At 47.2% G+C, this 70,644-nt stretch overlaps 1 protein-coding gene across 1 annotated transcript; it reads left to right on the top strand.

Annotated features, from left to right (window-relative positions):
* The first annotated feature begins 17,518 nt into the window (after positions 1-17,518).
* Positions 17,519-68,049, top strand: SMOX (spermine oxidase). The gene is made up of 7 exons (XM_069014756.1): positions 17,519-17,680; positions 43,233-43,467; positions 48,015-48,241; positions 56,167-56,340; positions 59,182-59,881; positions 66,131-66,291; positions 67,572-68,049. Exons 2-7 carry the CDS (start codon positions 43,260-43,262, stop codon positions 67,707-67,709), a joined length of 1,608 nt encoding a protein of 535 aa, XP_068870857.1. The 5' UTR covers positions 17,519-17,680; positions 43,233-43,259; the 3' UTR covers positions 67,710-68,049.
* The last annotated feature ends 2,595 nt before the right edge of the window (positions 68,050-70,644 follow it).

The following is a 70,644-nucleotide window of genomic DNA, read 5'->3' as shown; positions in this document are numbered from 1 at the left end:
GCACTTTGATCAGACTTTGGCTTTTCTTCTCTTCAGCGTGTACAACATGTCCTGCCAAGTGTCACTAAGGAGGAACCTGAGATTGTTTCATGAATTTTCTTATAACAAGTTAAACCACCCCTCGAGTCCACCCCAGTTCAGGTGTGCTACTCAGTCCATGCCCAGGCAGGACATCTTAGGCTGAATGTCTGAAAAAATTCCACTTCCTCTCTGAGGCCACATTTAGTATTGGGTATCAAACCAAGTCACCAGATTGACAAGAGAGGTTTGTGTAGGGCAGGAGGGACTCTGAATTGCTCTGAAATTGTGGTCCAAAGGCTGCCATGGTTTGCAGTTCTCACCTTTGCTACAGTGTTCAGAATCTGCTCTGCTTTGGTGCCTAAGTGAGACCCAGACCCTTTGGATGTTACAGATGTGGGTGCATGGTAGGGTGTGTGTGCACAGGGTTGCAAAAATCATGATTCCTCCTGAATTTGGCTGAACTGAGGTGGAGCTGAAGGATGGTCATGCCTCTCAAAATTGTGATTTCCTCTTGTTTTCTTTCAAAAGCCACGAGAAGGATTTGTTTTCACACCTTAGCCAGAAGCCAGACTGCAGCACCCCGAGTCCTGCCAGGCCCTGCCAAGGCAGATGGCACTGTTTGACTTTCTGCAGTCACTTCCGTTTTCATCAGCAGCTTTGTAAATATTTCTGGGCAAAGGGACATAATCTTCTTCTATGATACCTGCCAGGAAAATCCTCCTGGAGACAGCCCCACATTATGTGCCTGCTCCCTTGTCCGTTCTGGCCTCTGCCACAGGAAAGGGATGAGTCTGTCATGTTGTGCATCCTGGTTCTTCTGACCCAGAAGATCCTGGCGATCATTCAGCCTCCTCAGCTACTGATTTAATGAGACAAAGTCACTCCAAGCGTGGGGCTCCTGACCTCCCCAGCCTTTTCCTTTGGGCTTATTCTACTGTGCTGTAAAGCTGAACAGCTCCTACTTTATATGGCAGCAGAAAGGCTTCAGCAACAGATGAATATACATAAAAACTTGAGTAAGAAGGGTACTTTGTGGTAAGTAGTATTTAATATTTACACGCAAAGTCTTTCCATTGGGATGAATTTCCCTTACTTTGATAGATTCATAGAATCCTAAAATGGTTTGGGTTGGAAGGGACCTTAAAGACCATCCAGTTCCATCCTTCTGCCAAGGCAGGGACACCTTCTGCTAGACCAGGTTGCTCCAAGCCTCATCCAACCTGGCTTTGAACACTTCCAGGGATGGTTCCACACTTCTGGCTGTATGAAAGTCAGGAATGGAATCTAAATGTTGCCCAGGCCAGAGGATGGGCTGAGATTTACCCCTGTGCTTGAGACACTGATGAATCAATTCCCTGCCCCAGCTATGGTCTGTGTGGAGAAGATCTCTGCAGTGTCCCAGGTGTGTGTCCCACCTCTGGCTGGCTGCTTGCTTTGGTCTGAGTTTGTCCCTAAGGAGATGGAGGGGGAGGAAGAGGACTTTTCTCTTTCAACCCACTCACCCCTGGGACTGCTGCCTCTGCTGCTAAACCCAAACAGCAGCCAAAGGTCAAAACCTCAGTCCTCAAATGTCCCAGAAGAGGAAGTGCTGTACATGCTGAAACTGTCTCCTTGACAAAACAGCAAGACCAAAACTGCAGCTGGGGTTTAAATAGCCTGACTTTGAGTAACACAGGCTTGCCAGCTTGAAGAGAAAGGTAAATGTGTGATTTGGGGTAGGAAGGCAACTGTGGGAGGGAAAGGTTTGGCTTCCAGAAGGGCAAATCTCTCTGGATCTTAGTGAAAATTTCTTCACTGGAAGTGTGGTCAAGCATTGAAACAGGCTGCCCAGGAAAGTGGTGGGGTCCTTGTGAGTGTTCAAAAACATGTAGATGTGGCACCTGGGGGACATGGTTTAGTGCTGGCCCTGGCAGTGCTTGGTTGAGAGTTGGACTTGATGACCTTAGAGGGCTTTTCCAACCTAAACAATTCTGTGTTTCCGTGGTGATGCTCCCTGGTGACATGGTGACAGCACAAGGAAAGGTGTGTAGGTGCCCTGCAGAGCACATCTGTGCCCCACGTGTGCATTGCCAGCACCTCTGGGACAGCCAGGCTGGGTGGGGGTTCATCTCCCAGCAGTGGATGTAGCTACTGGATCTGTCCTGGGCGTAGGAACTGGTCCCTGGATTGAGACCAGCAACCCACTGAGCATGGTGACAGCTGTGATTTGCAGCTTGTAATGGGCACTGGCACAATCCCTGATCATGGGGACATGTCCTGGCCCATTTTTGTCATCTCTGGGCTCATGCTGGCGCTGAGAAACCTGTGTCTGGGGGCTGCACACAGCCTGTGGCTTCATTCCATTCCTTCCTTGTTCGGGCATCTTGGCTTAAAGCATTCGAGTTGGTGTCTGGCTCTTGCCAACCTCCAGGGCTCTCCAGCACTGCCCCAGCATGTCCTGCACCATCTGCCATGTCCATATGCCCAAGGTTGTGTCCAAGGGCACTCTGCACATACCCTGGACATCACTCTGGGGGGTTGAGGACAGCCCTCACGAGGTATTTGAGCTGAAGAAATAACAATAATTTCATTTTGTGCCCAAAAGGAGCAGGTGACCCAGAAGAGACAGGCAGCAATCCCAGTTCAGAGTGGACACAGTTAATCTATTCCAGGCAAACAGTACAGAAAAGGGCCCACAGCATTTAACCTGGAGACCAGGCACTACTGGGGGAACTGGGGAGGGTGACTCTGGCAGTGTGATCATAGTCCTGGTTAATTAGATCATTTGTAGCTGGTTCAAAGGGTGTGAAGGACCTGCTTGACCTTTTGTAGTGGAAAAAGTCCATGGCCTTGCTTTACACAGTGAAATGGGAAGGTCTAAGCCCTGGAGAAAGTAGTTACAGGCAGGAAATGTGACTGGACATATGGACAGGTGGCTGTAAGGACCCTGTTTGCAAAGAGGGGCTGGAGCAGGGTAATGGACTGCCCTGGTTTGGTTTGGGGGTTTCTGTGTGCTGTCTTGTCATGGGAGCAGTGGGAACTGTGACAGGGCAGGGATTTTTAGAGGTAAAAGAAGGAGCAATGATTTCAATCAGTGCAAAGAGATTTAGGTCTGTTTTGGTCATTGGGTTACCTGGCTGATGGGGCAGTAAAGCTCCCTACAGGACAGTCCAACAGCTTAGGGATAATGTGAGTTGGGTGGATTTGTAGGTGCTCCAGGGCCATGAACTGCCAAGATGATCCCAATATTTGACCAGGAGCTGCAGGAGAGACTTTTGGAGAAGTTTTGATCTCATCAAGTCATCATCCCGGGATCCTGACTGCAAATCAACAAGTCTGGTTCCCTGGGAATATGGATGAGTTGGTTTGTGAGGAGTTCCTCACACCATCCCATGAACCGGCAGTCAGGTTCCTGATGGGAATTTTTCCTGTCCAGTGGAAACATCTCCCTGGCTGTGCTGCGTCAGAAGTTCCAAAAATGCAACATGTTTTCTGTGAAATATCCAGTGTTCCACAAAACTGCACATTCTGATGGGAAAAAAATTGTTTTCCTGGAAAATTCCCAAGCATCCTGAATGGCTCTGTGTGGTGTTAAGAAACGTGACAGCATCAGCTGTCCACCCCATCCCTTGGGTGTAACCTCATCCCAGACCTGAATAACCTGTCACTCTTGGATAAAGGCTCTGGCTCCCTGTCCTGGCTCCTCTGTCCCCACTCAGCTTGTTTCCATGGATTTCTGCCATGACCATGGCTTTATCTTGTTCTCCTAAGGAAACATAATTTCTGTGAGCACCCTTTGCAAAAGTATGGAAGGGGCCTGGCTTCATCTGTGAATTTGTTCTTTACCTTCCCTTGAAGCATTTGACCAACTTCCACCAGATTTCATGGCAAGAGTCACAAATATGAACGCTTTACAAGCTGGTGGTTGACTTGCACCAGAGTCTGATCACAAGGCACAGATCCACATGGAATCATTAGGCATTATCAGCTTTGTTGCATATTGAACTAGTTGTTCTCTCTCCACTTCTCTTTTTGTCCCTGGAAGGTGAGATTGAAGGGGCCAAAGAAGGCCTATGTGGCTGGAAAAAGGAATTTTCAGGGTTATCTCCCTTTTGCCTCCTGTTTGGGGTCTGTAGTAGCTCTCCCCAGTCCAAAATCAGGCTGGGTCCCTTTGCTTTCCTCTCTGGATGTTGCTCTGTGGAGCAGAGAAGCTGCTCCACAATGCAGATCCTGCACTGGTCTCCAAAAGCCTCTGAAATCCGGCTGCTTTATAAGAGGAGGAGAAGTTAATTTTTCATGTTAATGTAGCACTTTTGAGTGGGCTGTCCAGAGGCCTACAATGTGGAAACAACAAACATTCCTGCTTTAAAATTAATGTGCTCCTTGAAGGATCGCAGGGAGGCTCCAGGAGCTCACATGTTTGGAAGTCATAAGCCAGCCCTTCAGATGAAGGCTGGAAAAATTCAATGAATGATGGTGTGTATGTGACTTGATAACATCTGGGTTTCTCCACTAATTGAGCAACTGCAAGGGTGGGGTTTAGGAAGGGCGATGAAGATTTGGACACTCCTGATGACAAGGTGTGAGCTGGCAATGTCCCTTGTCCTAGAAACATCTCAGGTGGACAAAATGCATCAGCAAAGAAATGAGATGTTTTCTGGCATCTGATAAAACCTGTGAGCTCTGGCATCCGATAAAACCTGTGAGCTCTGGCATCCAGACTCTGCCTGGGTTGTAAAATGGCCACAGTCACCACCAAAAGCAAGAGTCATGCGTTGTCCACACCTACACAGGATGCCTGGAATAACCTCCAGGAATCACGTCCTACAGGGATGCCAGAGTCATTTGAGGATGGAGTCCACTCTCCTGGGAGTGTTGGGGATGACTGACACCTCTTGTCCCACCTGCATCCTTCAGGAAAGATGGACTTTGTAATGGAGCAGCAAGCTCCATGCTGCCAGCCAGGGGGATCCTTGGGGAAATCCAGGTGCTGCCAAGCCACCCTCTGACACTGCTCCTCTGGACACACAACACATCTCCTTGCACTCCTGGTTTGGAATAGGAGTCTCCTCCCCAGCCACCCAAACATGCAGCTGCAGTGCCAAAGAGGCTTTCACAACCTCCTGCGTGACAGTGGTGGACGTGGGGAAGGTGATGATGTCAGGGGTGGTTGCTGCAGCAACCCCAACATCAGGGTGTGTGCACCCTTTCCAAGAATGTGGCTGTGGAGTCACAGCTGAAGTCCTCTGACAAGGTGGACAGAACCATGGGGATCAGCTCAATTTTAAAGCAGAAAAAGCAGGGGAAGGAGAAGCGTAGGAAAGAGGCACAAAAGGAATTTGAGGGGGACGATGGGACTCCACGAAGGACAGTGTGATTAAAGGCCTGAGCCTGCTGCTACGTGCCACCTCTGGGAACGGCCACCAGTTGACCTCAGTGCCCGTGGCATTTTGACCACCAAGCACTCGGTTTCTTGCTGAGTTGGTTTGACCAGGCAGGGAGACCGAATGGTGGAAGGAAGGCCACAGGCTGCTCTTGCACCCCTGACCTATGTTGAAAGCAGAATAGAGACTATTTCATTAGAAGAGCCTTAATTTAAAAAAAAACCAAACGAACAGGTGAGGGACCCTGTCTCTGTCTGGGGGTTCATGGAGAGGATCCCACTGGAAAGCAGAGAAAGACCATGGAGCAGCAGAGACTGGTGCTCTCTTCTCCTGGGAGGTTTGAATTTCCACTTGCAGAGTGTGGTGGGCACAGGGCAGTCAGCACATGGTGGTGGAAAGCATGATTACAGATGGATGGCATTATTATGGATTATTCTGGCTGTCCCATCCCTGGCAGTGTCCAAGGCCAGGCTGGACAGGGCTTGCAGCAGCCTGGGATAGTGGAAGGTGTCCCTGCCCATGGCAGGGGGTTGGAACTAGGTGGCTTTAAGGTCCTTTCCAACCCAAACCAGTCTGTGATTCTAAGAATATATAATTTTGTTGTCTCCTTGATGGGTCACCACAGTGACTGGTCTGGATAAATATCTGGGGATCCCAAGGGATCCTTCTCCTGTGGGAAAAGCACCCTGGTTGCCCTTTATGAGGAAAGGTGCCAAAATTCTCTTTTGCACCTCAGGAAGAACCAGGCACAGCACTTACAAAGCTGCATAGTTCAAGAAGATCTCCAGGCTCTCCCTTGGACTGCAGCCCAGAGGTGCTTTGTCTGAATTCAGTAGTGCTCTCTGATGTGTGGGATTTAGTAAAAAATAAGGACATGTATCAAATTCCCCGAGTGCAACAAGGAGAGCGGTCAGCACGTTACTGCTTCCCAACCTCACAGCTCAGTTCTGTGGAACAAAGATGTGTGCTGGAATGGGAGAGATGGCCAAAGGATAGGCCACCAGGCTCACCTTGATTTCAAGTCACTCCATTCCCTTACAATTCCAGAGAATCTCCAAAGGAATTCTCTGCCTTCCAAACACACAAAGGCAACAGACTGAAAGGCCACTCTCCGAGTCTCTCCAGACTGAAAACTAATAGCCAGATAAGCTGAAGATTCTTCTTTTAATTTTATTTTAATAGCCAAAACACATTGTGCAGGCAATAGATCCGATGTTTCTTGGCTAACAGGGATGATTAGATCACTATAACTATATGCTACAAAGTGCTCTTGCTACAATAAATAAAGGTCAAAGGCAAGACACTTCCTGCTACTTTTGCTGACACGTGGCTGCCATTTAGTGATTCATAATCTCTACACACGGCTTGGCACACGCAGAGGGTTTTTTTTTTTTATAGGAGCTGTTTTCCACTTGTGCAAACACAACAAAGGATTTAAAGGGACCTGCTTGAGCCACCTCCACCGCCAGCAAGATTCAGTGAAAGGTAACAAAGATAAGCAGGACCATGGGCTGTAGGTTGAGGTGTGCACAAGTGGGAGCTGATTCTCTGCTGGCTTTTAGGGGTCTTCGAGCTGAAAAAAGTTTAAAGTTATGCCTGTTTTTGATTTTTTATAGCATTTTTCTTCTGTGTGTTACAGTGCCTTGTGCAACTGCATAAACATTGATGTGTCTGAGTGGCAGAAAACAGATGCTGGGAGATAAGAAAACCTGATGGTGTTTGGGTAGGATTGTGGTGGGCTCTGGTCTTCTGGTGCCCAGGCTGGGATTTAGTTGTTAGATGGACTCTGATGAGATTAATTTCATTATGTGGATAGGAAAAGGAAAAAATAGTGCAGGAATTAAGTGTTTTGTCATTTTGGGTCTGCTCTGTGGTTTGTACAATGTCTTGGTAGCAGGTGTACAGGGGCAATCACAGAGAGATGTGAAATGCCCTTCACATTTAGGAAGAAAATTGGGCATAAGGTGCTTGTTTCATCCATCAGGAATTCTTAGTTTTGAAGAGTTAAGTTGCATAAGATTGTGGTTATTTTGTTTGAGACAACTTTTTTTGTTTCTGTGGAAAATATCTGCAAGGTTCAGACAAACCTGAAACATCAGGATGTGGAGAGCCACTGGGTATTTGGGTGTTTGTCCTGAACACAGTGAAAAGGAATGACTTTTTTAATGCACTCTCACGATTTCTCAGACTGCACTAAAAATCTGCCTTGTCTCCAATTTTGATTTGTTTCAACGACCTCATAAGATGTTTCCAGCTGGAGGTGGACTGGGGGATGTGCATCTGTGAGCAAGTAATTCCATGAAGGATTGTCTGTCACCTTTGGTGGTTGGTCCACTTCATTTCCTTTCGGTAACTTTATTTTTCTACTGCGTATTCATGAAAAGCTCAGGGAAATAGTTTGAATTCTGTTGTTTGAGTGAATTCCCCATGCAGTCATGGAATCATAGAATCATGGAATGGCTTTAGTTGGAAAGGACCTTAAGTATCATCCTGTTCCAATCCCACTACCATGGGCAGGGACACCTTCCACTAGCCCAGGCTGCTCCAAGCCCTGTCCAACCTGGCCTTGGACACTCCCAGGGATGGAGCAGCCACAGCTTCTCTGGGCACCCTGTGCCAGGGCCTCCCCATCCTCCCAGGGAAGAATTTCTTCCCAATATCCCATCTAACCCTGCCCTCTTCCAGTCACTTTGGGGTTTGCATTCCAGCCCAGCTTGGAGACCACTTAGTGGTGCAGCAAGAGCCAGTCCTTGCATGGGGAGCCAACAGCTGAGGGGCACAGGAGAGTAAAAGCTGGGGAAGGGAAATCTGGAGCAAGTGCCTGAGTGGGAGCCTTGCAGCCCGTGGTCCCTCTGACTGAATCACGCTGCTGATGTCATTTATTAGAGCTGTTTCCTGCTGAGGAAGAGACTCAGCACCACACAGGTCTCCAGCCACTGCTGGCACACTCCGGAGCAGTGAATCACTGGTGCTGTTTGTTGAGCTGAGTCACTTGCGTGGACAGAGACCTCACAGAAAATACTCCTTGGTGAACAAACTACTCCAGCAACTCAGTAAAAAAATTCCACGTTCCCTTTTGGCGTCCTTTGCCTGATGAAAGGAGAACTTTTCTCAGTGGAATATCTCTGCTCCGAGGTGGTGTCTGGGTGCAGAGTGACCTGTGTTTCCAGCTGGCAGAACAAAGGCAGGGATCGTGTTTGAAGGCTGTTTGTTCAGCGTCCCAGTAATAGGACTTTGGGCACCTGGAAAGTTTGGCAAGCAAAACCTGTATTTCATGATTTTTTTTTTTTCTTTTCTTCTGAATCCTAGAGAAACAGAGGAAAAAAAAAAGGTTTAATATTTTTTTCTTTTCAACAAAAAAAGAAATTGTGCAAGGACGGGGGAAAAATTGTTCCAAGGCCAAATTATCACCTGCTCACTTAAATATTGGTTCAGATAAGTAAAAGAAGAACTGAAGGAGCACACAGAGGATGTCTGGAAAATCCTGTGTTCAAGGAACAGGGTAGTGAGGGAACAGCCAGCCAGTGTCTTGGCTCTACAGGAACTAGTGGCCAGCAAATGAAATTGGGTGCCCATGAATGTGGGTGCCCATGCAATGGGTAGCTGGGCTGTAAACAGCTTTCTGAAGGATACTGTGGGTACAAGAAGGTTCAGGAGGTAAATGGGCAAGTGAGAAATGATGGAATTTATTGAGAGATATCTTCTGGGATTTACTAAGTAGATAAATCCCGGCTCAGGACGTCCCTTGAGCTGCGTATAAAGAAGGCAAGGAGAGCTTTGGGGAGATGTGTTTTATGTGTTTGACCCAATCTCGAGCCACTGCTTGTGGCCACTGGTTTTATTTTTTTGTCATTGCTTTAACCTGAAGCAGCAGGAAGCAAAATGAGTTTGGCCACCGAAGCCACTGCAGCTTGTGCCCTGTGATCAGAGTTGAGATCAGCATCCCTAGGGACATGGGGCAAGAAAGTGTCCTTTACATAGGAAATCCCAGGTTTGAGGTGCCCCAAATGCTATCAGAGAGCACCTTACGAGGATGCTCAGCTTTGTCTGACATTTCCTTTTTCAAGTCCCTTCCTACCTTCATCTGCACCAGCCAAAGCAGCTCCCCAAGCTGGATGGAGCCTGAGCACTGTGGCTCTTTTTATTCTCCTAATGTGTCCCAGCAACGCTGGGCAGCCAGCCTGGCATTTTGACTGAGATTTTAAAGGCTTGCAATTACCAATTCTCCTTTTCCATTTCTCTCCCAGCAACACTAGGTAATTTCACCTTTTTTTTTTTTTTTTGTTAAACCCTTGTTTTGCCCTTCCTTTGGGGACTGGGACAAGGGACACAGTTCCTCAAACATGATTTGGGTGCCAGATCCCTGCTAGCGCCCATCACCAGCTGCAGTGTGCCGCTACCTCTCTCCTTCCCCACCTCAGAGCCAGGCAAACACATTCTGTTCTTTTGGGATTATATCCTAGAGATCTGAATGTCACAGCAGGCTGTGCAGTTTAACACAGGAAACATTTGTGCCTGCTATTTAAGACAAATAAGTTGCTTGTGTTTCCCTGGGAACCAGCCCGTCAATCGAGCTCACTTGACTCCCCTGTTATTAAAATAAAATGTGAAAGAGTGAATGGATATATTGCAAGTTGTGGAAGGGCAAAAATGCTATCTGGGAGTGTTTTGTATCCAAAATACGCATCCTTATGTAAAGAAGGAGTGTTTTTTTCAGCTTTTTCAGATGGATTGCTGTTCTTTTGGGTTACTTTTGCTGGCAGTGTTGTGTCTTCACACACAGAACTTGGAGCTGACTGTAAAAAAACCCCTGTGGCTCAGCACTTGTCGTGTTACGTCCATGTGCAGGTTATACACAACAATTGCTCCCCAGGCCCCTTGGCACTGCTTTCCTGGCTGCCTGTGGCTGTACCGAGCCTGTGCTCTTTATTACACCTCTTAGGCCGTTCCTTCCGAGCTTTCCTCTCCACCCCAGGAGCGTTTTCGTGCCTCGTTTTGTGCGGGTTTAGACGAGGGTTTATCTTTAAGACCTGCCACTCCGAGAGATGGCAGGTTATCTGTGGGGCAAGGCTATTTTTAGGGAGCGCAGTGCCAGGATGGCTCACAGCTCTTGGCAGCGAACACGTGCAGAACACAAAGGCAGCCTCTGTGCTGAGGGCTGCAGAACTCAGCATCCTCAGGAGCTGGGAGCCGGGCACGGGCAGGGAGCAGGGCACGGCAGGGAAACGGAGCTGCTCTGGGCAGGGAAAAGGGGTGAGAGCTGTGAGGAGGCTGCTGTGGGCACCGCAGTGCCAAGGTAGAGGACGGGAGGCAGGGTGTGCAGAGGCTGGGATGGAAACAGGGGAGGTTCTTGGGATCTTTCCCAGGCTTTTGCAGGTATCAGCCCTTGGCTTTTAAAGGGAAACATCCAAACCAGCCACAAATTTCCTGGAAGAGGGATATATTGTCTGAAACACCTGGCCACTGCTGGAGATCCCAAACAAGACCCGCAGGACGAGTTTGCATTTTTCCACCGTGCTTTCCTCTACCTGCTGTGAGATAAAGGCAGGAGCTGCGCTGCTGTCAGTGGAAAGCCTTCTCCCAGATTTCCACATTCAACCCTTTCCTTTGCTCCTGCCAAATTTTCATTTCCTGGATTCTTTTTGTGTTCAGAAGAGTTTAAGCGATTGTGGTTTCATGCAACCTGTGCTGAATTGTCGACAAAGAGGTGTAAATGTTCACAGCTGCTTTCACAAGAAGGCATGTTGGGTGAGATAAGACTGAATCTCCTGGGAATAACTTGTGAAGGATGTGCTAGAGGTGCATAAAATAGTGATAAATTGCTGAGAATTCAGCTGTTCACTCTGTCACACAATAAAAGAACGTGAGAGCATGGAGGGCTGGAGCACTTCTATGAAAAAAGGCTGAGAGAGCTGGGGGTGTTCACCTGGAGGAGTCTCCAGCAACAACTTAGAGCCCCTTCCAGTGCCTTAAGGGGTTCCAGGAGAGCTGGAGAGGGACTTGGGACAAGGGATGGAGGGACAGGACAATGGGGAATGGCATCCCACTGCCAGAGGGCAGGGATGGATGGGATACTGGGAAGGAATCCTTCCCTGTGAGGGAGGTGAGGCCCTGGCACAGGGTGCCCAGAGAAGCTGTGGCTGCCCCTGGATCCCTGGAAGTGTCCAAGGCCAGGTTGGACAGGGCTTGGAACACCCTGGGATTGTGGAAGTGTCCCTGCCCATGGTAGTGGGATTGGAACAGGATGATCTTTCAGGTCCCTACCAATCCAAACCATTCCATGAGTCCATGATTCTACGATGAACGAAAATAGCCAGCTCCCTACAAACCAAAGGAGTGCCATTGATACTGTTCCTTGATGCATCGTCAACATTTAGCTGAGGAGAGCAGACCAACTCATGGAAACAAAATCCAAAGAAGGTTATTAAATACAGAGAAACCCACAAAGTTCTTGAGGAGAAAATAACTGGGAGCTGAGAGTGGTGAGTTCTGCTCTCCCACTTGTGGAGACTCAGGTTGTTCCCTGGCCAGCACACAGGTGTGTGTAGGAGATAGTGCCACCTTTTAACCTGCTTTCTGCCTGTGATCCAGGGAAAGCATTTCCAATTTTCCTCATCCAAGTGAAACCAAAAGGGCACTTTAGGTATAAGAACTCACAGAAATGGAATCATGAAGGATTTTTAAATTTAGTAGAGAGAAATTTGAGGTGAGAATAAGTATCTGGGACTTGAAGCTTGACAGATATAAGGCAGACAGAGCAGCACATTTCAAGCTTTCAGGGTGTGTGCTTGCTACACCAATTTATTGAGGATTGCAGACACATGGATTTTCCCCCCATTGTTGGATTGGATACTTTTCTCAGCAGCTATATCCTTCCAGAAATCCATGTAGGAAAGTGTTAAAGCCTGTAGCTCTCAGGATATTAGAAGAAATTACTGCTTGAGCAGTGTCATTCTGGAAATCACCTTCCTAGGAGGGAGTAAGGATGAACAAACCTGTGAGGGGAATTTCTCCTCCTCACCTGGACTAGCTTTATTTCTAACCACAAAGGTGAGCTGGGTGGTTGTTCTTTGTCCAGATTGTTCATCATCACAGGGAAATATTTATGAGAGAGCTCCCTGTCACTTGAACAGCCTGTCAAATGATGACTGAATAGCAAAGGTCATCGTTACTCATTCCTGTGAACTGCTGCAGCTACACTGGGATGACTGGAAGGTCACAAAGGCTTTTTTAGCAAAGGGCACACTCTCTGAGGTGACGTTTGAAACTGCCTGTAGCCTGAATATACTTTCAAAGGGAGGCTACTGGGCTTTCAGGTTCCCTTTGTAGTCTTGGTAAAATTTTTTATTGACTTATTGTCAGGGGATTGTGAGGAAAAGGGGAAAAACACCCACAAGAGGAGATACTGTTTGATCTCTGCCCTTCCTGGTTGTGCTTGTGATCCTCAGCCTTGCTTCAGATAAAATTTCTGGTGGGATTTTGTATTTATGTTAGCATGCTTCTGTCTCCTGCACCGGACGTGGGTTTGGTTTTTCTCCTGGGAATGTATGTTTTTGTTTGACTGCTCAAGTGTTCCTCAAGTGGGTGAATGAATCATGGAAATTCCGTATTGCGGACGGATGGAAAGATAATAAAGCATTAAATGTGGGCCCTCATGGTAAGTTTGCTTTGCCTACTTTGCAGGTAAAAGGGATTAGTCTGTCTCCAGTAAACAAACAGTGTAGAGGATGGAAAAGCCAGCTGGGCTGTTTGGAGTTGCTGTAGTTATTTAACACAGGCATTTTCAGACTGTACTTGGTGTCCTGCTTGGGGAAGCACAAGTGGCTTTGTCACTGTGTGTCACCCTGCCCAGAGCAGGAGCCAAAATCAGCACCCAGGTACCCTTAGGACAACGATTCCTGGGTTAGAAAATAGGACCCTCCTGTTCTGAGCTGCACATTTTCTGTTTGAGTTATATTTTAACTTCATGAAGGTCCTGCCAGATGTCAGTGTGTGAGTGGATCCCCCAAAAACTTGAGCCAAACTCGTGAGGCCTTTTCACTGCAGACACCCTCTGAATGCCGAAGCCAAATCTCAGCAAGAGTGGGCAACCTCTGAAGCACAGCACACCCTGTGGCTCATATCAGGTGTCTTTGTACTGAGATTCCTGACTTCAAGTAGATAACAGCACTTTTTCCAACATTTTAAAATCTGAGGATGAAAAATGCTCCACGAGAACAGTAAAAGACAAAACCTTTTTATACCAAACTTCAGGAATGGGGTGTTTTGGAGCACAGAGGGGTACTCTGTGCTGCCTGTTTTTATTTGCCACTCCTGCTCTCTTTTTCAGACAGATGGAACTTTATCTCCCTAAAAAAAGCTTCACGCTAGGCTTAATGATCATCTCACCTGGCAGTTCTAGGAATAGGGCATTATGTTGGTCAATAAGAATCTAGAGAACAATCACTTAATGGCTTTAAGTCATTATTTTGCTTGGCAGAAAATAAAAAAAGCAGCATCAATCCATCCAATAGATTGCCTTGGCCAGAAGTACAGCTTCATGTAGTGCCCAGGTCCCCTCCCACCCTCCATGTGCCCACCATGAGCTCTCCTGATTTGTTTTCTGGAATTCCTTCCCCACCTGAAGGGAAGTTGAAGGACATGAGACCTGAGCTATTTCTGTCCATTCTGTTGTGCAAAAAACCCTTCCAGAAAGAGACCTTCCAGGCAATCTTTCATTTTTCTTTCTCCACATCGATTATGTCTCTGGATTGCAGCTCTTGGCAATCTTTTCAGGTGTGTTGCACAAGGAGGTCTTTCTCCTCCCTAGTTTTTAGGTTAGGCTCTCCAGACTTTTACCATTCACTCTGCATGTCATTCATAAACCTGTCCTTCATGAGTTCTTCCTAGGAAGATGCTTTATTGACTGTGTGAATAAACAAAACAAACATCTCATAGAGCTCATAGAAAACAAATGTCAAAGGCACAAAAAGTGCTGATTTTAGGATTTCATCAAATGTCCTTGGGACTACTGTCTGCACAAGGCACCAGCCTCAGTCATATCTGTCAATTCCTCTTCCTTAGTGCATCGAACATTGTATTAAACATGGGCTTGCAAGGCATTTTAGCTTTATTTTCCCACAGGTAATTGCATTTTCATGTACCCTCAAAACGCCTCACGAGCATTCCTAGGGTTTAGGGCTGGCTCTGTTGCCAAATTTAAACTGGAGAAAGAGGGTAGAGCCCAGGGGACTCCTAATACCCAGAGCTTTCTAGATTTAGTTCAAATCCTTCACACTGCAGCCAAGCGAGCTCAGAGCTGCTGCAGCCCTGCAGCACGGTTGTTTATTTGCTGTGGAGGAAATAGAAGTGCCATTCAGCAGGAATTGGCTCACCGGCTTTCCCAGCTGCTGGATGACAAGCATCCCTCATGGGTCAGCTTCTCTGTGGGAACAGGGGGGCACCAGTCTGTCCTTTGTGGCTCCTCCTCGGCTCCGAACAAACACAGCCTGGATTAGAGGCAGCCCTGAGGGGCAGGTGCTGCTCGGTGAGATGCTGAGGACTCCAGGCAGGAAATCCTGGCTTCCCCTCCATCCTCTCCAGATAGGCACCTCCAAGCTGGACCATCAAACTGTCTCTATTTCCTTATCACCTCGGACTTTGTCCGGTCTGGTGGGAAAGGCTGCTCTCACCATCCAACATAACCAACCTCGTTGCCAATTCCTCTCTTTCCAGATATAGCTGGGTAAAACAGGGATATGGCTCATTTCCCTGAAGTCCTTTAATTTGCAAAGCTCTGCTTCCATCTGTAGGCTTGGTGGTGACCCAACGCTGAGGCTGTGAGGCACAGGTGGGAGGGCAGAGCCCACCACCAGCCACAGGCTGGCTCCTGTGGTGTGCTGGATGGGGACAGCTGTCCTGATGGCTGGCAGGCTCACAAACCTCATCCCAAACAGTGTGTGACCACAGAATCATAGAATATCCTTAGTTGGAAAGGATTCACAAGGATCAACCAGACCAACTTCTGGCCGCTCTGGCACATGACACCTCAACAATCCCACCCTGTGCCTAAGAGGGTTGTCTGAATGCTCCTGGAGCTCTGGCAGCCTCGGGGCCGTGCCCATTCCCTGGGGAGCCTGGGCAGTGCCCCAGCACCCTCTGGGGGAAGAACCTTTTCCTAATACCCAACTAAACCCCACCTGACCCAGCTCCAGCCATTCCCTTGGGTCCTGCCACTGTCACAGAGAGCAGAGATCAGAGCTGCGTCTCCACTTCCCCGTGTAAGGAAGCCGCAGACCATGGTGAGGTCTCTCTTCAGTCTCCAGCTGAACAAACCAAGGGACCTCAGCCACTCCTTGTATGGCTTTCCCTCTAGACCCTTCCCCAATTTCATGCTGTTCCTTTGGATGCTCCCTAATAGCTTTATATACTTCTTATATTGTCCCTTGTCCTGTACTGATTGTCAAACACTGCAGTGGCTTCAGCATCTGGGTGCTCTGAGGGGCTTTGAGGGGTTTTGAGTCCAGTGGTGATGGCAGCAGTGAAGGGCAGTCAGGGAAGCTCGAGGTCTGGAAGAAAACAGCCTGCAAGCACTGTATATATGAAACTGAAAAGTTTGCACAGTCGTCTGATATCTGATGAAGCTGGGAAACCCAAATCCATGTTATTCTTGCTGTTTTCCCCAGATGTTTTGGCTGGCTCAGCAACCTCAGCCCAGCCGTGCAGGTGCAAACCTCTGGCAGGCGGCTGAGCGTGTTTTATAAAATCTTAAAATGCTTGAAGGCAGCGTGCAGACATGACTGATTTCCATCCAAGGCGCAGTCTTTCCTCCAGACTTTCCCTCCAGGCATCCAAAAGCAATTTCAGCCAGCATTTAATGGGAAGGCTGCGGGATGTCTGAGTGTTCCAGCTCCACGGTGGACGCGCATCCCGTGAGTTACACGTTGCTCAATCCTGGTCACAAACTTTTTTTTGGAAAGAAGCTGTAATTTAATAAAACCTGTGTTTACAGGGCTGCTTCTTGGAGAGGAGACTTTTACCCTGCAGCTGCATGAAAGGCAACAAATTCAGAAGGAGCAGAGACATCTTGCTCTGCTTTTGGGCTCTGAGTGCCATCTCCCAGATTGTGACACTGGAATTTGATTTTTTTTTGGCTTACCCCTCCATTTGGAGAACGTCTCCATGGCAGAATCTCTGTGCCCAGAGTCATTTAAAACTATTTTTATTAAATACAGAATTGCAGAATGGTTTGGGCTGGAAGGAACATTAAACATCATTCAGTTCCAATCCCCTGCCATGGGCAGGGACACCTTCCACTAGACCAGGTTGCTCAGAGCTTTGTCCAACCTGGTCTTGAAAATTTCCAGGGATGGGGTGTCCAATATACATTTAGTATATGTATACACACATATATATATCTATATATGTATGTATAAAAATATGTGTATTATCGTATATATAGTGTATATATATGTATTATGTATACATGTATTTACATTGCATACACATTATATATTATAGTGTTTATATATATATATGTTGGAGAAGATCCTTTGCTAGTTTTTAAGGGTGTTTCAGCTGAAAAAAGTTTAAAATTACGCCTATTTTTTATTTTTTATATGACATTTTTTTTTCAGTGTATCACACTGCCTTCGTGCAACTGCATGAACGCTGATATCAACGAGTGGCAGAAACCAGATGGTGAGAGATAAGAAAGTGTGACGGTGTTTGGGTAGGATTGTGGTGGGCTGTGTTTTTCTGGTCCACAGGCTGGGCTTTAATTGTGAGGTGGACCCTGATGAGATTAATTTCATTGTCTGGACAGGAATAGGAAAAAAATTGTTCAGGAATTAAGTTATTTTCCACGCTGGGTCTGCTCTGTGGTTTGGTGAACGCCCCGGAACAAGGGTATCAAAGCAGCCTTGAACTACAGCGGCAACCGCAAAAGGTGAAAAAGACCCGTCCCGCTTAGGAAGGAAATGAGGTTTAATGTGCTTCTTTCACCAAACAGGTGAAACACAGCCATAGAGTTTCACGTTCAAGCCGCACAAGACCACGAGCGGGGCGGAGGAAGCGGCGAAGGAGGCGGAGGCGGAGAAGGGGAAAGAGGAGGAGGCGGAGGCGGGGGATGCTCGAGGCGGAGCCGGGGCGGGCCGCAGGGGAGGCGGCTGGAAAACAGGCCGGCGCTGGTTCTCGGCCCGCAGTGCCCGCAGCCGCCGCTCAGCCGCGCCGGGAGCCGCTCAGCCGCGGGAGGCAGCGAGGCGAGAGCCGGGCGGGCGCCCCGACCCCGACAGTCCCCTCCGGCACCGCACAGAGAGGTACGCGGCGGGCGGCGGCCCCGGTCCCCTCGCAGGGTCCCCTCGCAGGGTCCCCTCGGCCCCCTCAGCCGGCACCTGCGGCGGGAGGGCCGGTGCCGCCTCGGCGGGGCTGCCAGGCTCGGTCCCCGCACGCAGCGCCCGAGGGGCCCGGGGAGAGGGCGGGGGGCTTTGTCTGAGGGTGCAGAGCCGGGACCCGTCCCACACACCCACCTCACTAAGCTGCTCTAGGGGCCGTTCCCGGTGCCCCGTCCCACACACCTGCCCGGGGGGCCGTTCCCAGTGCCCCATCGCACACACCCACCTCCCCGAACCATTCCGGGGTCCTTCCCTGTGCCCCGTCCCATACACCTGCCCGAGGGGCCGTTTCCTGTGCCCCATCCCAAACACCACCCTGAGGGTTCAGCCCGGTGCCCCATCCCACACACGATCCCGGAGGAACCAGCCCTGTGCCCCATCCCACACACACCACCCTGAGGGGCCGTTCTCCGGGCCCCATCCCACAATCCCACCTCCCCAAGCCTCTCCAGGGGACGTTCCCTGTGCCCCATCCCACACACCCCAAACCACCCCAGGAATTTGCTGACCCTCATTCCTCGGTCCCTTGACACCCCAACCCAGGTGCAGAGCAGGTGTCATCCCTGCCGCTGCTTTTGGGGACGGTGGGAGAAAGGATCGCTCTCTCGGCTAAGGGCAGGACACTCATGGTTGTGCTGGAATTTTGGGGTGGATGGGGTGTTTTTTTCCCCTCCGTGTGTTGATGTCAGTGTATCTCCCGCATGTGACACGGGTCCGCGCGTGCCTCCGCATTCCCCGCCTCGGCATTCCCGGTGATGACACGACGAGAAGAGGTTAAGTGGGGATGTGAATGACGAGCCGTGAAGACTCACTCGCAGCTTGTTTGTGTATCTGGTGTTTTCTTGTTTATACAAAGCTGTTACAATACCGGGGGCTTGGCGGTTCACACCGATCTGGTGTTTTCAGTCGAATCCATTGACTCCTTCGGAATTGCTCCGTCTTTGAGATCGGTGTGATAGATGAGGGATTAGTGCTAGATGCCGGGTAGTGAAATGCATAAAGCCAATTGTCAGTTAGCAAACCTGACCCCAAAACGAAGCTTTTATTTACATCCTCAGCCCCAGACGCAGAGGTGCTCTGCTGCATCCTTGCTCTGCTCATCCCAAAAAATGCTTTCTGTGGATTAATAGACATGCTGTCTCAAACCTAGTGCTGGGACCAGCTGTAATTGGCCTGATATAGTAGATGTAAACACGAGCTTTACATAAAAGTGAAACCATATGTATCGGCTAACACACATCCACTCTGTGATCCTACACAAACAAAGTCGAGCCCAGAGCCCTGTCCTTAGCTCACCCTGTTGATCCACTTTTCCCATAGTCTGTACGATGCAGTCCTGTTCCCAGAGTTACCAGACAGGTTTAGTGGAGAACAAGAAATCAGCCCAGGAGCATTTCTGTGTGTTGCACAAGAATGCTGTTATGTTCTCTGTCCTTTACAGATGTTGTTTTATTGACTTAGTGATAACACTTTGCTCTCCTAGGTCCTTTTCCCTTTCCAGATTGTTAGGCCAGCACTTACTAATCTTTTATGGCACTGCTGTGGAACAGATGTACTGTGTTTTTTAGGGAATAGCAAACTCTGTGGTTTCAGCTGGCTTTGCCTCTTAAAGTAAAGCAGCACTGCCTTTCCCTCGTGCCGCTGTTGTGGAGTGGGTAGCTGGACTAGGAAGCCTATTTGGATGACTACTGAGCTGGCAAAAATCCAACAGGCTTGAGTCTGACTCAGTGCCTGGATCCAAATAATTGTGTGGCTGGTCAAATGTTTACCTGGACATCTTTGAGTTTGGAGCAGCATCCAGCTGGTATTTTGACTAAGCTGTGTGTGAAGAGGGGTGTAGAGGTCTGACACTTTGAAGTCCTGAAAATGCTGGCTGCTGTTGGGTGCTGCAGTCCTTTCTTTATCCCCTTCCATCCTTTGGCTCGTGGAACACTGGCTCTGGAGCTGTTCCACTTTGTGCCATGCTTCCCTGGAATGCTGGAGTGTGTGGCTGGAACACCACAAACACACTGCATGTGGCCTGGGATCCTGTGTCCTCGGACCTGGGATCCTATGTCCTCGGCCCTGCTGCAAGCACTCGTGGTTGTCTCTCTGGTTTGAGCTGGAGGGGCTTGCTCCTGTTGTATCTCCCCCACCAAAAAGTGCCTGAGTGCTGTCACGAGTTAGCTGTGGCATCTCTGAAACCCAGTGTTTTCCTGGGATGGAGGAATCTCAGTTGACTTGGTGGCCCTGGTGGGTTGTGGTACAGTTTGGAGAGCTCTGTCAGATTGTTAACATTCCTTACAAACAGGAGACTTGGTGGCTTCGGGGCTCCCTACAGCGTCTAAGAGGTGTGATGGTGCTTTTACTGACCTCCACCTTAGCCAAGTAATGTAATTTGGGTTTTTCTCATTCTTCCATCCTCAAAAGTTATCAGACCCCTGCCCACCTCTGCCTCAGAAGCCTGGGGGAGTATTCCTGCATCCTGCTGCCAGCTTCAGGAGTGTATCTGCTTGTCTCTCAACACCCTTTCCATCATTTCATGTTTTCTGTTCCCATCATCTCACTGAAAAGTAATCCCTTCTAATCAAATCTGAGGTTCTCCAACTAAATTCCTGCTGGCCCAGGTGAGTGTCTAAGGAAAATTGTGATGCTGAGTATGTGGATTTACTTTGTATGATTGGGTTATACAAAAAAGAGATATTATTTTCTCTGTTCTTTTTACAAATATTAAAATGCAGCCTGCTGTGTTTCACAAATCTCACCGCTGTCTCCTTCTCTCAGTAATTGTAATTAACAGACCAGAAAATGGAAAAATGTAGAAATACCCTTTCCCACAGGCCACAAACACTAGTCCTCTCCAGAAGTTAATGAAGTCGTCTATGGAAATTAAATAACTTATTTTTTTTGGTTCTGTTGGTGAGCTAAAACATTGTGTCAGAGTGGTAAATAATAAATAAAAGAGCTGTAACGATTGCCTCTTGGAGCTGATGTGGGTGAAGAATGGATTTGAACTCTTCTTTCTCTGGAGAGCCTAAACCTCTGGCTTTAAGATGTGGCTTAGGGATCTGTCCTGCTCTGCTTGCGTGCAAAAACTAATCCAAGCACAGAATAATGTGAGTAACCCACCATGGGAATGGAAGCATCACCACAAAAAACCTCCAAATACAAACAAATGAATCAAATTACTGAATCCTAAGACACAAATAGTTTAACAAATGACACCTCAAAACCACCTTTGTAGCATTTCCAGACTGTGTTATCATCTTTGTGATCTTCCTGTTGAGGGAACATGAAAATTTTCAGCCACCTTGATTTTGTGTCCCGTTTTCATTGGCTCTGTTGATGTGTTGGTTTCGCTGTGTCTGAGCATTCCATGCTCGGTGTTGAGGGCACGTGGGTGTGTGCACAGTAATAAATCTTGAGTTTACAGGAGCCACCGTGGAAATTGGTTGCAATTTTTTTTTTTCCCCTTTTTTAAAATCTAATATTCCAGTGGTTTCTTTTTGTTTTAAGAAAGTGTTCCAGAAATACCATGAGTGGGAATATGAACCACTTGGAAAATAAATCTTCGTGGCGACTCCGGTTACCACCATGGGTGTGGTGGCACCTGGGGAGCACAGTGCTGTGCTGCAGGTGTTTCACGTGGTGTGGGGCTCTGCTCTGGAGAGTGGCTTTGGAGGAACCTTAGTCTGAGGTGCTGTTCTTGTGTTTGCACAAGAGCCAGTGCCCTTGAGGGACCCTGGGATAGAGCTGGGCTGCAGGATGGAGGAACTCTGCAGGTGGGTGGCTGAGAGAGCTGGGGGTGTCCTCCTGGAGAAGAGAAAGCTCTGGGAATGCCTTTGACCACCTTCCAGCACCTAAGGGGGCTCCAACAGAGCTGGAGAGGATTTTGGATAAGAGCCTGGAGTGACAGGACAAGGGGGAATGGCTTCCCACTGCCAGAGGGGACTTTTAGATAAGATACTAGGAAGAAGTTCTTTACTCAGAGGGTGATGTGGGCCTGGCACAGAAGCTGTGGCTGCCTCATCCCAGGAAGTGTCCAAGGCCAGGTTGGACAGGGCTTGGAGCAACTTGGGATGGTGGAAGGTGTCCCTGCCCATGGGAGATGAGTGGAACAAGATGGTAAGTTTTCTGTCCCTTCCAACCCAAACCAGTCTGTGATTCAGCCAGCAGCCCTGAGCTGTGGATAACACAGCACACGGGGTTTTTATAACAATGTATTTGCTGTCTGAGACCGACAGCAGCATGACAGGGACGTTTGCTGTGCTCTATATTCTGGTGACCTTTTCCTCTGGACATATTTAAATGCAGTAAATATGGTGGTGTTTGGTGAATTTTAATCATGCCCTTGTTTTTAAGTGCAGTTTTGGTGTTATTTTTCATGGCAACTTGAAGTTTTTGTTTTGTGACATCTTGGGGCCAGGGCTGTGAGGTTGCAAGGATGGGATGGAAGGGAGCTCGTAAGGTTGCACCAGGGAGTGGTTTGGCTCTGGGAAAGGCCTGGGTTGCTCTGAAGGTGATGAGCTCATCAGCAGGAATGTAATGCAAGGGGGGTCAAAAAGCCCCTCCCTGCTTTTTCTGCTGGAGTTTGATCCCTGAGCTATTCCCGGGTAGTTCTCTGCTGCCAGGCCCTGCTTTAAGTCTCAGTTAAACAAGGCACTTATTGTTGGTGCTCTCTGATTCCAAATGATGGTGGCTGGCAGCTTGCTGGGTCTGAGGGAAACAGATTTTGCAGCCCCAGAGTAGTGATTTACACAGGGTTGTTGTTGGGTATTCCCTCTTTGGGGCAGTTTTCCACATCATGCTCTGAGACCACTTTTGTCTCACTTCCTGGAGTAGAAGGATGGAGGGAGCATTGGGGGCCACAGAACAGATCAGTGCCAGAAATGGAGGGGCTGTGAGTGAGGAGATCTCAGCTGTGGTGAGCCCAAAGAGCTGAAGTGACGTAAACCCAGACAATTTCAGCTTGTGGGGAATTTTTCATTTGGTAACTTTCATTTCTTTTATCCAATAGGTCTTTTAAGGGCTGCAAAGCCTTTATAATGGCTTGAAAAGTTCATTTAATTCTACTTTCTGTTGTGTGTGTGTGTACTTACTGAGTTCAAAGGCAGGAACTACCTTTCAAGAAATAAGAAAATATTTGTTTTCCTGGCTGATGAAGTAGAAAACTAAATGGATGTAGATAACTTTTGAAGAATGGATACTTAGTTATTCATTTCTTCACCATTCATTATTCTGCATAATGCCAGATTTTCCTTAAGTGTGTCCTCTGGATTGAGCTGAGTGGTATGGAACAGTGTAGGTTGCTGGCATGCTTGGAATGACTGAAATACTGGACAGGATGTGGTGATGTTTGCACACTTTGAGAAGGAGGGAAAATAAAAACATGTTGGTTTTGGATCATTTGTGTTGTGAACTACTCAAGCTCCCTTGAGCTTGATGAAGGCAGAAGATGCCTTGTGCTAAGCAAAGCAGGTGGTCCTGGCCTGTCCCTAGACTGGGAATTGACTAGGAAAGGAGGAGTTTCTTTTCCATTATAAGAGTTGGTTCAGTTAAATTAATTTTTCAGGGCAGGTGGGGAATGGATTTTCTCCCAAAGAGGTTGCACAGGTGCAACGTTCAAGTGTGCTCACCTGATTTTCTGTTGGACAGGCTTTTAGTCTGAAACTGAATTAAAAATTCTCCTGTCCCATGGGATGCGTGTTCCAGGATAGAAATGTAACCTCCTGCTTTGATCTCTAGTCTTCTTCTAACAGGATTTTCTTTTTCGGAATCAGTCACCGTTGTGATCCCAGAGGACTCTGCCAGGAAGATGTGCCTGGTAATCCTTTAGTTGAACTCCTGAAGCTCACAGACCCTTTGGGAAAGCCTGGCAAGCTGGCACGAGGGTTGTTTTGCAAGAGCCTGGCTTCAGGAGTGGAACTGCCCTGAGATGTTTTCTCTGAGCTGTCCTGTCTCCGACTGCTTGTTTCCTCTCTTGCATAACTTTACCAGCACAGGCTGATGGGTGACTTACACAGATTTAAGATGCTATTTCGAGGAAGAGGGGTCATCCTATTCTTGTGCACGTTCTGTTGTGACTGTGAGTGCGACATCTTGGTCAGGGAGCTCACACACCTGGCAGAAAAGTATTATTTTTATGGGGTTATTTTTCAGCTGGATCCAATCCCTGGCCCGTCCTGTGACTGCTGCTGTCAGCACTACACGGACAGTCAGGGCTGCCCTTTAAGGAGAGTGCAATCTGGGACCTAAGTTTTCTGGGATTGCATAACGGTGCCCTCAGATGTGCCAGGGTGTACTGACAAACACACACACATGGTGTGGGTAAGCTGGGATGTGCTCACAAACACACACACGTATGAGTATTTCTCCCTGGGACCACTTCTGTCATCTTGCCCCCTTGCTGTTCCACAGACGGACACGACAGAGCTTGGAGGTTGACTGGGTTTTCAAGAATGAGCCAAGAGTGTGGGGGGGGCACATGAGGAAGCAAAAATTCTTAAAATCCCTTGTGATAGGTCAAGCTTTAACCCTGAGATAAAGGTTGGTACTTGGGAGTTTGCAGTTTACACTCTGCTGCTTGCATGTTCTGATCCCGTGGGACACTTTGTGCCATTCATTAATGCTTGCAGGAGCATAAAGTCCTTGCAGCAGACTAAATTAAATGTCCTTTTCTACTCGTGGGGAGCTCACACCATTGCTCCAGTGTCATGATGGCATCTGGTGTCTCTGTTTGGGCTTTGAGAGAACTTTACAAAGGGCTGAGTGTGACCGCGGGCTTTGGAGTGAAGCACCGGGTCATTACCCTTTTTGTCCCCTGCTTCCCTTGGGGTGGGATCCAGGGCTGTGTGGTGGGCAGGGATCCAGTCCTGAAGATCTTACACATGGAAATATTCCAGGGAGGAACAGAAGAAATGCTTGAAGAGAAAAAATAGAGAACTGCTCTGACTGCAGAGTGAGATGGGAAGGAGGCAAATGGGAGGGAGGGTGGGGATGGGCTCCTGTTAGTAACTGTCCCCAGGCTGTGGGATGTGAGAGGGGCTCTGTTGTTGGGAAGGCTGTGCTGGGGAGCTCCTGCTCCCGTGCCTGTTCAAGTCCAGCTCTTTGTATTCTCCCTGTAATGCTCCTCCAGGAATGGAGGGAGAAGGTGCCGTGTGGGACCAGGCAGCTGCTGCACATGGGACCTTACAGTGTTTCAGTGTATGATGGAAATGTTAGGGAGGCTTGCTTGCTCTGGGGCTGCTGCTGACGTGTTCTGTTGTCATATTTCTGTTACAAGCAAAGAGCAGCAGGGCCAGAAGGGACTTTAAGTTGTCTAATCTGACCTCCTGCCCCAAGGCTGGGTCAGATCTGTCTAAACTTTCCCAGCAGATGTTTGTCCAACACAGTTAAGAGCCTCCAGTGGTGGACTTTCCTCATCCTCCCTGGGTGATCCTTGAAAGTCCTTCATTGTTCTTGCCAATACCAAGATTTTCCTAGTTTCTGACTTTGATTTCTTGTGCTGCAGTTGAGAATTGCTGCCCTCTTGCCCTTTTGTTACTGTACAGAGTGAGCTGTTCAGTCCTCTGGAGCTGCCTTTGGGAATTTCTGGGCTGTGTCTTCCTTGAGCTGCAGGGCCCAAAATTTGCCTGGAGTGCTCTGTCTGATACCTGCCTATACTGAGCCAGCAAACGCCAATTTGTGACTCTCATGTAGACTTCTGGGGTGTGATGGGTGCATTTTAGTTTTGGACAGAGCACCAATAATGTGTTTTGTCACGGAAGGTTTTGTTATGGCTTTGTCTCTCTACCCACTATAAAAACAAAGCATGTGCTCTTCTTGCTCAAGTGCTGTATTTTCCACAGGGATGTATTCTGGATCTCTGACTGTTCCAGAATAATTCCTCCCTGCTGTAAGGTGAAGTAAGTCCTTGCCAGCTGCCCTGACTGAGGCTTTCCCCATGATTAGCTCAATTACAGCTCAGCCATTGTGCTTTCCTGCTCTGACCTGCCGGCTGTAGCTCAGGAGTGACCTTCCCTTCTCCCTCCCTGCTGTGATTACACCCTGTGCATCTGGTTTTGTACCTCCTGTCCCTTTGTTCCCCTGAAGGATTCAGTTATTCATGCATTTCTAAAGTTGGTAAAAAGTGGATGTGAAGATTATTCTGAGAGGTAGCACTCAAATATAAAACATGACAGAAAACAGATCAGCACTAGAAGCATTATTTGCTAAGGTAAGCTCCTTCACTTTATTTTTTGGGGAAAAAAGACCCCCTTGCCTGTGTGTATTGTGCAGGCATTTTCTCTGGATCTATTAACACCTGTTATACCTTCCTGTGAGAGAGAGCAGGAAGTGTGTGCGAAAGGTTTGTCTGCATACAGAGAGCCTTTGTCCTGAGACAACTGAAGAAGCTCTCACCAAAATGAAGGCTGGTCTGGACAGGTCTTTTGGCACTGACTCGTGTTTATTGCTGTGGGAAGAGCAGGTAGGGAGGAGCAGTCTGGTTTTTGTTGTTTGAGCCATCAGTATGTATCTTTGAATTCCTCAGTTTTCTTGCAGAGCTTTGGTATGATAACTTGTGTAATGTGAGTCCCCAGTTTCTCTTGTTCTCTTTCCAATTGAAGTGAAAGCTCTGGTGTTTCATTCCTCACTTTTTTTTCTCTGTCAATTGCAGGTACTGGGATCTTTAGTCATGTGGAAGGTATTTTATTGACAGCTTGAGAGTCTGAAGTACTTGTTAGCATGGAACAGGTGTAGAGTGATGTAGGCTCTTGGGCAAAATCACTTTTCTAGTGTTCCTTGATAAAGATTTCTTAGAACTGAAGAGTAAGTGGAGTGGCACAGGAGATTTGAAGCTCTCTTATCTGACCTCCTGCTCCAGACAGGGCCAGGATCAAAGGTAGGTTTCTTGTGAACTTTTTTGGACATTTTTTAGTCAAGAGTGGCAGGTTGATGCTGTGCTTAATGCTCTTGTGGTGAGGAATATTTTCCTTCTGTCTGAGCAGTGTTTCCTTCGCTGTCAGTCATTCCCATTGTTTCCTGTCCTTTTGTTTCTGCCATCCAGTCTGGCTCCATCTGCTCAGTAAACCCCAGTTAAGCAGCTGAAGAGAGTAACTGAATCCCCCACTAACCACCATTTCTTCTCCAAGTTCAACAACCCCCATTCCCTCATTCCCTTCTCACATCAGGTGTTCCAGTCTGTTGGCTGCTGCCTTTCCAGCTCAGTGCTCCAAGCAAATTTGAACCACAGAGTCATGGAATCACAGAATGGTTTGGGTTGGAAGGGACCATAAAGACCATCTCATTACACCCCTTGCTATGGGCAGGGTGTAGCCCTCCCACTAGCCCAGGTTGCTCCAAGCACCATCCAAGCTGGCCTTGGACACTTCCAGGGAGCCAGGGGCAGCCACAGCTTCTCTGGGCACCCTGTGCCAGGGCCTCCCCACCCTCAAAGGGAAGGATTTCTTCCCAATATCCAATCTAACCCTGCCCTCTGACAGTTTAAAGGTGTGTGTTTCACCCATCCAATTGGTATCTCCCCATTTTTGTATGTTGATAAGCCCTGGACTCCTTTCCACCCACACTGATGGCCATTATCTTGTTTTCAAACAGAGGTTAAAGTGAGAGGGTTAAAGTGAGGGGAGCCAAACTCTGAATTTTCCTGCTGGATTTGGAAGGAGAGGTCTCCCCTCAGGCTGTGTCCTGCTTGCTTGCGTGGACTAGTCTGTTCTTAGGAACCTTTCTGGTTTAAATGAATCCAGTTTAATCTCACACCTGGTGATTTTTATTTTTGTTGTTCTCCACAAGGTTCTCTCAGGTCTGCTGTTCCAAAAAGCATGGCAGTGAGCAGCTCAGGGCAGGACTTTGCAAGGCATAGCTGAGTGCTTTTCAGGGCTCATCCCTTGGGCTTTGCCTTCATGCACCTGTTGGACATTGTTGAACCTCACCATTTTACCTCAACCCTCTAAGAGTCTTCTCTGGAAAGTTGCTGAATAGGGAATTGTTCCCTGTTTTTGTATCTTTGGCTTCTCTTCCTTAATTATTTCCTGTTGTTGATGTTGGACCAGTGCATGAAGATAATTTAGAAATTGAAATTTTTGCACTGTGGTGCTTGCAAATCCTCCCAGCTGAATCATCTGTTGGGTTTATGGCCATACATTCCAGTCTGTCATCCAGACTGGTAATGAAAATATTGCACAGCTCTTATGCCTGGCTGGACCCGCTTTCCAGTGCCCTTCCCAATTAGATAAGAAACCCTTGATAATTATGCTCAGAGAAGGATGTTGTCGTGCAGCCATTTTATGGTGATTACATCTAATTCATGTTTCCTTAGGTGAATCTTATGGGAATGTTATGTGGAACAGCATCAGATCTAATAAAGATTGCATTTCTGCATCTCCTTATCAATCCTGTACATTTTTTCCTGGTGATGCACAGATCCTCTATTGCTCCAAAGATTTCTGATGCCAGAAGGGACCTTAAAGGTGATGAGACCTGCCCCTGTCCACAGTGAAAGTTCAACTGAGCAACTCACACCAGACTGATCAGGAGTTTTGTAACGGGACAGTTGTGACACGACAGCTCCAGGAGATCAAGAGGAAACAAACGCGATGTGTTTATGGATCCCAAACAAAATTAAACAATTACCTGAATCCAGTCTTCGGAGCAGCCTTTGAACGAATCCCAGCCCTTCTTCTGCACGGGCTGGGAACACAAAGAACGTGTCTAATCTGTACTGATATCAGGCAGCAGTTATCAGTGCCTACGTGCTGTTACTCAGATCTCGTTAGCTGCCTAATTGGATAACAGGCAGGACACTTCACAACTGCATAAGTGTATTAAGCTTAATCTGCTCTGGAGCAGGGAGGGGAAGATGTGCTCGGTGACAAATGGGCACAAGAAGATGATGCACAGTGAGGCAGGGGTGTCAATATGGGGCTGTGTCCCTGTCACTTCAGTCCCAGTAACTGAGGCAGAGGCTCTGTGTGTCTGCAGCATTTACATCAATACCCAGAGCAGAGTTACAGCATTTTCAGACTTCACCCATGTTGGCCAGGCAACTTCACCTTCAAAAGCACACTTCTTCTAGTAGTTAAATCTCTTTCGAATTTCTTTTTAATAAAATGTGGTGCAACTTAATCCCTGTTTTTAAATCCAACATGATAGGACAGAGAGAAGCATCCTGGGTGTTTGTGTGACACCTGGACTTTGCAGCATGTTCCTGGTCCTAAAGCTTGTTTCTAGTGCATGCAGATGCACGGTGGATAGGATCAGAAAGCTTCCACAGTTCTGTACATGGAGAGGAGAAGCTATTTGATTATTAAATACTCTACACTTTCTTCCCTGAGAAGATGCAGTTACTGCAGTTACCCAGTTTTAAACTTTTGGAGTGGGTTGCCTCTTTCCAAAAGTGCAATGAAACTTAAGTCAGATTCTTGTAGAAGATGTGGATATGAGCACATTACATGAGTTGTCACCACCTGTTCTATTCTCAGGAGAAGGTATCTGCAAGGGACATTTCTGGGTGCAAAAGATACATCTACCAAGGGGATCTTTCAAGGTAATGGAGAGTGACTATGTGAACTGTGTCCTCTCCATGTATTTACTGGATTCCCTTGGGACTGAGGGAGGCTTTTTACAGAAACCTCAAGTTGAGCCCAACTTTTGGCCCTGTATCTTGTGTGAGGTGCCTCCAGCTTTTTATTTATTTCTTGCTTAATCTCATATGAATCTTCACCTTGTGCTGTCCAGCATCTGCCTGTAGCTGGCAGAAAAGACAGGAGCCAGCCTCTTAATCTGTAAGTGTCTTAGGCAAATGTAAACTCCATTAAGTGTGTTTATCACTGAGCAGCTCATTCCCAGCTCTGCAAAGCCCCTCATGGTTTGTTTGTATGGGATGTGCAGAGGATTCTCTGCTGCTTTGTCCTGACATCTGTGTTTGTGACCAGCAAGGGTTAAGAGCGAGGCACTTGTCTGGGTGAGGAAACTATTCTGCTGTACTGTGAATTTAAAGCATGCTGACTTTCCCGTGGAAAATGTTATTTAAAAACAGAACCTCTAATTCACTTTTATTTTGGGTGAAGGGAAAGCATTGTGGGGTGTTTGGTCCATTTTGGTGTAGATGAACCCCCAAATGGATGAACTAAAGAATAGTGATTGAATGCAGAAGAATTTTTAGAGTTAAGCCACACCTGATCTAGTACCTAGACTAAAAGCATGTTTAGCAGGGAAAAATTGCATTTTTTCCAAAGGGCAGCTCACATCTCAGCAACCACATTCCTGGGACAGGCTCTGGAGAGTGTCTGTGTCCTTGTTTTCCCTACATAGTCCCTCTGAGGCACTGGTGGGGGGTAGCTGCAGGTAACTCTTCCTTTCTGTTGCTCATGCCTGGGTCATGCTGCAGTTGGAGGCATCCAGAAGAAATGAAGGAGAGTGGACTGCTACAGATGGTCTCCCCAAAGTGTTGGATGTGTTGATAGCATGTTTTCTGTAGCAGTAGACACCAATACTGCCTTTATCTCCCATCAAAATCTGCTGGATATTGATGTGGACTCAATCCATCATCAGATTCAAGTCAAGCTTGACTTCAACCTGTACTTATTAAAGGGTGAAGAATGCTCTGTCATATGCAGTTGATAAGGGAATTTAGAAATAAATGTGCATATTAAACTGTCAGTAGCATTTTTCCCCCTCTTTATCTGGACAAAAATAATGGCATGAGTTGTTTTCTTCCGCCTGCATGGGCAATATTTAGACATGCCCAGCAGTTGCAGGATTGTTTCTCAAACCCAAGATAACCAAGATAGGGTGGTCCTGTCTGGCTTCTGCCTGCTGCAGATCAAACCCACACCCAGACAGGCAGGAATCAAAAGTAGAACACCTCCTTGGTTGGTCTCTAGTGTGTTCTTTCTGGAAAGCTTTAAAAATGTGGTTTTTTCAGGAAAAAATGAGGAGGTGAAATTTGTGACGCTGCAGAGTCTGGATGAGCTCTTGTTGTAGAAGGAGCCACTGTAGGATTGTGTCGCTCTAGGTCTTCATTAGGGTCTTTAAGCACTACTTTAAATTTCCTGAGCTTAAGTCATAGAAGATCTGATGTCTGGAGTCAAGGCCTGGCCTGTGACAGGCAGTCCTTTGGAAAGCTGTGCAAAGATCCTCGTGTCTCTTCAAAGCAGTGCCCTGTATTTCAGAAAGGGACATTGTGAGCGAGGAGAACAAGTTTCAGATCACATGTTCCCCAGCAAATACTGTCCTTTCGATAGGAAGACTTGTTGGAGAATGTTAATTGAGTCCCTTTTTAAATGAAGGAGGCTTTGCTTCCTTCCCAAGTTTTCAAAACAAATTTTCCAAATACAGTGCCTATGTTTCATTCAAGTGTAAATCCTTTCTCTTTAACCTGGAAGTTATCCCAGAAAAAAAGCCTATCCATTCACTGCAGGACAGACCTTTGTGGTTGTAGGGGAGAAAAAAGAAGTGGATCAAATTGTCCAAACAGGAAGGGAATTAAGAAAAGCCTTTGCTCAGTGAGCAGAGCTCTCATTTCAGTCTAAATGGAGTCCTACAAATTCCACTTTACATCTCCATTGCTTTTGAAGCATCACACAATGATTGAGGTGTCTGCTAAATTTAGAAATGACAATTTTTTTCCTGCCAACACGCCAGCCTAGCTGGAGGGATTTCACCATGTAGTTATGGGATGGAGGCAAGCGGTGATTTGAAAGTTACTGGCTTGTTATCTCATCTGACTTGCACATAGCTCGGTCCTGGTGAGGATTTAATACCTTACACTGATTCCTTTTCATTTGAGGGCATTAATGGAAATGCTTTTCTGGCACAGCCAGGTGCTTGTGCTGTTTTACATTCGGTGAAGCTGAGATACTGAAAGGATCAAGCGTGGTGTGCTGAATAAAATGAGTTCCCACCTAAACACGTTGAAATTGTGCTTTATTTTGAGCAAGTTATGGGTAGGACTGTCATTCTTTTACCCCAGTCACATGGGAAGGCTGTGGAAGAAGAGATAAATCACAAGTGTCCCAGTTCACAGTTTCTACTGTTTACCATATGACAAATCTTGCTGCTCTGTGAAAAATCTCTTAGATCTAAAATACGTCTTTTTTTTCTTTCCTCAGCCTATGGTATTTAATTCTTCTCTTTCTGAGCAACATTTTATCTCAATTCTGTGAAGCTGTTTGAGGCACACTTTCATGAAGAGGATCAATACTAAAGTAAACTTCCCTTTGTTTTGGTAAAATGTCTCGACTGTCGCAGAGAAGAAATGCTTTGAGTTCAGGTGTGTCGGGAGAAATGAAAGGCACCTTGCAGCAGTGGTAATCCATCACTGGAGTGCATCCCATGGCACTTCAGGCTGCACTTTGCCTGCAAGGCACTTAGGAACCTCAAAGCACAAGAAGTTGTCTGGAGGAGGTTTTCTCTTGGAATCTTCAGGCAAAATTTTGTCCTCGGGCTTTGAAGTTTGCAACAAGATGGGAACAAAGGCGAAGGTGTCACTGTTGTGTTTTCATCTCTTTCCTCACCCACCCTTCTGTTTCTTGTCTTTGAATTCATTTGACCTTTAAAGGTCCTTGCAGCCCAAACTATTCTGTGATTCCGTGATTCATGAGCTGTTTCTGCTCTCTGCTTCATTTCGCACTCAGGAGGAAAATCGCTCAGTGGGGGGAGTTGTTCCTGTTGCTTTACAGCAGGGATGTGGTCCTGTATAAGAGATTTTCCATAGCAGTACTGATTTCCTTTGGATATCTCCGGGTGACCTGAATGCAGACAGTGTGTAGTGAGGAGAACGTCCTTGCTTTTGTACTGAAATGTTTCTTAATGTCGTGCGCAAACCCATGGGGAAAATTCCCATCTTCGTCAAGGGAAGCTTTTGGTGGGACCAGTCAGCCAGTCTGCCAGCCATAACCCAGCCTTCAGAACCTAAGGACCTGCTTCCCAACCTGAATTCCCCTGCCCTGGGCTCTGTGCTGCTCCAGGGGCGTGTTTGTGCAGACAGCAGGATGGAGAAGGCTGTGTGAATCGCAGCGTGCCGAGGCCAGCCCTGGGTACGTGTCTGCTGCCTCAAAGCTGGAACATGTGGTTTGTTTAATGCTCCAGCAAAGCACAAGCCCAGGGAAAGTCTCTTTGATACAGCTGCACCTGGAGAGACATATTTTTCCTGGAGTCATGTCTAGTCTGTTCCAGGCTGAAGTCAATCCAGTTACTGTGGGAGTGAATCCATGTGGTGTTTGGCTTTTCTAAATCTGGTTCTCTTCCCATAGTGTTGCTGTTGGATTTAATGATTTTCCCTGTGGCTTGAATGGTAAAGATGTGGTAACTGCTTGGGGATGGCTTAAAATCAAAGATTCAGTGTGGGTGTTGCTTTCCAAAAGAGAAGAAATAATGCTATTTCGAGAGCTGTGCTGCTATTTCAGGGCAGTTTGGTAGGTCTGGGTTCTGAGAAGCGGTGAGAAAAAATAATTGCTTTTGGGCTATCGTGTCTCATATGGTATGTACTGAAATGATCCTCATGTACACACTGAGCTGGAACCAGTACTGAGCCTCTCTGCATGGGGATTTGTTCCCTGTCTCACCCTCCTGGTAGAGGATGGGAGGAGAAGAAAAGATTCCTGTTGAAACTTTGCTCCCAAGCTTGCTGCAATGAATTTAAAACCCCAAACCACAGCAAATTCCCAAGTGTAATATGGACACCAGTGTTTATTTGACTGAGACACAATTGTGTTCTGAGTTGTGCAAACACAGGCATTTTTCCTATTTAATTAAGGCTCATTTTATGAATTAAGATTCCCAAACAATTGGAGAGAGAAGGAGGGTGGAAGAGATAAGATCTCCAGGTTGTGCAGATGGGGTAGGGTACAGCTCTTTTTGGCAGCTGGAATATGACTTCTGCAGGAAACTTGTTTGCAGCAATGTTCTATCAATTATGCCATTGTTTTAGCTCATAACCTTTTTTTTCCCCTGTAGTTTACTGTCTGTCTTTCCTTCCTTTTACAGTCCTGAAATACCAAGCTTTGCTTCTGCCAGGAGCATAGGAGTGGCAGATACCTCTCAATGCTCAGTGTGGTTGAGGAGCTGGAAATAGGGGTCAGCAGAGCTGGAAGTGCGGAAAAATTCCCACCATGGGTCCACCAGAGCCTGGCAAACTTGCAAAGACACAGGAAAAGGCAGCCCAGTTTGGGACTGGTTGTTGCTTGTCCTGGATAGTTCAACAACTCTGAGTTGTTCCTGTGCTGTCAAGCCTTTGTCCTGTCAGGGCTCACAGAGCCAAACTGCATCTTGAAGCACTAGTTTAGGTTCTGGCCAGCTGTTGATAGATAGGTCCCTGATGGTCAGTAGGATCTGGAAACCAAAGGCACTAGAATTTAGGCCTAGATCATGATTTCTCTCATCAGGATTAAGGTGGGAATATCCTGTTCACTGTGGCAGGCTGAATACAACTGGTGTCCCCATTCTCTCCAGCTTCTCCTGACACAGCAGGAGAGCGTTCTGGCAGTGAAAGCTGTCTCTGTGATGGGTAGATATTGTGGGATGCCTTCTGGGTAGGTGGGACCTTCTACCTATCTGCAACCTTCCAAAACAAGGGGATGCTGATGTGCCAGCTACAGCATGTGCTTGTCCTGTGTGCAGGGGATTTGCAGAGCGGTGGGTTTACTGGATTTGTTCCTCTGTTGCCCAAGGAAAGTGCCAAAGCTGTGCTTTTTGTCACTGCTGTGGAACTCCTTTTAGCTGTGTAATACTGTGGCCTCTGGCACATGAACCACATGTTACAGCTCTGATCTTGCTGCATCGGGGGAGCAAGAGAAGCTTCGTAGCCCAGGCTACATTCTCAGCCCATTTCTCTGGGGATCACTTGGGGATGATGACTGCCTCCAGTGGGAGTTTGTGATGGTGGAGAGAATCCTCTAGTCCTTTATTTTATCCCCACACTGTAAATCAAGATGCTGCTCCACTCTGCGAGGTGTGTTCCTGGTAGCAGCTCCCATCCCAGCCCCTCGGAGCTAGCAGAGCCTGCCACGTTCTCACGGTACCCTTCAGCCAGAGGAACATAATTATTTTCTTTTCTTTTCCCTCAGATGAGGAGGATTTGCAAAACACATAATGGTGCATTTTATCAGCGAGTTTTAAATGGTGTGATTCATCCCCTGTGTTCTTGGCGTGACGTTCCTTGGTTTATTTTTTTGGATATCTGTGCAGTTCTGTGAGTGCCAAGCACTGTATGGAAATGCCCTGTGGCAGACAACCTGCGCTGCCCATATGTTCCCTTTAAAAAAAAAAAAACAAGCTTATAATAGGAAGTCTTTATACTGCATGCCAAGACGCTTGGGGCTTGTTAAATATATTCTACTTGTCAACAACTACCCAATTTAAAAAGTAGCCTTGGTGTGAATCAGCTTTGAACAAGTTCATTTGACTCAAGGGATATTTGCAGGCATTAAAACAAGTTGGATCACAGTGGTAAAAATGTGCAGTGGTTTCCTGATCAAAAGCACCAGCCAGTGACCCTTTTTTGTTTTGTTCTGTTTTGTTTTCATCTCCTTCAGCCCTCCATAAGTGCAGAGATTCTCCCAGTTGGTGATTTTGGAGGGTGGAGGAGATTTATTGGGGTGAGTGTTTCTGAGGACCACTCAGCGTGTTGCTGGAAAATCAAGTGGCAAAGGAGGTGCCTGGTACTTCCAAAGTAGCTGTAAATCTTATCCTGGAACTTGTTCCACCATCTTTGCTGATTCAGATTGTAATTATAAAATGTCAGATGTCATGGTTAAGGGTCTTTCCCAGCCTAAGTGGTTCTCTGAGTACTGTGGTTTATTCTCTGTCTCCCCCCTGCCTTTTTCCTGGGTGATGGTGTCGTGGAAAGAGGCAAAGGGGATGGCTGTCTTGGATCATACTTGAAAAAAAATACTGTTTCTCAGAACAATTTTTTTTTGTTGTTGTTGAAGAACTCAACTATTTCTGCTTCCTTTTTTATGGCCAGCAGTGTAGGACCACAGAGGGGTGCTGTGGTGAGAGCCTGTGTTCTGCATAACACAGATGGCCTCAGCTTTAATACCCACCAGCTTTGGGCTTCTTCTTTTTCATAACTTTTGGAGTAGTTTACAGAGTTCATTATTTGTTTCATCTGTACTGAAGAAGCACAGCTTCTTCCCAGCTTGGGAGGAGGAGACAATTTAGTATGGCCCCATCTCTGTCTCCCCTGAGATGAGGGGAGGGGATATTCCTGGAAGTGAGGGAGTAAATTAAATTAAGGCTTGGTAAGGTCAGCTTCTCAGTGTAGAGGAGACCTGAGTTTGGACAGGCAAAGGTTAATGCTGTATTTCCCTGTCTCTTTGGGATGTGTCCAGAGGAAGAAGAGCACAGAGCTAGCCTGAAAGTCCCTTTTGCCTTCAAAAAAACCGGTGCTGAGGAGGTTTTGGGAGTGAGGCTGCAGGTTTGGTGTGGGAAAAGGGCAGTGTTTTGGCACGCTGCTGTCCAGGAGTACACGTGGTGTGTCATTAATGCCTTTCCTTCCTTGATGTCTGATCCAGCCTGCACTCCCTGTGTGTCAGTCACTGGGGTGGGTCAGTAATTTGTAAATGGAGCTGGAAGATGCTGAGGTAAGATCAGCATTTTCAGTGCCTCGAGCCACACTTGATGGCTTGGGCTTTTACAGGGATAAATTGTAGTGGATGGTAGCATTTCTCTTTAGTTCAAACTTGTTTTTCTCTCACAGCCACCCCTATGAATTCCAGCAGCTCTCTGAAAATCAAACTACTTCAGGTTCTGCCTGTGGAAATAGAAGGCAGGACATGAGTTGCTTGTTGGCACAGGAGTGCTGGCTTGTTTTTGTGAGTCTGGGCTCCTTGTACCACCACGGTGAGAAAAATGAGCGTGGTCATCTCTCCATCACCAGGGCTGGTGGGAAGAGCTGAGGCACGCAGGGTAAATGGTGTGGGATGCAGTAGAGAGGGTGCTGCAGTGATGATGGAGATGTTCCACTCAAAACCTGCTTGAGACTGGGCAGGATTGCTCACTCAGGCTCACCTGTCCCCATGCAACGTCTGCAAGGCTCCTCACTCTGGTCAGGCAGGAAGAGGTGATGGGGGGGATGAAGTCTCACTGATAGGAAAAGCAGAGATTTTACATCTGTCGCCTTTGTTTCAAGTATTGGAAAACATTGTTCAAGGAGACCATGCTGGTGATGGTCCTACTTGGAGTAGAGCCTTTCTGACCCACACTTCAGTTGCTGTGAGCTGTCAGAACAGGTCTCCTCTGCCCATGCCTGGCAGCTGCCTGCAAAAGAGGGGAGCAGAACTGGGCTGGGGCCGAGTGTCTTGTTCCAACTGCTGCATCCACTTGGCAAACCTGTTCAGATTAAAATCCTGGCATGGATAAAGCCTGAGCACGAGGCTGACAAGGAAGTGCCACTCTGTGGGTGGTTTCAGCCCAGCAGCTGGAGGTGAGCTGCCAGCATGTGCAGGTGTAACACGAGCTAACCTTGATCCCAGTGGTGCTGTACTGTCGGTGACACAGGTTTATGAGCTTGGGAAGGGCTCTGGCATGCACAGAGAAGGCTGTGGACCATCACCCTGCTCCTGCAGCTCAGCAGGTAGCTGAGTAAACGAGGTGTGTCTGCTTCCAGTGCAATAAAGCTCCCGTGGAGCCGCAGATGCAGCTGGCCCAGATTGGTGTTTGCACAACGCCTGTACAAAGGCAGTTTGGAGCAGCAGGCTAGTGTCACCCCTGCTGACGTGGAGGACTTGGGATCAATTAATAACACTCCTGCCTTCTCTGGAGAGGGTGTAAATGGTGATTTGGAAAAGGGTTGGGAGTTTGGCGTGCAGCCTGCTGGGTTAAAAAGGAGGGAGAAGGGGAAAAAGAGACACATCTTCCAGTTTGTCATGTTTGCAGCATGCAGAGCTTGGAAAGAGCATCTTGGAATAACAGGCAGTGAGGATTAATGTGCTTGTGTCTGAGAAGACTGATGAAAGGGGGAAGGAGGGAGAAGTTACAAAATGCTTGTTTGTTGTGCCAGGAGCTGTGGAGAACCACAGCTCACAGCGTCAGGAGGCACTGACAGGCAATGCTGGAGCCAGCCCAGAAATCCCTTCCACTTCAGTTCTGTATCTGCTCAGAGATACGATCTGTCCTGACCTGTGCTCAGGGAACAGCCTGAGTCTGAAACCTGGAAAGGTGTTAAAGGAGATAAAATTGCTCCAACCAGAATAATCCTTCCAAGCACTTCCCCCTCAGCTTAGGGAAAAAGGTGCATTAGAGATGATGATTGAAAATTTTGTTATTGCAGTTACTTAGGTGAGGGTTACTCACTACAGTGATGCACTTGCTCAGTACAAGTAGTGCTGGGCTGTGTAATGAGTTAATGGCCTAACAACTGAAGTGTCTTTACATCTGCTGAATAAGTCACCTTTCTGCTTCTGTTGTGGAGCTTTTGCATTTGGGCTCAGCTACCAGTGCTTTCAGATAAGCACTTTTCCTTGTGCAGCTGATGAAATAATGGAGGCTATTACGGCTGTTGAAAAAAGGCTTTTGAAACTCTGGATCAAAAGGTTTGCTGGTATTATTAATAATTTTTTTTTTTTTTTTTTTACTGTTTTCATCATGGTAGATTCCTGAGGTGCAAAGGCCACAAAATTTTGTTTTGCAATTCAAACCTGGCCATCTCCATTGAATGGGCAGGATAATTCCCAGCACCACAGCCCGGTCTTGTGGTGGGACTGGGGTGTAAATGTTTATTACAGATTGGATCTTGAGTTGAAAGCTTCAACCAACCCTCTCTGTCTTTAGAGAAAAGTATTTCAACAGCTGATTAGTGTCATTGTTAAAATCAGATATTTTATTTTTGTCATGATTTTTTTTTTCTAGCTTCTGCTCTTGGTTTCTCAGTCTCACTTTGTCTCTGCTTAGACTGAATTAATTTGGTGTCAAATTTTCTCTGTAAACACTTCCAGGCTGTGATGACAAACCTGCATTATAAACACATGGTGTGTGCAGTGCCCCTTCATGTGTTGATAGTATTTTGAATAGCTGCACTTAAAATAATGAGAAAATAGTAGTGTGTTTATTTCTTGTGCTTCCATTTAGTCTTTCAGCTGACTCTTGTTGCTTTTATCTGAGCTCCTTTCAAACACATGCAATATCGTTGCTTAGGTTTCTGATTAGGGATGATGCTTAATTCTCCTCAAATAAAAACCTACAGGGAATAAAGTGATTCTTGTAAATTTTTCTGCTGGTCTTTGCGGTCAGCAGGGAATTCGTTTGTGTTGATGATGCATTTCTCACCCTCCAGACTGGCTCTTACACTTGTTAATGTGAAGGCTGTCGATTCAACACAATTTAAGAGCACTCAGAAAGGTCAGATGACTGCTTTAAACTGTCCATAATCTCCCTTTCAGCTTGACCATCCTGAGACAGGAATGGCAGAGGTCAGCAGGATGGCTTGCTCCTCCTCTCCATCCCCTGAAAGGCTGTGGGCAGCAGATGCAAGCTGAACACCCGAAGTAATGACAGGGCTGAGATGGGGGGACCGTGAATTTGGTCTGTGGAATGCCAGCAGTCCCAGCTCATGGGTAAATGACAACCTGCTGTGTGATACAGAATCTGAAGGAAGGTCACATTTTAAAGATTAACCAATCCTGGTGGAAAACCCCAAAACAAACCCCCAAATCCCAACCAGCCCTCAGCCAAGCCTTCAAGCTCACAAGCCTTGTTTTCAGGGCATTGCCTTGCCCAAGTCTTTGTGTCACCAGCGCTGCAACAATACTACCACAGGAGCAGTTGGGTGAGCTAAGAATAGCAGATTTCCTTGAGAAATGCTTTTGTTTATTTTGGTTTTCTATTTTTAAGTAGTTGGAGCCTTAGTGACCTTTTTCTGAAGGGTCCTAGAAGAATTTCCTGGTCAGAGAGTATTGTTGTAATAAGGAGGGCAGTTGTGAACTGCCTTAATTCTCTGGCTTCTTCCTTGTGACCTGCAAGGTTTTACTGGCAAAATAAGGGGGAAAAAAAGCATGAAGTTGTCACCCCCACTGAACTTTTCATAGCTGAGATCAGTGGAGATGAAGGGATGGGGAGCTCAGAGGATTGGAGGGTACAAATGGCAGGAATGGAAACCCATGATTCTGGGTTGGTAGAATGATGCCCATCTTAGAAGATATATATTTGCAAAGATTTGTCTGCTGGAAAACAGCAGTTATGCTCAGGGTTTTTTTTTTTTCTTTTGGGAGGGGTTGGTTTTAGGGATTTTTTAAAGGTTTTTTTTTTTTTTTAATTTGAATGAAGGAAGTGGACAGGAGTGAGAGGGGATGAGTGGAGGGTAATTTCTCCTAAGGAGTCAGGGGCAGAATGGTGATAGAGACTGAGAAAAGGGGGCAGGTCTGGAAGCAGAAGTGATTAAAATATCCTGAGTGAGACACTTACATGCACAAGAGCTAAGAGGATCGAAGCTGTGTATTTTAGACAAAAGGAAGATGTTTATTTGGATATTTTCTTGTTGTAGGTAACCAATGCCTGTTGGCTCTCTCACAGGGACGCTGTAAGCAAGACAAAGCAGGGGAATTTTACTTTGTGAAGCTGTGATTTTGTGCTACCCTTGCTCTTAGATGGACACAAAGTAAAAATACAGTCTGAGAGAGATTCACAGTGCAACAGCCAACACACTTCTCACCCTGTGATAAAAAGAGAAAAGAAAAAACTAAATAAAAAAGAAACAACCCTTTTTGGCAATCAAGAAGAAGTAAAAAGCCAAACTATCTTTGTGTCAGAGGATCCATTGGCTCAAGCCCTGACTGGTGGCTTGGCAAGTGCTGAAGGGAGAGCACTGCATGCAATAGGCTGTGTTTTATGTCCTTGTCTCACTCATGAGCCTACCAGAGGGACTAATTGATATCAAATAAAGTGTATTGGGGGCTTCCTATATTTATATCACCAGCTTATTCCACAGCGGAATGTGGATCCTGGTTGGAAAGCTCAAGCTTTTGCTAAATTTTAATTGCCTTTCCCTGCAGGAAACAACAGGTTGTTGGCTAATTAAGGGTAGTTTCCAAATCAGGGTTCTGTACACACAAAATACCCTGTTATTTTCTCATCTGTCTAGACAGATCACCTAATCCAGTATTAAAATGCTGAAACAGGAGGGAAAACATTTTCCTGGAGCTTTCATGTGAAGAATTCACAGGAGCTCGCCAAAGCCAGGATTAGGAAAGCTGTGTTTAAAGAACTGTGCTAAACCCCTTCAATTTCTACTGGATATAGATGGCAGAAAAGATGTTCCTTTACTGTGGCAATGGAAACACATGAATCAAAGTGTTACCTGGAGAAGGGGAGAGGGTTGTAGAGTGTCTGTGGGAAGGAGTTCTCCCCATCTGTTCTGTCCTAGTGAGACCCCAACACCAGAAGGACGTGGAGCTGCTGGAACCAGTCCAGAGGAGGCCACAGAGCTGCTCCAAGGGCTGGAGCCCCTCTGCTCTGGAGCCAGGCTGGGAGAGTTGGGGTTGCTCACCTGGAGAAGGGAAGGCTCCGGGGAGACCTCAAAGCCCCTTCCAGGGCCTAAAGGGGGCTTACAAAAGAGGGAGAGCGACTTTTTACACAGGCAGACAGTGATAGGAGAAGGAGGGAAGAGTTTTAAACTAAAGAGAGCTTTAGATTGGACATTAGGATGAAAATCATACCTGTGAGGGTGGGCAGGCCCTGGCACAGGGTGCCCAGAGAAGCTGTGGCTGCCCCTGGATCCCTGGAAGTGTTCAAGGGCCAGGTTGAATGGGGCTTGGAGTAACCTGGGCTGGTGGAAGGTGTCCCTGCCCGTGGCAGGGGGTGGGAATGGGATGAGCTTGAAGGTTGCATCCATCAGGATTCTGTGATCTGTGTTCTGTTGGGCTGCGGCCGTTGGGAGCTGCTGCAGCGGCAGTTGGAGCTGAGGCGAGGCCGGCTGGGACAAGCTGCAGTGGCAGAATCAGAGTTGGCACACACTGTGCAAATCCCTCTTGCAGGTGAGTCCACAGAAGGGTGGATTGAGCTGGAGCTGTTCCAGTTGAAACGAAACATTTTCAAAATAGTTGTCAGAGCTCCAGTGGGACCGCTGTCCTCTTCATACCACTGCCTAAATCGCTGCAGTGTGATGTCAGCTCCCTTACAGAGAGTGGATATTGCTTGGTCAACATGCATAAATTCTATAAAATCCTGGAGAAAAAGGGACTCTCCAAATGAAACTGCTGTTTGCTTTGTGCTTCATTAGTTCCTGTGATCATATACTACAGTAGGCCAGCAGTGTTTTAAGGCCCTTCTGGTGATGGAAGAGAGGAGTAAGAATCTTTGTCAGTGGCCAAATGTTGGGAGAATTGAGGAAGAACTTAGAATGGATATCCAGCAGCTTGGCAACAGGTAGAGGCAGCACACTAGCTCCTTGGATATCTCTGTGTTTGGGGAGGGAGGACGGGGAGGCTAGGAATTGTGTGCATGCTTTATCCAAATCACTGAGCACCAGCTGATTCCAGGGCTGATAAATCCTGGGCTGAGTGTTTATCCTTTGCAAATTGGGACTGATGTCAGCTGAGGTCTGGAGGGGTAAGAATTTCTGTACCCTGTTCTTTGTGCTCTTGAGGGCAGGTGTGAACCACCCAGAACCAGGGAGGTACACACTGGCTTTTGTGAATAATTACATCCTGCAGTGGTCATCCCCGATCAGGGTTTAACCTTAACCATGGGCTCAGGCTACTGAGTCCCAGCTACTAAAATGATGTGATGAGACCTGAGAACTAAGGGTAGACAGCAATAAAAAGATGGCTTCTAGGAGTTTGCAAAGGAAAACAGGGTCCTGCTTGGAGGAGCAGCTGAATCTGTTGGGTAGGTGGAGATTTGGGCAGATTTGGACTAGTCAGGATTTGTGGGTTTGAACCTCTCCATCTAAGCCTGGGGCTGACCCTGATGTGGCAGGACATTGTTGGCTCCATGGGCTGCATTTTGTGAAATTTTGGACTGGCCCTTGTTGACTTTCATCACGTGAAACATTTTGCTGTCTGTCCCATTTCTGTAATGGCTGGTTTGAGATCTGATCTCTGTGCTTTGAGCTAAATCCTCTTTACCTCGTCCCCTACTTAGAGGATCTGAAATTTAGGCTTTGTGGTTGCCACAGTGGCAAAGTGGAGTTTCATTGCTGGGTTGTGGAGCTTGTCAGCACTGGGGACGTGCTTCTCTTTCTTTTAAAAGTCTTCACCACAAAATTACCACTTTTGGAGGTTATATAAAAAGATGGGGAGTTTGAAAGTCCTTCGGCTTGTTTGGAAATAGTCTACATGGCAGGAAAGGGTGGAGATTTCTGGAGTTCTTGGTGCTCCAGGCTGAAAAGTTGTTTTGCATCCCAGCTTGACCTCAGTTATCCTTTCTTTGCATCCCATGTTGAAGGCTGGGTCTAATTCACCAAGTTTTTCTTTTCCGCTGGACTTCTTCATTTTCCATCCTTTTAACTGCAGAGGACAAGCCGGACCTGAGCTCCCTGCACAAACCTCTCTGCTTCCTCCCACAGGTTCCTTAGAAAGAGAGCTTGGACGGCATGCAAAGTTGTGAAATATCTGCAGACAGCACGGATGATCCTCTTAGTAGTGGCCTACGGAGAAAGCGGCAGCCTCGAATAGTCGTGATCGGTGCTGGGCTCGCGGGCCTGTCGGCAGCCAAGGCGCTCCTGGAAAGCGGCTTCACGGATGTAACTGTCCTCGAGGCAACCGACCGCATCGGGGGCCGTGTGCAGAGCGTCCAGCTCGGTGAGAGCAGCGCCTGCGGAGGGGCGGTGCTGGGCTTTGTGTGGCCAAATTAACCAAATTAACCTCAGAGACGGGGATACGTGCACGTGGCAAAGTTGTTTGAGGTGTGGCAGTGTCAGGAGTATAAATATAGAAATCCTTCGGCTCCTTTTGGGGTTGGGGGGGTGTTGGGGAAGATGATGCAGGAAAGCCTTATAAATATGATTGCCTGACAAAAGATTTTGGGAATATGAAAACTATAAGTGACATCGAAATGAAAGCCACGTTTGAGATATAAAGTCTTAGTTACTGAACAACTAGAAAACAATGGTGTGGCCGGCTGAAGGTAATCCCCTCTTGATTAGACAATACCCTCTGCTTGCAGACAGGTCCAAGGGTCAGAGCAGACCCTACTAGCTCAGCAGAAGGGGTCCAAGGAGTAGTTTTTAGAAGTTAAAATGTAACACTCTATGGTAATATAATAACTCTTATAGGCTGTATGTAAATGCTATAGGATTTGTACCTTGTATTAGATTGGCTAGTGAGAATTAGAATATTCAGTACAGAAGATGATTTATTGTATTGTAACAAGGACCTCGCTCTCTTGATTCGTCTCTCTTAGCTTTCTCTTAGGTCTTAGCTCTTTACTCTCTTAGCTCTTCTCTTTTACTTACGCTCTTAGCTCTCTTGCTCTTGCTCTCTCTCTCTCTCTCTCCTACACCTTGGGCCTGCTTGGAGCTGCAGCTGGCAGCTCTAAGCAGTGCCCTTGTACCCACGCCCTTTGCAATAAACAGCATGCTCCAAAGATCTGCTTATAAAGATCTCTTGTCTCTGTACCGTCTCTGGCCAGCCCGACTGAACCCCCTCATCACCAATGAGTTTCTACAGGGGGGGTGTTTCTGTGCTGTCTCATGCCTCGGTTCTGACCCAAGGTGGCTCCAAACCTGTGCTGCCACAAAATAATAGATTTGGGTGATTGTTTTCGCTCTCACAGGAAGGGCTCTGTGCAGCACGTCTGTGATTGAGTAACTGTACACAGACAGGTTCCACCTGGGTTTTCCAGCTTGACTCTTTCCCAGGAGCAGCCAGTAAATCTCCAGGCTGTTGAAGGGCTGTTTCTCAGGTCTTAGAGCCCTTGGAAAGGGGAAACCCCGGGCTGTTCTGCTTCACAAACAACCCCATTCATTTCCCTAGAACTAATTTACTGTGTAGGGCGCTACCCACTGGGAATCAGGCTTCTGGGAAAACCTCTTCAATGTATCCCTTCATCCTGATTTGCAGCTTTCCCACCTCTGCAGCTTCCTTTCTCTGGGTGTAATAAAGGTGCAGACTCTGGATATTTGAATCCCAGTCAATTTTAAAATCTCTACATGCAAAACTCCTGGAACAAACATTACCCTTCACAGCACAGGAGTCAAGCTTTCCCTGGTATCCAGAAGGACGTTGCCTGTCTCTTCTCTGCAGGAGGCATAAAGCTCTCTGCTTTTCCTGAATTGCTTTCCAGATTTCAATTAACTAATTGTGTTTCTGATCCCACTCTGGATGTTACCTTTGGCCTCTTGCTGCCCTGCTTTCTTTCTACTTCTTAGGTGCTTACATCACTTACTGTGTTCTACTCGATGAACTCAGCACGGTAAATAAACAGCAGCCTCCTGTGAACTTGCAGAAGGGAAACCAATGGAAAGGCAGTCGGAACACTCCAGTCTCCAGGGGTTTGAGTTGGGCACTTTACATTCTGCTGTACTTGGCATAGAGGTTAGGATGGGAAGTGTGTCCTTTACTCACAATCCGCTGTATTAAAAATATCCTGGATCGTGCCTGTGAGAGGAGGGAAGTGTGAAAGAGCTGAAATCTTCGGGGAGCAGCAGGTCATTCTGCCAGTGCACCTGTGAAATAGTTTTGGTGTTTTACTATTGAGACTGATTCTCTTATCTTTGCCCACCTTCACACATCTCTGCTTTTGCTGGGGTTCCACCTCCTGCTCATTAACACCTCTTAATTAACAGGAGAGGAGAGCAGGTGTTTCAATCTGGAGGAAGTCTCTGAGTTTGTAGATTTTGTAACTGTTATTTGCAGAGCAGAGGCTGGCATCTAGAGTTTTAAGTATTTTAATAATTTTTTAAAACTACAAACTGCCTTTTCTTACCTTCTGCAAGCTCTCAAGGTTGCCCTGTGTGGCTGTGGGCTGCAGTTCTCTCCCAAGGTGGGTCTGTGTTCTGGCTCTGGCCTCTCCCCTTTCTGCACACTTGACTAAAGATCTGATTGAAATCTTCAGCAGTTACTAATTAGGAAGAAATTCTTCCCTGTGAGGGTGGTGAGGCTCTGGCACAGGTTGCCCAGAGAAGCTGTGGCTGCCCCTGGATCCCTGGAGGTGTCCAAGGCCAGGTTGGATGGGGCTTGGAGCACACTGGGATAGTGGAAGGTGTCCCTGCCCATGGCAGGGGGTGGGAATGAGATGATCTTTAAGGTCCCTTCCAGCCCCCAAATTGTTCTGTGGTCTGGTGGCACCTGCTCAGGATTATACCTGAATCTTTCTCCCTCACTGAGCCACTCTGTGTCTTGTAGGGGACAGCATTTTCCCTCAAGTGCACAGGCTGTTGCTTCTCAGCCCAGGGGAGTAATTTGGGTATTCAGAGGTTTGGTTCTAGCACAGGTGAGGCAGAGGGTTTGTGTGTTAGTACACTGTGTGTTTCCTGCACATGACCTATAACATTTGTATCCACTGCAGCTATTTCACCGTAGGATACCCAAGAAACGGCCAAGGAGGGCTGCAAAAGGAAATGTGAAAGTTGCCATCCCTATCCAGGAGACTTGATGCACAATCTGTGTGTTTCTCTGTTTTTTTTTAAATTGTATTGGATGATTGATTCCAAGTAGATTAATATTGAACTGAAAATCCTTTAAGGCCCTGAAAGTAAATTGGCTCTGTTTAAAAGGATTGTATTTAATTTTACAATTTAAAATAATTAATCATTTAACTTACACCTGGTAAGAACTGGCTTATCTGCTTGGTAGTGGTGATAGTGAGCATGAGTATTACGGGCAAGAATTAGTTTTTAATTTGTTGGTATTTGATTATGTTCCACACAGCTAAACAGGAAGACAGGAGAACTTGGAACACATCATCACTGTTACCCAGCGCTAAGGCAGCAGCAGGACCTGCTGGCAAATTGTTTTCTTTCAAAGAGCAGGTGTCTCCAGCAGGATTGTTGTGCAGCAGAGAACAAGCCCTAGAGCAGGAGGCAGCATTCCTGCTGCTGCTTGGTGTGGGCTGAGTTGCAGGAGGATTGCATTAACCAAGGGACTGCCACTGCAATATTGATGAGCTCTCCAGCTTTGGCTGCCTGTGTTCGGTCATTTCTACCTGGCTGGGTGCCCTGGGGATGTGTTGGAGTCTGTGGCACCTGAAGTATTCCCATTTGTGTGTTGGTGCTGCTCTCTGAAGCAGGTGCTGTGGTGTAGAAACCTTGTGCTGGATTGCAGGTCTTGAAGGGCAGTCAGCACGGTTCTTACTGACAAAGGGGCTGCTTGGAAAATGAGATCCACGGAGCTTCCCTCAGAGGCAGGGGCTCAGCCAGGGAACAGCATTCCTTGGAGCTTTCACCCTTTAAACCTGACTGCAGCACAGCTCAGTGCTGCAGTGCCTCTCTGTCTGAGCATACATTTACATGTTAAACAGTAAATGATAGCTGGGAGCTGCACTGTCCTTTCTTCATCAGGCAGGATCCTGTTAACTGTCCTGCTTAATCAGGCATTCCCACACCGCTGCGGGGAGATGCCCAGTTCTGTCAGACTTTAAACCAGCTTGGGACTTCTGAGAATCTGTCAAAATGTGGAGGGAAGACACGACCCAAGCTTATTTCTAGCACCTTCTTTCCGCTGTTGAACATCTCCCTGTGCTCTCAGCCCAGTCTGGCAGTGCTGGATTTGGGGGGAACAAAGCCCTTGTGCAAATCCCGATGGTTTTAAGGGATGAGGAGAGTGGGGCTAACCAGACTCTGTGTTTTACAAGCAGAGAGTACAGGTGATGAAAACAAAATGCTTTTGCTGTTTAGCCTGACAGTGCATCTTTCAAAAGAACCTGATATATAAATCTCCAAAGGCATAAATAATAATATGCAACTTCTTTACTCATCTGGGGAATGGAAGTGCATGTTTTATTGCAGTTACTCTGAGGTATATTTGTAAATAACAACCATTTTTAGTCCCAGGACCAGGTTCAGTATTCAGGCCAATGTTGCTATCCAAATTTCCTACATCTCCCTGCTGGCAACAACCCTGGTAAGAACTGGGAACTGAATTTCTCCTTAAGTATCAAAGGTGTGTCACTGTGGTGGATCTTTATTGCAACATCCCATCCTTCTGGCAGTATCCTAACCTGTATCCCAGAGGACCAGTCTGAAGAATGCTGGCATTGTGTCTAACAGAGAAAACTCCCTTAAGGGGTGTTCAAACATGTGTTGTCCTTGGGCAATTCTGCTTTTGCACATTTTATTCAGGGTTGAGCGTGAGAAGCTGTCAGGAGAACAGGCTTCCATAACCAGTTTGCTTGGCTTCCTCTCCTGCAGGGCATGCCACTTTTGAACTGGGAGCTACGTGGATTCATGGTTCACATGGAAACCCAGTCTATCATCTAGCAGAAGACAATGGTTTGCTTGAGGAGACCACTGACAGCGAGAGGAGCGTTGGGCGCATCAGCCTTTACTCCAAGAATGGGGTGGCTTATCACCTCACCAACAACGGGCAGAGGATCCCGAAAGATGTGGTTGAAGAATTCAGTGATTTATACAACGAGGTTGGTGTCCAGCTGCTTTGTCAAGTGGTAGATTTGCCTGGAACACTGAGACCCCTTGGCGGTTAGAACGTTCCAGGATAAAGGTTGAAAAACAGTGATGTCTTTAATTTCTTTGCAAAAAAAAAAAAAAAAAAATCAACGCTAAGTTTTCTGTCATCTGCTTCACTGCCCCCCATTTGCCCCTGATGTGGGATTAACTCTCTGTGGTGAGGAAGAACAATCTTTCCCTGTTTGTCATCCGTTTAATCACTTCCAGCAACTGTTTCTGGGGAGATCCAGTAATTTGCTGGAGAAAGTTGCTACTTAATTACAAGAGTAGTGGAGGGATCAAATTGCTAAACAAAGTACAAGGCAAAATCTTAGCAACAACCAGCTAAATGTTGTACCCCTGTGACTTTTTATTGGTTCTAAATCCCATGGAGTGTTCCAAAGTCAGTGCAGTGTAGGAATTGTAAGTTTTCTTGCATCAGAAGGAAAGGAACATCTTTTCTGGGAGATTCAGACCAGCACAAACTTCAGTTAAGGTTATTTTAACTCTTTTGCTTGCCAAAGTTAATTATAATTATTCCCCACATTTTTTTAATATTGCTTATGAAATACATTTAGAAGGGTCAGTGGAGACTGTGTGGCCCTCCAGGTAATGTGATCTCTCACTGGGTTGTATAAAATGGAACAAAACATGAGTACTTTCATCAGGCTGTAGCCATGCCTAAAACCTTCAGATTTTCATCTGACAGCAAACTTCAGTATTTGACTCTTGGCTGAACACTCACTAGATTCAGGTTACTCTTGCATACTTTGTTTAAAAATATGTCTGGGATCATTAGAAAAGTCACTGTAGCCTGTAAAGAATTACCAAAAATTGGGTGGGGAGCAGTAAAGGGGATTTTTTTTTTCATTTGAAAAGATTTTTGGCACTGTCCTGTGTCTCTGAATACAGTGATGGGATGGCACAGAATAATTTCAGTTTTAGAGAGGAGTAGTAGTAGGAATTTGAAAGAAACCTCATTGTGGGAAGGATTTAGCAACCTGTGGACAATGTCTTGGACAAATGCATGTGGATATAATTCATCTGAACGATTTTTCATACTGCTGGATTAAAAAAGAATGAGAATTTTTTCAGGCAGAGAAAAAAAAAAGACAGGTGAGATGTGTGTGGAGGAAGATTAACAGCAACTGGGGCTAGAAAGAGTAAATGAAAATACTGCAGTGAGCAGCATTATTTATGTAAATGGAACGCTGCCAAACTGTGTGCAGGGCTCGGTGATCATCCTGTCTGGAAGATGATAGGAAAATCTCCAGCAAAGGGAGGGCAGACTCCAAAATGAGAAGGGAATACAAAGATGAGAGCCACTTAGCTTTGAGATAAACCCCGTAAGATAAAGGCCATAACAAGGTACCAGTGTTTTAGAAATGATTAATTTGGTAAATCTACCCTTTCTTTTAAAGGGGAGAGAAAGGGGCAGCCAGTGACATGAGAGAACAGCACATTAAAAGTTAATCTTCTTTACACAACACCTAATTAGCTTATCATTGCCACAGGATATCTTTATCGCTAGGAGACAGAAAAGCCTTTCACATTTATGGCCTGTAAAAATGTCTGCAGCCACTCGTGGCGATAAAAAATATGTAAGGGACAGCTGGAGCCAAGCAGGGGTCATCAGCCAGCCCCTTAATTGCTCCTGCTGGGAGGGGCTTTCTCTGCCTTCCTCCTGAGCCCGATGGAATTTCTCGCAGGGGTAGCTCATGGTTTCCTTGAGCTGCTTGTCCCAGCCTCTTTGGGGTGCCAGGCTGGAGGATCTATACTGATTTAAGACATTTGGCTGTGGTTTATTCCCTGCTCTGCATAGGAGAAGTGGGAATTTAGGCGAGCTATGTGATTTCAGGAAAGTACCCAGTTTAAGTGAGCGTAGGAAATACAAGTGCCCTGGAGGGAGGGCAGCCACGAGCGTGTGCAGCAGGCGTGTGGCTCTGGAGACATGTTCCTCTGCACAAAGGGATGGTTCTGATTTGTGTTTTGTCGTGTCCCCCACTTCCCTAGAATTACTGTGAGACTGGTGAGGCCCTGGCACAGGCTGCTCAGAGAAGCTGTGGCTGTCCCATCCCTGGAAGTGTCCAAGGCCAGGTTGGATGTGGCTTGGAGCAATTTGGTCTAATGGAAGGTGTCCCTGCCCATGGCAGGGGGGTTGGAACGATACTGTCCCTAATGTCCCTTCCAACCCAAACCATTCTGTGGCTCCCTGAGGGTTTTTTAGCATGTTCATTAGAGGTTATTTAATCTTTTTTTTTTTTTTTTTTCCCAAAGTTGTGTTGCTTTAACTGGTGGTAAAATGAATGCTGGGGAGGAACAGCAGGAATTTTCAGTTCTGTATCTCTGGTTTTTTTTGGAGATAAGTTTTTTGAGGGGTTTTGTTGAAGCATCTTGAGGTTGTCCAGGATAAAAAGCCATCTTACTGATCATTAAATCCTGAGGTAAGGGTCCTCCCTTGTCTCATGGGAGCTCCCAGACCCTCCTCAGGTTATTATTGGGAATCCCACATCATGTCATCTCATCCCTTTAGAGGAGGCTGAGATGGCAAAGGCTGTGACCCACCCTGTCCTGAATTGAAAAGAAAGAACCCCCCACAAAACAGCCAGCAACCCCATGATGGATGGAAAGCGTAATCAGGGGTGTAGGACTGGCATGAACAGTGGAAAATGTATTCCTGAATGAGCAGGAAATTTGTCACCATTCCAAAGGCCTGCCCTCCATGCACAGCTGGCTTGCTCCCCACACACTCACACCCTGCCTGCCTTTCCCTGCAGCTGCTGCTGGGCTCCAGCCTGTGCCTTCAGCTCTGCTTCTCCATCTGGGTCTCTCTAGCCCTGGTTATCTTGTCATCTGGACACCAAATCCTAGGGAATTCAAAGTGTGGGGGGTCTCCCTTGAGTGTTTCACTAGGGCATGTGGAGTCTCTGAAACTGGATTGTAGGAGGGTGAGGTCTTTCTATGCTGAGTTTTCCTGGAGTGAAAGGCAAAGCACCCCTGGACCTCCAGAGCTTTGCCTCACTAATTCATCTGGAAAGTCCTTAGGCTTTTTTCCAGGCACTTGTCCAATCTTTTCTGGCTGGCTTCTTCTACCTCAATACAAGTTTTGCTGCTTTTTTGTTTGCAGTAGCCTGAATTTTTAATAGCTGTAGGGATGTCTCACAGAAGCCTTTATTTGGTTATGAGGAAGCCGAGCAGTCAGACTGCTTGAAGAGTGCTCAGCTCTTCATTTCTCCAGCAGAAGGTTCCGTAGGAGAGGCTGTTGCCCTGCACTGAGGTCAGTCAGGATCTGTCATGAGCTTGTGACCGAGGTGACCTGAATTCTCCTTGTGGAAGCTGAGCAATGCCTTCAAGGAAGGTTTTCAGTCCTGCAGAGCATCCACCTGGATTCCCAGCCACGCATTGCCAAGGGAAGCACCATGAGACAGGGCAGGACTTTTAGGGTTGTCCTTCTTAGACCATGTGCTCCGTGGGGTTGGCACTGCTCAGGGTCATTGTCACTCCATTTGGTCAGTCTCAGAAAGAAAAGAGGCACTGCTGGGAGGTTTCCCATGGTGTGATGCCCACCTCATGTGTTTGTAATCTTCCTGCCTTCCTGTCCATTCCTTCTAGGATAACTGAGGGAATCCTGGGGCTGGGAGAGGATTTTGGTCTCTTTCTGCTTATACCACATGTGCATGACCCTCAGCAAAGTGATGAGAATGGGACCTCTGAGGGAAATGTCTGCAGCTTCAGGGTCTGTGTGTGTGTAGGACTCCTCAGAAAATGTGAACAGGGACAGTTTATCTCAGACTTGTTCCTCTGTCCCTGCTAAGTCCTCATTTCCCTTCCCAAAGAGGTATTTAAAGCCAACTCCCAGGTATTAGTGAAGAGTGGGAGGGAGGTGGTGAGCTGGACATGTTAAATGCAGCTGAAAAATCATACAGTCCATCACCAGCCTGATTTAGGAAAAGTGCCTGTTTTTACTTCAGCTTTTCAGCAAGGATGTGGTCCCTAAAGATCTTCCCAGGGACCCTCCCTTTAACAATCAGCTAATTAATGGCCTTGTTATCTCTCAGCTTTCTCCTGTGTGCTGTGAGTTTCTGGGGGAGGGATGCAGCCAAAGAATGACAACGTTTTCCATCCTTCTCACCCCCACCCCCCCGTGCTGGGCTTCCTGCCATCCCCAATTAAGCTCCAGTGCCTTGCCTTGCAGTTATCATGGAAAGCAGGACCAAAGGGCCACCGAGAGTCACCGTTCCCTCCCTGCCTCTATTGCCCTGACAGATGTCTGGCCTGGGAACAGCGCAGCCCTATCTCCATCAGGGCTTTTTACTGGACAGGGATTAAGTCACAGCAGTTTTTAAGCCAAGTGAGAAAAAGACAATGCTGGGCATCGTCACCGGCGCTGACAGGAAGGAGTGTGGATGGGGATGTGCTTTCCTGACCTCCTTCAGTGCGGAGAAACTTCTTTATTTAGCTGTGTTCTTCCTAAGAAACTGCCTTTTCCTGTGGTGGAGGAGCACGTAGGTAGTAAATAAACACATGGAGGAGGAAGCCTGTAGGTAACAGAGGGGACATCCCTGCTGGAATCCACATTCCCTGCACATACCCTCGTTGTGGGATGCCCCAAAGCTGGTCAGAAAGAAGACAGAAGATGGAAGCTGAAGTGAAGCTGATTTAAGACTATAGACATTGAATTAACTTGTTTTAATTTCTTACTTTCAACCCTTTCTGTCTTTCAGACCCAGGGATTTGGGGTTGTTCAGCATGGAGAAGAGAAGGCTACAGGGAGACCTTCCAGCGCCTTTCAGTGCCTGAAGGGGCTCCAAGAGAGCTGGAGAGGGGCTTGGGACAAGGGATGGAGTGACACTGACAGTGTCAGTGCCCACTGTCAGAGGGCAGGGTTAGATGGGATATTGGGAAGAAATTCTTCCCTGTGAGGGAGGTGAGGCCCTGGCACAGGGTGCCCAGAGAAGCTGTGGCTGCCCCTGGATCCCTGGAAGTGTCCAAGGCCAGGTTGGACGGGGCTTGGAGCAACCTGGGCTAGTGGAAGGTGTCCCTGCCCACGGCAGGGGGGTGGGACTGGATGATCCCACTTTCAGGTCCCTTGCAACTCAAACCATTCTATGATTCTATAAATTCCCTGCAGGATTGTGTGTAAACCTTCTGAATGAGGGGAGGAAATCTGCTTAGAATGAATGGTTACTTGAGATGTTTTCTGTCTTCCGTTTTTTTAAGACAGGCTTCCAGGGTCACTTGTTCTGTCCCAACCCAGGGGAGCTTTAGAGTGAGAAATGCTAAGGTCATCCTGCTGGGATGTGAGTTTGCCAGTGGTAAGAGCTGGGAGTTGATGCAGTCTGTCCTTTGGTTTTCCTCCCTGCTTGTATCAGGTGTGTGATAATAGAAAAGCAAAGGTTTTCTGGGCTGTCTGTGGTGTAGCTCTGCCTGCTGCCGGACATGGAGCTCTGGGTTTGGATGCAGGGAGATTTTGTAGGGTTAACTAGAAAATCAGCAGAACCTTTCAGGTCGTTCTTAATGCTGCCTTTCCCCAAGATCTGTGAGGGAAAGCTCATTTCCACTCTCTCAGGAATGCTGCTGCCATCACATCGTGCTGAAATGATTGAAGGAGCATGGGTTTTCACATCCTGCAAGTACCTGTTCCCAGTGACCTCAGTGGTGGTCCCATAGGAATGACAATGCTTTCCCCACCTGGGCAAGGAAAGCCTGGATAATTCCAACTCCAGACAGCACAATTCTACTCCTGCTTCATTGGAAATCTACCTTAAATTATGTCTCCTAGTGAACCTTTTCCATAGTTTCTTATACAGGATGTGTTTGCTGCACGTGTTCATGAAAAAGTACATTTTGGGCATCTTTTTAATTCTTTTATTCTGACAATATATCTCTCAATGTAGGAGCTGCTGTTGTTTTTCCTTTTGCTTCTTGCCTGCAACAGTTTCGCCTTCTGTTCTTCCTCGGATGGTTCAGCACCCCCAAGAATCATAGAATATACTGAGCTGGAAGTGACTTAGGAGGATCAAGTTCAGCTCCTGGGCCTGCCCAGGAAAACCCCCAGAATCACACCCTGTGTCTGAGGGTGTTGTCCAAATGCTTCTTGAACTTGAAAAGCAAGGAGATAACAGGAAAACCAATAAATCCTGATGTGATTAAACTTACCTGCTGTCTGATCAATGGGATGGCACTTCCAGGAAAGACTTTCCTTGATGGTTACAGCGCAGAGAACTTGTGCCTTCCTGCTCTTCTCCCTGTGGGGCAGTGAAGAATATAATGGTTGACAAAAACGTCGCCAGGCTCACTTCTCCTGTGGGCCAAGTGGTAGCTGGGTTTTAGCAGGGCTTTGCTTGTCCTGTGAGTGTGTTATCTGCTTACAGAGCTCAATCAGCTTATGAAAGCCGAGCTGGTTGTGCTGACGCAAGGTCTGTGCAGCCCGGACCTGCTGCAAGTGCTTGGGGCCTCAGAAATGCACAGACCTGAGAACCAGGGGATGCTGGAACTGCTGAAGTTGCCTTTGCTGGAAGCCTTTGTTTCACACGGGGTGTTGGGCTCCACCTTTCTTGTGTGGGAATCTCCTTGGAATGGCTGTGTCCCGGGCAGTGTCTGCAATTCTCTTCTGTCTTCAGCAGTCCCGCTCATTTTCCTTGTGATTGTTTCTTCTTGGTTTTTATACTTTATTTCACCTTTTTTTTTTTTTCATTCTTTCACCTATTTTCTTCAGTTTCTTCCTCATCCCATACTTGTCAACTCACCTTCCTCCATTCGCTCACAGATCTCCTCTCTCTCACTCCTACCACTGCCATGTGTTTTTCCTCCTCCCTTTCCTCTTCTTTCCTCTATTTTGCCTCCTCAAATTCACTTTATTCCTAAAACCCAAGACAAAATCAAGCTCTTGGGGAAAATCAGAGTGAGAAGTACCTAAACCATAGTGGATTAGCTCTATCAGCAGGGAATGGGAAGTTCCAGGAGCCTTTGAAGGCAAGGCTGCCACAGTTTTACCAGCTTTGTACCAGATATTTACTGTAGACTTCAACTTCTCGATATGTCCAAATCATCTGTCTCCAAAAAACGATCATAAGTTGTAATCAAACCATATTTGGCAGGAAAAACTCCCCAATCAGGGATATCCTCTCTGCTTGTGAGAATATTGTGTACCTTGTGGCATGATGTGAATGAGAAGGGGACGCATTCTGGACAAACAAGTCATTAATGGGATGTGCTGCATTTCTGAGAGGCGTCTTTTGAAAGCTTTCCTGTGTTAAAAGATTCCTTCTGAGTATTCTTCCAGAGAAAGGAAGAGCCATGATGCAATTGCAGGCTCTTCTGGCAATATTGTAGATGGAAATACAAGTAACTGCAGGCAGCCACAAGCAGAGGGCTGAGGTGGATGGTGTTTCCTCACTTTTAAGTAACTTGCATGTGAAAAACTGGGGTTAAAAAATACCAGGCATATCTTGTTCAAAAGAAGAATGATTTGTTACAAGGGGTTTTTCTTCTAGCTCCTGGTGGGGAGCTCTAGAGATGTCAATGTTTTCACATGGATCTATACCAATCCTGTGCTCAACAAGTAAAATGTGTGTGTGTACAGAATTCCCTTGCTGTTTGGTGCTTCCTATTTTCATAGGACAACAGAAAAACAACTGTGAAACTGAATTCCTCCACTCTGGTGGATTCCTTCTAAATAATGGAGAGGGTAGAAGGGCTGGTTTCAGGTCAGAGCAACCTGGGATTTCACCTGGGACACGGAGGTGGGAGAAGAGCTGGTGCTTTTTATCAGATGTGAGGAAGGACGTGGGTTCTGCTGGGAGGAGGAGATGATCTGAATGTGCTGGGTTAGGAGGCGTGAAGGAGCATCCTGCTGGGAATCCCGTGGCCCATCCTTGTGTCCTGTCTCTGGCAGGTCTATAACCTGACTCAGGAGTTCTTCCAACGAGGTAAACCAGTCAATGCTGAGAGCCAGAACAGTGTGGGCGTCTTCACACGGGACGTCGTGCGCAAACGCGTCAAGGCCGACCCGGATGACACGGAGGCCGTCAAGAGGCTGAAACTGGCCATGATCCAGCAGTACCTGAAGGTATGTGTGCACATCTTTGTTTAAACTAGGAGCAAACAAATCCTGAACCTCAGGCACCTGGCTGAGCCCTGCCCTGCCCTGGAAATTGTTTTCTGTGCTCTCTTGTAGTTTGTGTTTATATCGATGACTTTCCCTCCTGAGGGAAGATCCAAAGACAATGGGCTGCAAAGAGTAATTCCTTTACTTTTTTTCCCCTTACCTTAAAATCCCGGTTTTCTTAATAGAAGAGGCTTTCCTAGGCCTTGTTAAATTTTCTGGTGTGATTTAGTGTTTTTATACCTGAAGCTACTCTACTGTCAGGTTCTTTTAGTAGTGTCTTATCTTGTGACTTACACCTGCACCCCCTGATCCTGCCTGAGTGATTTTTACCTCTCAGAGACCAGAAGAAATGTAACTTACGATTCTAGTAATTTGCTGAAGAAATCCCCAGAAAGCATTTTGAAGGTAAAGCAATAAAACCCAAGATAGATTGTATAAAACCATCTTTCCACACGGCTTCAATAGTTCTTTTTATCTCCTTGGTGCCTTGGCTAAATGAGTTCTCTGTGGGATGAGGACTTAATGCTGCATCAAGCACTCGACGAGCAAAGTGTATCAGCCATTTCTATTTCAATTAGAATGACTTAAAAGCTTCTGAAATGAGGCAGGGGAGGCAAGCAGCACTTTGTCATGTGTTCCCTGTTTTCAGGTGGAAAGCTAAACCGAAGAGGAATAAAGAGTCTGACAGGAGATTTGAGCTAAAGTTGAGGTTTGAACCCTGGTGTCCTGAGCCTGATATCTCGGCATCCTCACCCAAAACCTTGTATCACAGAGTGTCTCCACAGCTGCCATGTAAAGCTCAGTTATTTATTGTGTTACCCACGTTAACAGCACCCATGCAGACAGGGTTAAGTCACTGGATACAGCTCTGGGTTTCCTGGTGGTTTCTCCTGTGGTTGCTCCAGGCTGCCACAGTCAGAGCTGTTTCTGCAAGTCCTGCAAATCCCTTCTCATGCAAATACCTGAGAACAACAAAGCTTCTCATACTTAAGACTATCAGATGACAGAGTGGGGATTAACCTGTCTTGGGTTAGAGTCTTGGTAGTTGCTTGTTTCTCCCCCTGGCTTTTTCCTTCATGGTTGAAAGAATCAAACAGTCACCAGTGTTTAAGTTGATAATGAGGAGTGTCCTGTTGGAGGATCCAGGCAGGATGAGGATCCTGCTGCATGCCCCGGGGTGCAGGGTTTGTCTTGTGTGACCCTGGGGGAGCACTGTGAAGTGCTTGGATGGGGTGAACCACAGCACAGTCCAAGGATGGGTCTTCACTCATTCTCCACTGGCGTCATCAGGCAGTGACCAGGACAGGGAAGGCACCTGTTTGTCCCTGCAGTCCCAGGAGCAGCCTGGGAACTGCTGGTACAACCCTGACTTGTTCGCTTTATCCCAGCAGAGATTCCTGCCCTGCACCAGAGTGCTCCACAGGGAGAGGATCTAGGCTTGTCAGGCTTCCAAACACAGTCATTAAAGTGTGGAAAGGCCTGGAAAATAGGTCAAAGGGTGAGGTAAGGAATTGTAATATTCCTTAAAATGCTTAGAGAATTACAGTATGCGAGGGATCGTGACTCCAGTGATGTGAAGATTTTAAGATCACTGTGTCCCGTGCATCAGGATTATCATTAGAAGCTTATCACAAGACAGGCCAAACATCCTGCCTTTGTTCCAGGGATTGTTGGGAGCTACGGCTATGCCTAATGCTCCTACAAGCATTAACCAACAGGTTAATGGATCTAAAGCTTTGGTAATCACATCAAACACACGTGGCTCACATCTTGGCATTTCCCTTTCCCCGTCTCTTTCAGTTCCTCCTGGGCCGGGTCCTCTCACCTCTGGCAGATTGTTAGCTGGCTGATTGCTGACTGTTTGACAGCATGCTGAAAGCTGCAGACAGCAGAAATAGCTGCCAAAAGTTTTTTGTGGCTCCTAGTGACAACATTTATTAGCATTGGAATGAGCATCTGATTAACGCAGCTCCAGGTCCTGCTGTAGGAGCACCAGGGAGCAGGTCCCTGGCCACTGCAGGGGGTTTTAAAGGATAGAAAACAGAACTGTAACCCAGAATTGTGCAGAAGCAAAGGCATAATCCTGCAGGGAATTCATAGAATCACAGAATGGTTTGGGTTGGAAGGGACCTTAAAGAACATCCAGTTCCATCCCCTGCCATGGGCAGGGACACCTTCCACTAGACCAGGTTGTTCCAAGTCCTGTCCAACCTTGAAGACACTTCCAGGGGTGGGGCAGCCACAGCTTCTCTGGGCACCCTGTGCCAGGGCCTCACCACCTTCACAGAAAAGAATTCCTTCCTAATACTTAATTTAATTCAACCCTCAGTTTAAAGCCATAATTCTTTCTCCTGTCACTCCAGGCCCTTGTCCAAAGTCCCTCTCTTGTTGCTGCCTGTATTTCCACACTCTCTAGCTCTTCTGTAGCACCTTTAGGTACTGAAAGGTGTCAGGAGGTCTTCCCAGAGCCTTCTCTTCTCCAGACTGAACAGTCCCAGCTCTCAGCTTGTCTCCAGAGCAGAGGGGCTCCAGCCCTCTGGTCTCTGAACTCCGAATGGTGCAACTGTTGCTGAGGAAACCCAAACTCATTACCAAGACAAAATGGTTTCTCTTGCTGCAAGAAAGGCTAAGGATTGTTTTTTGTCAGATCCTAGGGCCAAGTACGTCTTTACTAGCAAAACTAACCTGGTTTCTGAGTGGGACTCAGCACTCTCCTGCAGCTCCTCTGTGCCCTTGCAGAGCTATGCTGTGACTAAAGGAGTTGCTCTGTGGCAATGTTGCTTTTGTGTTGCTTTTCCTTAGGTAGAGAGTTGTGAGAGCAGCTCCCACAGCATGGATGAAGTGTCGCTGAGTGAATTTGGGGAATGGACCGAAATCCCCGGGGCTCATCACGTCATTCCTTGTGGTTTCATTAAAATTGTGGAGATCCTGGCCCACTCCATTCCCAAGTCTGTCATTCAGCTCCGCAAGCCGGTCAAGTGCATCCACTGGAACCAGTCGGTCAGCAAGGAGATTGAGAGGGTGGCTGACCACAACAGTGACCTCCCCGAGGAGAACAAGGGCTCCAATGTCTTCGTAGAGTGCGAGGACTGTGAGTTCATCCCAGCTGACCACGTCATTGTGACTGTGTCCCTGGGAGTCTTGAAGAAGCGCCACGAGAGCCTGTTCCATCCCCGCCTGCCTGAGGAGAAGGTGATGGCCATTGAGAAACTAGGAATCAATACCACTGACAAGATCTTCCTGGAGTTCGAAGAGCCTTTCTGGAGCTCTGAATGCAACAGCATCCAGTTTGTGTGGGAAGATGAGGCAGAGAGCGAGAGCTTGACTTACCCCGAGGAGCTGTGGTACAAGAAGATCTGCAGCTTTGATGTGCTGTACCCACCCGAGAGGTATGGCCACGTCCTCAGTGGCTGGATCTGTGGAGAAGAGGCTTTGATTATGGAGAAGTGTGATGATGAAACTGTGGCAGAAACCTGCACCGAAATGCTACGTAAATTTACAGGTCAGCTGTGCTCTGGTGGGAGAGGGAGCGTGGGGCTGGGGGTTGAATAACCACAAGGAAGGAAATGCTTTAAAGTCATTTTTAGTCCTTTGGCATTTTGTGTCCCTTTGAATGTGCGTGTGCTTCCAGCATAGCTCCTGCTTGGGTGTGCCTGAGAGCTATTTATACAGAGGGGCTGATAAACCAGCTCAGGAAGTGGTGGGCAGAAGTGCTGGAGGATTCCACATCCTATGCTTTATTGAATCACAAATAACTCTTCAGCAGCTGAAGCTGTCAGGCTCTGAGGGCTGATCTCAGCTGTGGAAAGCAGCAGGGCCCCTTCAGAAGTTGAACCTGTTCAGATCAGGTGAGATGTGTTTGAATCACACCCCTGACTTCCATTCAATATCAGCTCTATGGAAATCTCAATGGCCTAAATTTCAAAAAATCCATTGATCTTGAGAGTTCCCATTTTCTGGGTGCAGCAGTGAAACCTTACTGGACTTCATATTCTCTGATTACACATTAAGGGCAGCAGGACCAAGGCAAATTGGTGTATTACACTGAGAAAATCCAAATGAAATCACTTAATAATACTTGAGTGCTGGGCTTTAGTTTGTCCACAGTCACTTCTCTAGAGGTCACACCTTCCCAAGAAAAGTGATTTTTGTATCTGCAGAGGTCTGTGATATCGTCTGATGGGAGACACTGTGCAAATGCAGGTGTAAGGTAATAACACTGAAAGAAATAGTGGTGGACTTTTTAGCAGTTTTGAAAAAAGGTTTTGAATTTACACAGGATTATGAGCAGTTGTAAGAGCAGCATCCTCCAAGATTGGATGTGGTTTATGCCATTCTAGAGACAACTTCTGTGATTAAATGATTTATATCTTCCTGCTAGCTCGTGTTAGCCCAGTCTCAACACTCACTTGCCTCTTGTCCATGGACCTCCAGCTAACTGGGGAAATCTGCCTTCACAAGTGCAGCTTTCTCCTGTCCTTACTGACCACTGGCTATCAGCAATGTGGAGATCCAGAGAACCACAGAATCACAGAATGTCCTGAGATGGAAAGGACCCATCAGGATCATCATGTCCAGCTCCTGGCCCTGCACAGGACACCCCAACAATCCCTTTGTGCCTCATTGTCCAAACACTTACTGAGCTCAGACAGGCTTGGTGCTGAGCCCATTCCTTGGGGAGCCTGTTCCAGCACCTCTGGGAGAAGAACCTTTTCCTGAAAGGGCCCTGGAATCTGAGAACTTCCTGCATAACTGCTACGGCCAAAGGAGGTTTTAGGTTTTACCACTCTCTCCAGGAACTGTAGGGTGGAGACTCTGGATTCAAAAGCTCTGATTCAGTGCCCAAACATGCATCCTTATTTCCTCTGTGCCTCCTGAGCTGTTCGTGTTCGGGGCTGTTGGGTGTCCTGATGTCCCGTGTCACATCAGTCTCTGTGTGCCATCTTTTGCCTGACCTCAGCAGGGAGCTGCTGCTCTCCACAGGCATAACAGGAGGCTCTTCTCTCTAACACCAAGTTGTTCCAGTGCTGACATCTCCCAGACAACCTTGTTTGTTGCAGCTTTTCATGCTTAAGACCTCTTTTTTAAAAAAAAAAACCAACCAAAACAAAACACTTCCATTCATCAGCAGGAATTTGGCTCTTTGGGTCTGTTGTAGTTTGGCACATTGGAATTTGCTCTCCCTCTTCTTTCTTGGGCTTCACAGTTACTGTTTGTGTGTGTTGGATGTTCCTCTCCTCCTCCCAGCATGGAAATGTGTTGGCTCTGGGCCGTGGGTCTGTGCTGCAGTTGCTGTTCCAGCTGATGCTGCACCTGGTTGCTGTCCATCAGGCTCTTCCACAGAGCTAATCCCAGGTTATCTCTCCCTGAAGAATTCCAGACTGGATTTACCAGGGCCTTGCCCTGCAATGAGCATTTTGTGTATCAGCTGAGAAGTGGCCTCGCAGCTGCTCAAAAGCATGAAAGGAAAAACTGTTCTTGGAGCACCCATTACCCAACATGACCTGTTCCCCTTTCTGCCCCTAAAAATCTCGTTTGTAGATGTTTTCACGGATCTTGCAGGATTCCCTGGCTAAGGGAGCTGGGTTTATATCCTGTTACTGTTGCTCCTGTTTTCCCTAGAGGTTCCCAGAAGGAGCAATACCTCAGGGCTGACCTGGGCCAGGTGCCAGGCTGGCTGAAATAACAGAAGTGTGCTCAGCTCTCCATGCACCTCCTGTCTTCTCTGCTGATCTGTTCCAGGGGGAGTGTGAGAGGGGATTAGAGCAGCTGCCCATGATACACCTACAGCCGCTTCTGAGCACGGCCACACTCCTCTGGTCCAATTAGCACCACCCAACCCAGCTTCTAAAGCCTTTCCCACCACTCAAGCTCACACAAGTCAACTACCCAAGTTAGGAGACTAGTCCTGCCAGGATCCTGACCTCTGTGGAAAGCCTGGTGGATCTTCCATAAGGCAGCTCAGATCTTCCACACCTCACTTGGTGCTCTGTGACATCTTCTGAAGCAGCTTTTCTCTACTGAGATTAGAGGGAGCCTTATAGTCAGTAATGAAACAGATACTTGGGGCCTTTTAATGTTCACTCTGCCTTTTATGGCTTTCATGTTCTGGGTATGAAATGCCCCATGCTCTTATTCTTCTGAGAAAGAATTCATGCATTACCAGGTGGGTTCCCATCTTTCTCTGTGTTTTCCCAGTCTGTTGCTCGTGGTGGCCTTTCCTTTGGCTTCAGAGTGTGTTATACCAGTTTTAAGTTAAACCCATTCTTTTAGACTCACACTGAGAATCTGTCTGAGAATTGACCTTGAATTTCCCTTGCAGGTCGATGTTGGGGATTATCTGGCTTTGCTGTGTAAAGCTCTGAGGATTGTTCTAACCTAAGAACCATCAGCAATTACTCCTTTTCACAACTGGATGGTGAAAAGCAGTGTCCTCCAAATCTGATTAAACTGAATACCTCAGAGAAATTAGGAGCCTTGCTCTGCCTTCTTTGTTGGATAAACTCCCAGAGTTAGAAGCCAGAGGCTCCCAGCTGAAGGGATCACTGGAGCCTGCCAGGCTGCAGCTGGAGATGCCCTGAGTGGTCCTCTCTGACCTCCAGGTATTCTCTGCAGGGGAACAAATCTGTTTTAGGTTCTGCATCACATCTCCCAGCCCCATGTGGGTGTCTAGGTACCCACTCTGGTGGTTGTAGTCACTAGTGTGGGGGCAGTACCACAGATGTCCCTTGATGGAATCTTAGATCCCTGCTCTCAGGTGGGCAAATAAATTTGGGTGCCTTAATTTAGATTGGTGAGTTGATTTTATGATAATTTCATCAGCCCCATAACCAATAAGCCTCTGTACCCACGCCTCCCAGGAGCTGAATAAAAACGGGATTGTGTGAGGCACAGGGAGTTGTCTTCCATAGCTTCACAAGTGGAAATCTGTGGCATGAAGATAAGTGCCCTCCTGTTTTAGTGAAGGCCAAGATCCTTTTTTTAGCCATTTAATCTCTCTTTGGATGTTGGAAACCGAGAAGTTTCCACATCTGTGTTGTTACTTTTTTCTGTAGACAAAGGCATGTTTACCCTGTTTGAGAGCAGAATAAGAAAGTCCAGTTAAAGTCCATGTTCCTTGAAGGACTGTGGCTCTCAGTCTTTGTAGTTTCTGTCTTCAAGCAGCAGCTCAGAATCAGAGCTTGTGCTACGTGCTCCTGTCTGGTCTTCAACCAAAATCCCTCTCCAGGTCTCCTGATTTTCCTCTTAGGAACAGCTGCTTGCATTAAAAGGTGCAGATATGCAGAATGCAGGGGCACAATTGCTGCACAGTGGACACTTGGGTCTTGCTGATGTGACCTGATGTGCTGCAGACCCTGAAAGGAGCTCGTGGGAATGGATGTGGATATGGAGACATGCACCAGCTGCAGAAGAGGCACCACCAGGCTGCTGCAGAGACTCCTTTTTTAAAAAAAATCCTCGTGGGCTGTTTTTGTGTGGTACAGTGGGATGTGTGGCTGCCTTGGCCCTGCTTGGGGAGTGTTGTCTGACAGCTTCCACGGTGTGTTCTCCTGGGCTTTCCCACAGCCCTCAAAAATAAAACACGGTAACTTACTTCTTTGACACATCTGAGAGCTCCCTGTTCTCAGACTCCCTTGGGCTTTCCACTTCCAGCATTCCTGCTTTGAAGAGCCTTGCAGGAACATATTTTAGAGGCCTTTGTTACGCAAAGCTGTTACTCCTGAAACAACATTGCTTCATAGGATGTGTTTTGTTTGTGGGATATATTTATTTGCTAGTCTGTGCCATATTTTGATCTGGGGCCTGGTTATAAAGTGGTCACAGTGTACTCTGGGCGGGCCATCCAGGAGCCTCTGCTCTGTTCCAGCCCTGTATTCCCTAGCTCTGGCTGACAGGATACTCATGAAGCAGAAGCTGAACCAGGACCTTGATTTTAAGGGATTGATGGCACAGTACCACTAAGTAATAGTTTATGAGAATTAAATAATGCAGTGCCTAAGCCGTCGTTACATTTGTGTGTCTCCCTCTGTAAGCTGGGATGAAGAAAGGGGGGGAATTTGGGTTGTCTCATAGCAGGCTGAATATCTTGAGTTGTCACAGAGACAGGGTCTGAAGCAGGCACAGGATCTGTGTGAGTTGTAAGTATCTCAAAACTCCTATTTCTTGCCTGTCAGTCTCTTGGGATCACAGAATCATTTAGATTGGAAGAGCCCTCTAAGATCACCAAATCCAACCATTCCCCCAGCACTGCCCAGGCCACCACTGACCCCTGTCCCCAAGTGCCACATCCACACGGCTTTTAAATCCCTCCAGGGATGGGGACTCCACCACTGCCCTGGGCAGCTGTGCCAGGGCTGGGCAACCCTTTCCATGAAGAATCATAGAATGGTTTGGGTTGGAAGGGACCTTCAAGATCATCGAGTTCCAGTCCCCTTGCTGTGGAAGATTTAGGCTCAACTCAGGAAGACTTAGACTCAACCCAAGTAGCTGAACCTTGCCTGGATACGTGATGTTGCCTCAAGGGGTGGGTCTGGGCTCCTGCAGAGGGAATTTCTCTTCACTGGAATTCTCCATGTCCTTCCTCCTGTTCCTTTCCTGCCACAGCAGATATGATCACAGGACTCTAACAAGAGCAGTGACATTGAGATGGGTCCAAAACCAGCCTAGCAAGAGGATCTCCGAAGTGTGACTCTGCCTGTTTGTGCCTGAGGCTCTTGTGCCACCAGCTGGTGGGCTGCAGTCCTGGATGCTGTTCTCCTGGGCTCTTTGGGATGGGGACAGTGGCTGATGATGACCCTGTCATGGGTGCATTCTTCACCTCTAGGTCCTACATCCTCTTAGAAATGGAAATTCTACAGCGATCTAGAAATCCTGCTTGCAGCCTCAAAAGCCTTCTTTCCGTGCCTTGTGCATTAAATAAATAGGGTCTCCTGGATTTTAGCTTGATTTGGGGGGCAACTGGATGGGCAGCTGTTGGAGCAAGTTAATACAGGTTTTGAGAACTTTCTCACAGGTTTTTCAATGCCCCCACATAACAAAGATTTGCCTCCTAACATATTCCTTTCCTCTTTGGAGGCACATCTCTCTCGCAAGGCTACCTAAACATCCACTTTAGACTGGGCACTCAATTAAATACCTAAATTTTGGTGAGATCAATCATATGCTTGATTACCACCAGGCTCCCCACTGCAAATGAGCCCAGAAGATATTTTGTATTTCCAACCAGACTGTGTACAGGGTCCCCTGAAGCTCCCCAGTTTTTCAGGAACCTAAACATTTTAATGATCCTTTCCAAAATAAATCACAGAATCATTTAAGTAGGAAAAGGCCTCCAAGGTCATGGAGTCCAGCCTCTGACCCCATCCCCACCTTGTCAAGCAGACCAGGGCACTGAGTGCCTGGTCCAGTCATGACTTGGGCACCTCCAGGAATGGGGACTCCCAACACATTCCTGGAAAATGGAAGAGCTGAGATGAAAAGGGAAGCAATTTCTGTTATATAAATAGTTAGAACTCAGTAATGGAAGAGAGATCTGGTTTGGGGGCTCTTCACTGCAGCCTGAGGGCTCTGCTAGGATAGATGTTGAATAAATCAGATGGATTTATTATATTATATATATATAATATATAATATATAATATATAATATATAATATATATTTTATTATATTATTGTCACCCACACCTTGCTCAGTCACTGCCCTCTTCCCTCTTGGACACAGTCTGACTTTCTGTCTTCCACTTTGCACCCAGGGAATCCAAACATTCCGAAACCTCGCCGGATCCTGCGGTCCTCCTGGGGCAGCAATCCCTACTTCCGTGGATCCTACTCCTACACCCAGGTTGGGTCCAGTGGGGCTGACGTAGAGAAACTGGCGAAACCACTGCCTTATGCCGAGAGCTCCAAAACTCCTGTGAGTATGGCCCACGTGGGGTCTGTGGCAGTAAAACTGATGTGACACTGGGCAGCAGGTTTTTGGGGAGGGAGGCTGGAAGAGAAAATCCCTGCTTTGGCCTCCAGTAGTGTGTTTTCCCTTTTTTTTTTTTGACAAATGATGCCTCTCTGGACAAATGATGTGTGTAGGTTTTTACCCCTTTGAATGGAATGCCAACATCTCAGGGATTCCTGCATCTCTCCCTGAATTTGTCAAGAGCTGCACATGCATGTGACTTCTGGAATTGTGATGTCTGCATTTAGTGACCATCAGCCTTATTGTCCAGTTCAGAATTCCTCAGGAAAGCACGTGTTAATCTGTTTTAAAGAGCATTATTATTATTATGACCCTGCTAATGTCTAGGTCTGAATGTGTCAGAGGTGCATGCTAGGAAATCTTTCTGTGCTGGCAGTACAGGCTGAGGGAGGCCCACTCTTTGGCAGGGGATGATGAATTTTCTCTCCAGACACTGCCTTTGCATTTTGAGTTTAGCAGGGAGAGCTGGAGCACACATGGAGATGGTTACACAGCTCAGGAACACATTAAGCCGAACTCACCCCATCACTCAGGGTTATGTTTCCAAATCCAAAGGCTGATGAAAATGCCCAGTCCATTTCCTCCACCAGAGCCTGGCCCCAGCAGAAATAATTTTATTCAGTGCAGAAATCTACTGAAGAAAACCCAACAGGAGCTTTAGGAACCTTTCTGTGTAGTCCCCAGGTAAATCCTCCCAGAAATTCCTGCCTCAAATCTGAGTTGCATTTCTAGCAAGCACCTCACTACTGGTATAAGAGATACAACTCTGTGTCTCACCCTCTGGGTTTTGAGACATGACTCTTATCCTTCTGAAGTTGCTGTCCAGAAGAAAAATTCCCTTACTGGCTAAAAGGCTGAAGTGCAATTTAGGGGAGCAGAGGGAGGAGATGGTACAGATCAGGTGCTCTGTGCCTCGTGCAGGGTTGTGTAAGGTTTTTGGAAATAGTTATCTTGTGGTGCACCTTGTGGGGGTTTTGAGAACCAGCACTCCAAAACAGGTGGATGCCCCATCCCTGGAAGTGTTCCAGGCCAGGTTGGACAGGGCTTGGAGCAACCTGGTCTAGTGGAAGGTGTCCCTGCCCATGGAACTGGATGATCTTTCAGGTCCCTTCCAACCCAAAGCATCCCGTGTGGGAGGGCACAGAAAGTTTGTCTCCTTTCAGCCTCCCACCTGCTTCCCAGTAAGTTCTGCTGATCTGTGCCCCTTCTGCTGTGCCCTGCAGCCCATGCAGGTGATGTTTTCGGGGGAGGCCACTCACAGGAAGTATTACTCCACGACCCACGGTGCTGTGCTCTCTGGGCAGAGGGAGGCTGCTCGGCTCATCGAGATGTACCAGGACCTGCTGCAGTGCCCGACCTGAGGGAGCCCTGCCTGACCACCACCACCTCCTAAATCCTCCTGCAGGTGTGTGGAGGGGTTCTGTTTTATTTCAGTTCACTGTAGAACAGCCTTTTATCTTTTCTATTAAAAAAAAAATAAAAAGCTCTAACTGTTAAAAATGTTAATCATCAAATAGCTTCATTTCCATGTGCTGTATTGTTAACAGGGAAGGGTGCTCCTTTGGTCTGGTAAACTGTTTCTCTGTCATTTCAATTCTGATTTCACTTTTGGTGCCTATCATGTTTGTTTTTGGTTTCGTTTTTTTCTTTCTTTCTGTATTGTAAGTGCCTTCTATACTAAAATAAATGTTGTAATAAAAAGACTGGGTGCTGTGGTACTTCCTGGACGCTTCACTTGGTAACTTTCAACTCTTTTTATGCAACATTACAAAAATAGGGTTTTTTTCTCTTCCTACAAAATGTGGAGTAGGAGGAAAACAGGTTGAAAATAGGTTAGAAACACATTACACAAATGGTGTTTATATAGAGAATTTCCTCTGCCTTTGTGGTACAATCCTGACCAAAAAGGTCTGGTTAGGGCAGAGCTGACAGCACTGTGGTCAGTGTGGTCACGGCCCCAGGGCTGACAGAGCTCATGGAGTGTTTGGACATCGCTCTCAGGCACAGGGTGGGATTCTTGGGATGTCCCATGCAGGACCAGGGGTGGGATTTGATGATCTTGTGGGTCCCTCCCAACTCAGGATATTCTTTTGTTGCCTTATGCTTTAATTGTGCGTCCTCCAGTGTAACAGGAGCACTTGCCCCCATCCAGGCAGCCCCTGGACTGTGCAGATGTGTGTCAGTAAATCCAGATGGTAGTGACTCCCAAGGTTTTGTCTGGATCATGTGGAAATTACCATCTGGAACGAGAAAAAACCTTTCTTTTTTTACTTCCTCAGAGAGATAAATCATGTTCTTCTTTAATGTCAAGTGAACACAATGCAGCCATCAGCATAGTTAAAAAATGTCTAAACAGTTTCCAAAAATAAAAGTTTTCAGGGTGAAGGCGATGGGTGTTTAGCCACTGCCTTATCTCCCTGCATTCCATCTCTCCATCTGGCTGGCTGCTGGCCAGGGCTTCGTGTGAGGAGTCAGGGATGTCTTTGGCATCTGCTGCCCCATGTGAAGCCTCCCTTCCCTCTTTGTGTGTGTGGGGTGGGAGTTGTGTTGATAAATGAGTTACAGAGGGGAGGAAAAGGGACAGGGAGAGGGAAAAATCCCCCTGCAGAGGGTGAGTCAGTGCGTCCCAAGTTAAATGTCTGCAGAGGAGGCACCAACTTTGTCTGGTTCTCTCCGAGCTCAGCTGAGCTGTGCTGATTCCCTGCTGTAGTGTGGAGGTGGATGCCTTCCTGGCTGCTGGAGAGCTGGAAAGGATGGTGGTGTGTTGAATTTATTGCTGTTTTTCTCCCATTTTATCCTTTTCCTTGCTGTTACGGAGTTGAGAGAGAGCTGGGCTGCGGGAGGAGAGCGCAGCACACTTGATTAAAGAGAGAGAAAAACTTTGTCCAGCTTCAGTCACTCAGAGCTCAACCTCAAGGAGCCAGAGCTGATTTCCCAGCAGGCAGATCTGTTGCAAAGTGGAATCTGAGGAGAAAACCAAATCCTTCGGGCATGTGAGGCTATGGCACAGGAAAAAACAAGGAGTTGCTTTTTCTCTTCAGGAAAGAAATTTAGGAAGAATTTCTGGCTGAAGGGGTGGTTAGACATTGGAAGGGGCTGCCCAGGGAGGTGGTGGAGTCCCCATGCCTGGAGGTGTCCAAGCAATGAATGGATGTGGCACTCAGTGCCCCGTGACGAGGTCGGGATCATTCAAAGGCTGGACTTGATGACCTTGGGTGTCTTTTCCAGCCTGAATGATTCTGTGACTCCTGTGGCCTCTTTATCATGGGACATCCAAGGAGAGCTGCTGTGCTGGTGGTCAGGGTTTCAGAGCTCCTTTTTCTGCTCTGTGGAGACAGAATGATGATGGTGTCTGGCTTTGCTGAGCAGCGATCTGTGGCAGGCCAAGCCCCCTCACTCCTCTGCTGCCATCACTCACCAGCAATCCAGCCTTTAAAATGTGTTCCAGAGACACTAAATTTAGCAGCTGTTTACTAAGAGGTATTTAAAATTAGCAGCAAAGGCCACCCTGAGCATGTGACAAAGAGAGGTGGTGTCACCACGGCGCTCTGTGACCCCCACCCTGCTCCCCCTTCTCCAAGACCTGTTGTATCTTCATTCCAGCCGTGCCCACCAAGAGCTCAGTAATGAAAGTTGGTAGAAAGCAGACGGGGGTGTTGGGAAGGTAAGAGGCATCTAATTACTCACAATTAATTAGCGATTGCTCTTCCTGGCTGGCTGTGTGGGGAGGGCAGCAGGTGGAAACAGCAGGGTTCTGGCAGAGATGGGTCCCCGAAGCCCCCTGGGTGATGGTGCCACGGGGGAATGAGCATGTCTGTCCCTGGCTGCCCCTTTCCTGGGAGATCCAGGAAAAATCATTCACAAAATTTTATTAGGAAAAATTTCCTCATGGGAAAGGTTGCCCAGCCCTGGCACAGCTGCCCAGGGCAGTGGTGGTGTCCCTGTCCCTGGGGGGATTTAAAAGCCGTGTGGATGTGGCACTTGGGGACGTGGGTCAGTGGTGGCCTGGGCAGTGCTGGGGAACAGTTGGACTGGATGATCTCAGAATTTCCCAACCTAAACAATTCTGTGGTCCTGTTCCTTGGGCTCCGTAGCAAGAAATGCTTTTAAAAAGAGGTTTTTCTAAAAAAGCTGAAATGGGTGCTCAGAGCTCCTCTTGCAACAGGAGAGCGGTGGAATTACGGGGCAGGTCCTGGCTTCTGCCTTCACATCCCTCCTTGCCCAAATCTGTGGTGAGCACAGAACCCCGTGAGTGTCACCGTGTGGCCAATCCCAGAATTACGGAATTAAGGTTAG

The sequence above is a fragment of the Aphelocoma coerulescens genome, chromosome 4 (genome assembly GCF_041296385.1).
Source record: "Aphelocoma coerulescens isolate FSJ_1873_10779 chromosome 4, UR_Acoe_1.0, whole genome shotgun sequence".
NCBI classification, from domain to species: Eukaryota; Metazoa; Chordata; class Aves; order Passeriformes; family Corvidae; genus Aphelocoma; species Aphelocoma coerulescens.
The sequence above is the reverse complement of the archived record's forward strand: the minus strand, read 5'-3'. Positions and strand labels throughout refer to the sequence as shown.

What these genes read in the sequence shown, in the direction of transcription:
- SMOX (XM_069014756.1), top strand. Translation starts at nt 43,260, where the DNA reads ATGCAAAGTTGTGAAATATCTGCAGACAGCACGGATGATCCTCTTAGT. An exon ending in TGATCCAGCAGTACCTGAAG is followed by an intron (nt 56,341 to 59,181) that starts GTATGTGTGCAC and finishes GCTTTTCCTTAG; the next exon opens with GTAGAGAGTTGTGAGAGCAG. An exon ending in CCGAGAGCTCCAAAACTCCT is followed by an intron (nt 66,292 to 67,571) that starts GTGAGTATGGCC and finishes TGTGCCCTGCAG; the next exon opens with CCCATGCAGGTGATGTTTTC.